This window comes from Eucalyptus grandis, chromosome 6 (genome assembly GCF_016545825.1).
Source record: "Eucalyptus grandis isolate ANBG69807.140 chromosome 6, ASM1654582v1, whole genome shotgun sequence".
NCBI classification, from domain to species: Eukaryota; Viridiplantae; Streptophyta; class Magnoliopsida; order Myrtales; family Myrtaceae; genus Eucalyptus; species Eucalyptus grandis.
The window spans coordinates 33,205,489-33,276,794 of NC_052617.1; the positions used below are offsets into that span (position 1 = coordinate 33,205,489).

The 71,306-nt window shown below is 37.6% G+C and overlaps 3 protein-coding genes across 9 annotated transcripts; 1 reads left to right on the top strand and 2 right to left on the bottom strand.

Annotated features, from left to right (window-relative positions):
* Positions 1-7,512: 7,512 nt before the first annotated feature.
* Positions 7,513-35,335, top strand: LOC104449248 (calcium-transporting ATPase 3, endoplasmic reticulum-type). Of its 3 annotated transcripts, XM_010063341.3 has the most exons (34): positions 7,515-7,713; positions 7,930-7,980; positions 8,079-8,112; positions 9,407-9,424; positions 10,660-10,796; positions 12,221-12,295; positions 13,072-13,117; positions 13,972-14,031; positions 14,131-14,211; positions 15,266-15,351; positions 16,179-16,280; positions 16,785-16,838; positions 17,298-17,399; positions 17,641-17,699; positions 19,235-19,379; positions 20,625-20,732; positions 21,285-21,437; positions 21,558-21,662; positions 22,600-22,796; positions 23,432-23,543; positions 25,225-25,323; positions 25,411-25,556; positions 25,674-25,731; positions 26,687-26,779; positions 27,193-27,243; positions 27,330-27,461; positions 29,433-29,534; positions 30,255-30,309; positions 31,207-31,292; positions 32,084-32,232; positions 33,845-33,950; positions 34,049-34,102; positions 34,448-34,496; positions 34,814-35,335. In XM_010063341.3, the coding sequence occupies exons 1-34, from the start codon at positions 7,681-7,683 to the stop codon at positions 34,879-34,881; spliced, it is 3,006 nt and encodes a 1,001-aa protein (XP_010061643.1). In that variant the 5' UTR covers positions 7,515-7,680; the 3' UTR covers positions 34,882-35,335. The 3 variants fall into 3 exon arrangements, with proteins under 3 accessions (XP_010061645.1, XP_010061643.1, XP_039171914.1); XM_010063343.3 differs by lacking the exons at positions 32,084-32,232; positions 33,845-33,950; positions 34,049-34,102; positions 34,448-34,496; positions 34,814-35,335 and having other exon boundaries at positions 7,513-7,713; positions 29,433-29,529; XM_039315980.1 differs by lacking the exons at positions 7,515-7,713; positions 7,930-7,980; positions 8,079-8,112; ... (1 more) ...; positions 10,660-10,796; positions 12,221-12,295 and having other exon boundaries at positions 13,070-13,117; positions 13,972-14,024.
* An 892-nt stretch (positions 35,336-36,227) lies between these two features.
* On the bottom strand, positions 36,228-41,545 carry LOC104449249 (serine carboxypeptidase-like 2). 4 transcript variants are annotated; one of them, XM_039315981.1, is made up of 14 exons: positions 41,341-41,545; positions 39,359-39,504; positions 39,191-39,267; positions 38,961-39,083; positions 38,731-38,833; positions 38,182-38,219; positions 37,982-38,083; positions 37,784-37,870; positions 37,498-37,647; positions 37,130-37,201; positions 36,930-37,048; positions 36,719-36,791; positions 36,591-36,636; positions 36,228-36,508 (listed from the first exon to the last, which is right to left on the bottom strand). In XM_039315981.1, the coding sequence occupies exons 1-13, from the start codon at positions 41,511-41,513 to the stop codon at positions 36,592-36,594; spliced, it is 1,308 nt and encodes a 435-aa protein (XP_039171915.1). In that variant the 5' UTR covers positions 41,514-41,545; the 3' UTR covers positions 36,228-36,508; position 36,591. The 4 variants fall into 4 exon arrangements, with proteins under 4 accessions (XP_039171915.1, XP_010061646.2, XP_039171916.1 ...); XM_010063344.3 differs by having other exon boundaries at positions 36,719-36,832; XM_039315982.1 differs by having other exon boundaries at positions 36,228-36,636.
* A 15,536-nt stretch (positions 41,546-57,081) lies between these two features.
* On the bottom strand, positions 57,082-64,364 carry LOC104449247 (70 kDa peptidyl-prolyl isomerase). 2 transcript variants are annotated; one of them, XM_039316144.1, is made up of 14 exons: positions 64,008-64,364; positions 63,805-63,891; positions 63,439-63,696; positions 63,213-63,293; positions 63,040-63,120; positions 61,749-61,943; positions 61,528-61,617; positions 61,239-61,414; positions 60,306-60,428; positions 60,073-60,219; positions 59,407-59,534; positions 58,922-59,042; positions 58,106-58,167; positions 57,082-58,037 (listed from the first exon to the last, which is right to left on the bottom strand). In XM_039316144.1, exons 1-14 carry the CDS (start codon positions 64,204-64,206, stop codon positions 57,989-57,991), a joined length of 1,797 nt encoding a protein of 598 aa, XP_039172078.1. In that variant the 5' UTR covers positions 64,207-64,364; the 3' UTR covers positions 57,082-57,988. The 2 variants fall into 2 exon arrangements, with proteins under 2 accessions (XP_039172078.1, XP_010061642.2); XM_010063340.3 differs by lacking the exons at positions 57,082-58,037; positions 58,106-58,167 and adding an exon at positions 58,305-58,566 and having other exon boundaries at positions 64,008-64,361.
* Between the last annotated feature and the right edge of the window lie 6,942 nt (positions 64,365-71,306).

Sequence of the window (71,306 nt, forward strand, 5' to 3'; positions counted from 1 at the left end):
GCCCCGATGAGGCCGCTTGGCCACCGGCGAGGCTGAGCGAGCCTCACCCAACTATAGGCGAGACTCGGCCGGATGAAGGTTGGCTTCGTCGAGGGCCGGCATGCTCCGATGATGTCGCCGACCCTCATCTAGCCAATCGCCGGTCGTTGCAAGGTCAGTGACCGACCACCTTGAAGAAGAAGAAGAAGACGAAGAAGAAGAAAAAGGGGAGGAAGAAAGGAAAATAAGAAAAAAAAAAAAAAAGGAAAATTAATAAAATTATTTTAAAAAACGATTTGAAGTATGAATTGAAATTTTGCTATTTATAGAATACATATTTAATTTTGTTTTATAATTTATAATTTAGTATTTATATTTATAGTTTATACTATAGTTTATTATTTACTATTTAATAAAAATTTGATTAGTTAATATGTTTATTACTTAGTATAAATATAATTAATTAATAGAATTTCTATAATTTGATAAAATTTTATAATTGGAATAGAAATTTTATGTAGTTACCAAATGCGTTCTTTTATTTAGAAATTGTTCTCGAGAACAAAATAAAAAAAAAAATCATTTCGATCGAATCTGTTCCCAAGAACAGAATGGTTACCAAATGCGTCCTTACTCTCAACGTCTTAACGACGCCGTGCTATTGCTCACCCCCATTGCTTCCATTCTTTCGACAAGCTACTGTGCCTGCTGTCCTTTGACCATTATTGCTATTGCTGCTCAACCAAGCTAATACCGTTGCTTCGCACCACCTTGATGAGCTGCTACCTTGCTTTCAATGCCACTGACTTCGTAGTTACTATTCTGACTACTCGAGCCCTGATGCACCGCCCCTTGCTGATCTGCTGCACCGAGGTCTCCTAGTGGTTGCAACCCACCGTCCGTGGCTGCCGTTCCTCCGTCGATCGTCACACTTGCAACCCACCACTTGCTAGAACCCATCTCGACGCCACGACCAACCTAACAACGCTTAACTCCGATGGCCGCGTGCCTCAGCCCTCCAACGCTGCGAGTAGTCCGATGATGCTGTTGTTGCCTCGAGCACCACCGTTGACCCACGGTCATTGATCCTCTTCAACAACGAGCTGCCTACTATGTCATCGCCACCTGTGACGAGCTTAGCCACTAGAGACGACGCGACTGCTCTCTATCTTGAGCCGCTGTAGTTGCATCGTGATCCTGAGCCAACGGTGCTCACGATCCATCCTCATGATAAGTTGCAACTACCCAATGAAGAGTTATTTTGATCTGCCCCTACATTTTTGGCGACGACGCGCTGTTGCTTCGCTAAGTTCCATACCCATGTCGACTTTGCTTCTCTATTTTCGTCGCATTTGGGTTCAATTTTTGTAGGAGTAACGACCCATTGTTGATCAAAAATTGGGAGGAGATATTCTTGAAGAGAGAGAACTGGTGGCTGTGAAAGCTAAAGGAAAAGTCCATAAACTTTTACTTTCTTTTTGCAAATTCCACTGAGGCCAATTCATTGAAAACCAATCCTCACTGTTCCTTGAAGCCCCCACATCCGTGGTGTACAAATAGTCCATGAGTCTGCCTTATAGTGACTATAGAGCTAATTGCGATCGTGCCAAATCCTCTTCAACGCCGGCCGCCGTTTGTGAATCCTTGGCGTCGGTCCCATTTTGGAAGCAAATCATCTAAACTAGGTGGTTTTCTTGAGTCAAATTTCATCTCAATATTCTATTGCCTAAATTGGATAATATAATTCTGATATTGATTCTATTGAGATACTAGACATTACTCGGGATATTATAAAAAAATCATTATAATTATTGATTTGATCCGTAAGATTTTAGATAACTTTTTTTAATTATCTTGATTTTTTTTTGCGCATTAGTGATGTTTAAAATCATTATAATTATTAATTTGATTCGTAAGACTTTGGATCATTTGTTTTTTTAATTTTCCTACATGTTGTGATGTTTAGAGTTAAAATAATTGTTAATTTAATCCGTGAAACAATGGATTATCGTTCAATTCTTTTAACCCTTTATTTGAATTCTTGATAAATATCTTGAGTGGGTTGGATATAGTGCTTACATTTGATAAATGCATGTTTTGAAAAACACCCCCAAAAAAATTAGATTGCATGTTAAGATAGAATTTACATAATTAAGATGAATTTCTGAATTAAAATTGGATTTAATCTAAATTATTTCCTAGCTTAAGTAGATCAACTCGTTGGGTTTTGTAGTCAATTTTCATTAATTATTTATTTCGAATTTTAATACAAAAATACCAAAAAAGATCATATGCATGTTATCTAAGCAAGTTTTCATTTTAAAACAAGGAAGACCCCAAAAAGAATTACTTGCTTTGTTGTGTTTAATTTCACAATTTTTTTTTAATGTTATCTTTAATGTTTATGCACTTATATAATCACTTTCTTGCAAGTTAGCGGTTTAGGCTAAAATCAATTCAAGCTTATTGCAAAATTTTTTTTTGAAATAAAAGAGAAAAAGTACCGAAATGACATTAGAGAAATATAGTGTAATTAAATCTTTGAACTCATTTAACCTCTGGTTCATAGGTTTACTTGGGTTTCTAATTGACCTACCAAAAATAGATTAATGGCGACTCTATAATAAAAATCATTTGCATATTAAGAACTTAAACTCTAAATTGCAAATTAGTATGGGCTTGGGAGAGTCCGAGTTAAGTTTAGGCTTAGTAATCCATTAGCCGAATCCTTAAGTGGTCCAACCCATTTCAAAGAAGTTGCGACGGTGATTTTTTGGGCCGAGCTATTTCATGGCTAGGTGTCGTATGTCTCTATATCCCGATTAATCATTCAGAGATAAGTATCAAGATCCCCACAGCGATAACTTTTTGTGCTCAAGTTTAATAAGTTTGAGTTTCCTTGGTTGGATCCACATTATTATCCAAGTGACTAACTTACTTGGTCAATGGTTATTGTTATCCTTAGATATGCAATTTAAAACTTTTGGTTTTGGGTAGGTTAGGAACATGTGGATTATATATGTTACACCCGAGAAAATATTGCATACCCTCAAAGGACCACGTCATCGGTGCTTTGAACCATTCAGGGCGTGACACCTGTCCTTGTCAGTCCACGTCGGCCCACTTCTCCACTTCCACTTCAAACGAAACCAATGCGTGGGAGGGCCTGGCCCTGGCCCACCTCTGTGATGCTCTCTCTCCTTTGCTCTCCTTTACAGATCGTCTCTCTCCTCTCTGTCTCTCTCCCCTCCACCTCCATTGGTTGCTTCTATCGCCCCCCACCCTAATGCCGACATTGACGCCGCCGACACTCCTCCACCTCCCTCCCTCTTGCGACGTCCACTTTGCTCTCTCTCCCTCCCCTATCCGCAAAGTCGTGCCTCTCTTCCAATGAAACACGACGCCGACGACCCTCTACCTCCACCTCCGTTGGTTGCCTCTGCCGGTTGCCTCCATCGCTCTCAACTTTGATGCCGACGCAGCCTCCGCCTCCTCCTTTGAACCCAACTCTGACGCCGACACCCCTCCGCCTCTCTCTCGTGACCTCTAGTATGCTCTCTCTCTCTCTTTTTGTCCTCGAAGTTGCGCCTCTCTTCCAGTAAACCCCGACACCGACGCTCCTCCGCCAGTTGCCTCGTTGGCGTCAAAGTTCGTCGCCCCCGACTCCTCTGCCTTTACCTCCGCCTCGCCTCCGCCTCCGCCTATGCTCCCGATGCCAACGCGTCAAACCACAATGACGAAAATGGAGGAGAGGGAAACGATGAGCTCGATGGCGCCGACAACGGCAATGAAACAAAAGACGGAGACAAAGAAGCAGAAGCGCACGTGCTTGGGGTTCTAGACATGGCTCGTCGCGTCGGTCGCGTTTCGACTTACCCTCGTCTACCTCCCTAGGAACCTCCGCCTATCCACCCGCCCCAAGGTCACCACCCCTCTCACCAGCATTCACCGCCGTAATGACGCCTCTCTTTGCTTTATCGATCTATTCCCGATCCCCAATCCCCGGCCCCCTCCTCCTTTGAAATCTTGGAGGTCCATTTTCTAATACGATTTCTGGTTTTTCTTGTTTGTGCCGCCTGCAATTGGCAAAGGCTACTAGTTGAAGTAGTTGGTGATGTCTCCCTACGCGGGTTCGGCTCCATTTAATCTTTGTAGGAAGGAAGTTGCTTGTTTGCTTACTAGTGTGTCGTTGTTTGATGCTTTGATCCCTTCCACAGGTTCCATGTATCACGGTTCTCCTTTCTTTGTTGCTTGTTCTCGGACCTCTCGTTGTCAAAAGATAACTACCAGAGTATAATCGCATCGATGCATTTTGAATTTCTTTTGGGGGAGTCTTAGGGCTATGGTTGATTGTTCCCGAACGAAATTTCTGTTTTTTGTTCCCGGAACAAAAAGGAACAACAAACGCGTTTGTGTGCGTTTCTACTTCTTTTTGTTCTTTTGTTCCTAACAAAAAAGAAACAAACTAAACACAATTTTGTTTAGTTTAACACAAATGAGAAACACTTTTTTTTTTCTTTTCTTTTTTCTCTTATTTTCTTGTTCTTCTTTCTTTTGGCCGGTCGCCGCCTCGGCCATGGCCGGCCGGCCGACGAGGGCCGGCCTCGCCCGCCCTCTGGCGAGGCTCGCCGTAGCCGGGCGAGGGTCGGCCTCGCGCCGCCCGGCGAGCTCGATCTCGCCCAGATCCGGCGAGGCGGGCCTCGCCGCCGCCGGGCGAGCTCGGCCTCGCCGGATCAAGGCGAGGCCGACCTCGCGCCCGGCCCGGGCGAGCTCGATCTCGCCCAAATCCGGCCTCGAGCTCGCCCGCCGGCGAGGCCGAGCTCGCCCAACGGCCGCGAGCCTCGGCCTCGCCTGGCGGTGGCCGCGAGCCTCGGCCTCGCACAGCGGTGGCCGGCGAGGCCGCGCCGCCCGCCGCTAGGCGAGCTCGGCCCTCGCCGGCCGGTCGCCCAAGGCTATGGCTTGTGTGAAAAAGAAAAAAAAAAAAGGAAAAATAAGAAAAAAATAGAAAAAATAAAAGAAATAAAAAATTATCCAAATTTACCAAACATGTTTCTGTTTATTTTTATTCCCCGAACAAGTTTACCAAACGCGTATTTTTTGTTCAAAAATTGTTCCGAATTTCTTTTGAACAATTTTTTAAACGAAACACAACCAAACGCGCCCTTAGTTTCTTGCGTGTTGTGAAGTTAATTATGTTCTATAGCTTTCTCGCTATGCAGAATTGAAGGGCAACTAGAATATCTTCTATGCAAGTATCTACTTCTCTTGTGTCTCGCTTGTGTAGGTAGTTTGCGATTTACTATTTTCATGCAATGTGATGCGTGTTGATCTTTATTGTACTTGTCTCTTGTTCAAAGCATGAGTAATTCAATTTGTTGTCAAATACCTGGAAGGATCTAACCTAAGTACAGATTACAATGCTTTTGGTCCCATCTTTGATTCTCTGAGTTGAACATGACTGCAGAAAACTTCTGAACTTGAAAATTTGCCATTGTTTCATTATTTTGCTTTCGATGGATTACATTGAGCACAATACATGATTGTTACAATGTCGCAAATTTTCATAAGTTGGTATAATCTGTTAGATCTTCTCTAGAGCAATCTAAGATTATCCCCTGCATTCTTTATGTAATTATCTTCTATGTTGATAAGTTGCTCAGTCCATGAGAACAACTTTTTTGGTTGTAGTCTACTTTTTGTGATTATAGATATTCTCAATGCAATGCTTATTCATGCAACTGGCCAGAGTCTGTAGAAGGTGTATGCCCAGCATTTGGAAGCTCTGGATCTTTTCAAGTTGTCAGAAGAATCAGGTAAACTTGTTTCTCTAGTGTTATATCCTTCTGCTTCTCTCCCTTTTGTAAGACTATTATTGCAATACATTAAGTTACACAAGCTAGTATCTCCTAGGCTTAGAACTATGGTGAGCTGGCTGCATTGAGGTTGCATTGGTCTAAAATTGGTCTTAATTGAGTATGTCATGCATATTTGGAGTCACTGAAGATTATTTCATAGTTCATTATTCTAAACAAGGCATGCTGGCTTGGTGAGGTCCGTTTAAGTGAAATAAGGGATTCTAAAGATATATATAGTCTAACCTCTTGATATATTTAATACTAGTTTGGTTTGGTATACTTACAATCTCTTCTTTGAGGCTTCTTTTTCTATTGTGGAACTTCTTTGGCCATTTCTTATCGATAGATTGATGATCAATTGGAATAATAATAAGGCATTTGTCCTACAAAACCTAGGCTACTGATGTCGTCTTGTCTTGCAAGTTTAAATTGCCAGTTCTTATCGATAGACTGATGATCCCACTGCCATTATTAAAATATAAAAAGAAAGGATAGACTCGAAATGTGACCTGACCCAACTCGAGTAGGATTTTTTTGCTTCATGTCATATGCTTTTGGGGTCAAGTCGAGTCAAGTAATATCAAAACTCGACTCGACCCGACTCACTACCATCCTCTGGCAAGGGCCCTTTGGGGAAGCTTAGCCTCAATACTAGCCTCACTAAGAGTCTAGCGAGACAAATTATGTCGGTGTTATTACAATCTCATAGTCATTTGTTGTGGTTTTGCGCGTCTCACCTGGGTTGTTGAACCCATGGCAAGCTTTACTAGAGGTGGTGCGATTTGGCGGCACCTTGCCAAGGTCTCACATCTTTTGCTCGTAGTGGTTTAGGGTTTATATGTCTTAATCGGATCTTTAGAGTTCAAAAGTTTGTTGTTATTTTTAAATTATTTTTTTCTCATTTAGAAAGTTACTCCGTGACTATCATTTCACATGTATCAAATATTATTTACTTTCAAGATAATTGCACATTGCAAAGTTTTTAAAATGAATAGCTATCAAAACTCGTCGCTCAAAAGCCTTTTATTTTTAATTATTTTTTACTTTTGTAAATGATAGGGCAGTCTACATGATTGCTAGATATAATTGTTTGCATAATTGAGTTTATAGAAAAGCAAGAGATGAGCAACGGCTGCGATTTAATGCGAAAATCGAACCGAACCAGCTTGGACTTGACTCAAGGTTGGTCTGAGAGAGAACTGATTCTTTTAGAAAAAAAGACCACCCAATGGAAATCGAACTGTGGTGTTCGACGAGAAGAAAGAACAACATAACTAGTTGACCGATGTATGCTTGTGTAATGAAATGGTGCAAATTTTAAAATTGATAGTAAGAATTTGATCTGAAAAAGTGGGGCTGATTCCATGGTAATCGAATTAGGAAACGGCTAGTGCCAAAATCGGCCGCTCTAGTTGGTGCTTCCAAATATCGAATGGGAGAGTTACATGATCGGTTCACAGTTCTAGGCTACAAGCGACCGACCCAGAAATCGATGACCTCTAGAAATAACGGACACGGTCGGATTGGGCCAACTGATGTACTGGGCCCAGAGAAAGTCACCTCCAGAAGTGACGGGGATGCGGACGGATTAGGCCAACTGACGTACTGGGCCCAGAGAAAGTCGGCCCAAACCCGACGTCGCTTGCGCATAACGTCTGCGCTCGGATCTTCTTCAACGCCCTCCCTGCGCTCGCAGCATGCAGATCGAACCACCGTGTCGTCCCTGATCTTCCTCGTTTTCAGATCCAACACTAGACGAGACAGAAAACTGGCACCGAGCTAGTTCGCTTCTCTCTCAACCTCGTGCGTCGCGTGGAGAGGATCTTCCTTCCGCGCTCGTTCTTCGATGGAGGACGCTTACGCGAGATCCGTCTCCGAGGTGAGTTTCGCGACTTCCTCGAATTCGAAACTGGATCGCCATCGGGGTACATTGTTCCGCGGGATGGGGCGGTTCCCGTTTGGTATCCTTTTAGTTTCGGCCGCCTGATTTGAGGGTTCGGTCGTCTGTGATCGGGAGCGATCGGAGAAGGTGGAACTGCTCCTCGCAGCGTTGCAATGGGTTCGAATTCTGAAGCTTGATTGTTGTGAATTTCAGGTGCTCGACTTCTTCGAAGTGGACCCGAGCAGAGGGCTCAGTGATTCCCAGGTTTGACTCGTGAGCTTGGGATTTGCCTTCCGGCCGTGGAAATAGAGTTTCGGTCTAAATGAATTGAGCTTGATTTTGTCTTTGCCTTGGCGTGGCAGGTTGCGAGACACGCGAGGCTCTTTGGTAGAAATGGTGTGCCCCTTCGTCCTCACTCGAACTTCAATTATGATCTTTGAATCGAATCGGTTACCCTTTTCATCAAGTGCTTGGGCTGATTCTTTAAGCTGTTGCTTTTGGCCGTAGGTCTTCATTTGGCCACTTTGTTGTGTGTTTTGTGCCTCGCAATCAGTTGGCTCTGAACATGTGGGCAGATAAGCAATGAAATTTGAGTCACTTGTCTTTGGCATAAAGTGAAATAATTTACTAATGCTTGAGTTTGAGGCATCTAGACATAAGTTACTTAGGTGCACGAATGATAAAATTTCTATTTATCTATTTATCTGTTTCTCAGAGAATTCCTCGGAATAGGTTTGGAATAGAAATTCTTTTGGTAACGCAATTTAATTTTTCTATTTTTGGAGCAGATTTTTATTCCAGAAATAGATTTGAAGGAAAAAATAAGAAAGTCTCAATTTCTGAAATAGAAATTGAGAAATCAATTTCTGTTCCAGAAATTTTGTCATGCACACCCTTAGTAGTTGATGAGAAGGCACAAAGAACCCTTTATTCTTTTTCTTTTTTTTTTTTTTTGTCTTTTTAGCCACGGAAACTTGCTTTTGACGAAGGCGAAAATGTACCCTTAATGATAAGTGATGTATAAGAGAGATGAAATACAGAATGTATAGAGTATTGTATCTAAAACAAATGCCTCCGCTTGTCACCATAGTCTGATCTACTGTGACGTAGACTAGATGGCTTTATTTTTCTGAGTGGGTTCAAGGCGTTTAGTCTAAAACAATAGTTACAGTTTTCACTGATATGGGTGATGGGTAGGAATTAATTCGGCTTGACAGCCACTCAAGGAGAAGCAATGGCTGCTTAGTATTAGATTATTTTGGCAGAGGTTGTTGTTTGATTACTCGTAATGCATTTTGAGCTTCTTGTAGCCCCTTATTTTTCCTTTCTGGTTATCAAATTGTGTTTTGATTCTCCTTCTCTAGTTCAGTCCACGTTTTATTGTCAATCTTCTTGGCAGCAATTGGTGAGATGGAACTCATTTATTCTCTTTTACTTTCCATAATTAGTTTTTCTTTGTAGCTAACTTATATTTTTGGCAGAATCTTGATTTTAGTATCACATGAATGACGTACTTCTATATGTGACTGCAGAGTATAATGATAAACAAAATGAGTCAATGCTTGAAATAATATCTTTTGTTAGTTGTTTGTGGTGTAATCTTCTGATATGTGTATTATTTAGTTAGTAGTGCTTAAATCTTCTGACTCTTTGTTTTATGTGCTTTTCATGATCTGCTGATGGTTTTCAGTGCTGCCCAAAGAGGAAAGTAAGCATGTCTCTCTCCATCTCTCTCCAACCCCCTTCTCGAAAAAACCTTTTAATCAAGCAAGCGCATAAGTTGATCGTTTTTTTCTTCCTTGATCTCTAGCTTGTTGTCATTCTACGCGACTTAAGATTATGAGGAGTTTAGGGATTGAAAATCAAACATTTGTAGAAAAAACATTGAAGAAGGTCTGAGAATTAGAGGCGAGCTCTTTTTCTGAGTCCCATCCATTGTTTTTTCCTTGTAAAGTCCTAAACTTAAAAAATGCTGGCACACTTAATGCTTAAAATTGATTATACCATCTAAGCCTCTTACGATCAATGAAGAACGAAGAGGCTTGTGACAGCATGGTATGCCGTACTGCGTTAATAAATCACAATGCAAGAATTTTAAGCAAGAACAACTTCAAAAAATAAGGTCTTAAAGGACAATAAAGGCTTACAAATCCTCCAATTTTTACTCTGTGTGATTAATACAGGTACACTTATCTGATTGCATAATTGACTAAATATTGCCACTGAATTGAATCTGTCAACCTGATGAAAACTAAATTAGAATTTCCCCAAAACAGTCAGATTTTGGTAGAAACTATATTAAGTTGGAAGTATGTCTAGCTTAAAAGCTGGAAGTGCACTACAGCTCAGTGGTGAGTACCAAGTACAAAATCAAAAATCAGGATTGACATATGCATTTATGTTGAAGCAAATAAAATCAGGATTGACATTTGCATTTATGTTGAAGCCATATCAAAATTACTTTATGAATGGAGTGATGTTTAATTCTCATAACTAGAAGGAACTTGCAATATATTATTCTTGAAATGGGCATTCAACTTGGTGATAAAAGAGATAAAAGGAACTGAATTTATAAAATGAAATATCAACCTAGAATTACTCGTCAGACTATGTGTACCTGCAAACACAATATCGAGGTGTTACATGAGTTTGCCTTTTCGATCACTGGTGATACTTTGGTTCTCTGTCTAAGGAACATCCTGATGATAAGATTGTATATGAATAAAACTGTCCTAAAGTTCTTTATGCCTAACTCGATAGCATTAGTTAACAACATGCCCTAATCTTGTTTTGGTTTCAGTTGTTGAAAAAAATCAGTTTATTGGACAAGTGTGTCATCGATATTTCTTTTGTCTTATCCTTTATGGAAATGTCAAGGAATCACTTTAGTGAATACTGTAAAAGCTTATGTTCTTTATCTCTTGATTCTGATGGTTAATCCAGGGACTTCCTTCTGGAAATTGGTTTTGAAGCAGTTCGATGATTTGCTTGTGAAGATCTTAATTGCAGCTGCCCTTGTGTCCTTTGTTTTGGCTCTGGTTAATGGTGAAACTGGCCTAGCAGCCTTTTTGGAGCCTTCGGTAAAACTATTGTGCTATTAGCGTTGGTTGAGCTGATATTTCTGCATCCATCTTAAGTACCCTATATTATTTTCTCCATATGCCTGTTTAATGCCTGATGTGATTGCATTCTATGAGACATTCTCACCTACTATAAAGGGTTCTCGAAAGATGTTCAAGAGAAGCCTTTTCCTGAGACTTTTAAATCTTTAATATCATGTGCGGCTTTCCTGTGACTTTTGATAACATGTGCGGGGAGGGAGGGAGGGAGGTTTTTTCAATATTTTTGTCATAGTGAAATCAGCAGTTGTTTCATTTCTGGGGCTTTCCTTCCTGCTCTCACCTTTCCAAAAAGGCTTGCCATGTTGCTCTTCTTTTTTTCACTTGGTGCATCTAGAAGGAGCCCAAAAAAAAAAAAAAAAAAAAAAAAAAAAAAATTTCCAAGAATCTGAACCTTCTGTGGATTCTGTTTTGGCTAAATAAGCATTCTTAATGCTCTATACTTTTTCAATGAATTAGTATCTTCTTGTTAGTCTCTCTTTTTTTTTTCTCTGTTTAAGCATATTCCATTCTGCTCGAATAGTTTTTCTATTTCTAAACTTTTATTACATAAAAAAAATTTATTAAAAGAATGGTCTACTTTAATAGAAATGTACAAGAGCATCTGATGGAGGAAAAAATTACATAATACCCCCAATCTTGGGAAAAAGTAGAAAAAGAAGTTCCCAGCCATGAAAAAGATGTTTAAAATAGGAAGAGGAGAAAAATTATTTAATACACCCAATCTTGGCAAAAAGTAGAAAAAGAAGTTCCCAACAATGAAAAAGATGTTACTTACCTCTTACCAAAAAAAAAAAAAAAAAACAATGAAAAAGATGTTCGATATAGGAGGAACCATATTTTGATTTTTGACTTCTGTCACATTTCTTTTGTTGTGTCCTCTCCAAGTAATTTTGAGAAAAAGTGGCTGCACTATGAGACTTTTAGAGGTAGATAGTTCATCGGAAGTATTCCAAGAACTGAAAAGTTGGAGGACACCCATTGCGTAACAAGATTTATAAACGTAATGAGCTGAAGATTTGATTTTACAAGTTAAGGGCAAACACCCTTGCGATCCTTTATCTATAATCTAGTTCAGCTGAAACCATGTATCACCCAAAAGATTGCATGTGCAAACTAGCCCTTTTCCTTTTCCTTGTTTGCAAAGATGCTAATTTCTGGCATGGTGGGTATGGAACATTTCTAAATCTTTTTGCCTGCTTTGATGGTATATGAAGGTTAACTAGCATATATGTAATATCATGAATGTACTTCATTTTTATTGCTAGTGCATTGCTTGCATGGCTTAGGAAGTGGTGTTGTTTCTTTCTTTTCTAGTTTACTCTTTGTTTTGCCTGAACTTTTCCGTTCAAATAAGAGTTATGTTGATTGAATCACATGCACAGGTGATTCTGATGATATTGGCTGCCAATGCAGCTGTAGGAGTAATTACTGAAACAAATGCAGAGAAAGCTCTTGAGGTAAGTACCAAACTCAAGCTTATGTTACCATGAGTGCTAGGAAGTAACAGTCATAGTGACCCTCAAATAGAGAAATGCCTTGGAGAACTCCCCCAATATTGTGATCTGCAGAGAAAGCTCTCCTTCTAGTTCAGACAAATTTCCTTAAATAAAAAAGTACCCTGGAGGACTTCCTTTGTTGTATAAGGACCAGATCCAGTATATGTCCTGATATTAGGTAGTCTAATTTCCTAGACTAACTGGACTGAATATGTGATTTGTTTTTTACTGGGTGCAAGACTATATAAGTGATTGACTCTCTTTCAACCCAGTTTAATTGATGGATAGGTTACCGATTTTCGAATTATGTGACATACTTGATGGTGATGTGCGGCTAAAGATTGCATAGTTTTCACTGCTGTATTAGACTTCATCCAAGAATGTGAATTTAATGCTCCACTATTTGCATGAAGTCAGTGAGTATAGCATCCTATTGATGGTAAAGGTACTTATCTTATGACAATGATTTGGAATTAGACCCAAAGAGCTCCATTTAGGTATATGAGGGAGAAGTAATTGGCATGGTTGCTGATTCCCATCAGGCTATTAAGGCCTATTGTTGTTGGGCTTGAGTCTCATCTCCCCCTTCCCCATATCTGACTAGTGGGTATATCCTCTGTTCCTTCACTTTCATTGCAGGAGATGCCACAGTGACTTTTACTCTTCTCGATTTTCTTTTGTTGAACAGCTTAATCATTATCTTTTCTGATCTTTGATCCTTCACCCTGTCAATGTAGGAGCTACGTGCTTATCAGGCTGATGTTGCGACTGTGTTGAGAAATGGTAGGCATATATTCCAGAAAAGAGGATAATCTCTTTGCTAATTATGCTTTATTGTAGTGAGGTCCACCATGTATATTCATATTCTCTTTTTTAAGTAAGTGAAAGGGTCGCTTACAACATGTTGGAAAGTAGATTTACTTTCAGAAATTTCACATTTTGAAGCGTGTGACATTTTGGTTTTACCTCATTAGAAAAATTTAATTAGCAACTTTAAGGGTGTTTTCACCTGTATACATGATAATTTCATGGAAAACAGCAAAATCTTAGAAGTGCACATCAGAAAAATTGCTGCCTCAGGAATGCCGAGGAGGATGAGGCCATACGCATCTAATAAGAAGGAAACGAATTAGAGAATTTTGCTGGGCATTTTGTCTCAGTCATCAGGGTACATGCATATTGCGCATTCATGAAATACCTTAAATCATTTTTACCAAGTTATTTCCATTGAATACAAACTCTCAAAAGTATTTTTCGCTAGCTTCTTTTGGGTACTACTATGTAATGTGAATGTATTTCTATTCTACAAGAGTGTTTCACCTGTTGGCAAGCTCTGTTTTGTACAGATTTATGAAGAACTCTTGTTTATTTATAGTTCTTGGTATTTCCTTTCAATAATATTTTTATAACTGGAAAACTTTTTGTATTAATGTCCATATTTGACTCATAGGACACACTCAAATGAAATTTGCTTAGAAAAGATCTTTTGGGTGGAAAAAAGTACTTTTTCTTTTTGCAACAATGTTTTGTCTTGTGCTTTTTTGGCTTTGCATGTAGCGTTAGCAAAACCTTTTTATTGGAAAGGCCTCATGTCAACTTTTATATATCTTATCCTCACGGAAACTCTCTGGTTTCAGGTTGTTTCTCTATTCTTCCAGCTACAGAACTTGTTCCAGGAGATATTGTAGAAGTTAGTGGTCAGTTAGTGAAATATTAAAGTTGTGAAGATGGTTGACTTGATTTAGAACATAATTATCTCTTGAAAGCTTGACTTCTATTTTCTGTTTGATGAGCAGTCGGATGCAAAGTTCCAGCTGATTTGAGAATGGTTGAGATGTTAAGTGATCAGTTACGTGTTGATCAAGCCATTCTTACAGGTATTTTTTGCATTATATGTCTTAACTTCTCAGCTTTGTTTATTAAGCAATTTGGGGAGTAGGGCTGTCTCAGTAGAAGCTAAGAGCTCAGCTCCTGGCATGGAGCCATTTGGGCCTGATTTGTTCTGTTTAGGGGGAGATAGAACATAGGGAAAGACAGGGAGAACATACATAAATTCTTTGACTAGGATGGCTATTAGATGACTGGCTGATCAAAGAAAGGAGTGCGCTCAAGAAAAGACATACTAGATAATGCAGACTTGATCAAAAGTAAACTTTGACCAATTATTTACACATCTCACTAATATTTGATTTGCTTAATTGAACATTGTTAAGATGATTGACATGCTAGGTGAAGCATATCAATCTTCTTATCCTTGTCATATCCAATTCCTTTTATAGCTTTTGTGAGGAGCCTTGTTCAGCAGTCATGCATATTAAATTTTTGGCATGTATACTTTTCAGTTTGGAATCCTTCAAGGGGTAGTATATGAAGACCAGACACAGTTTCAAGTTTGAATAGACCCGTTCTTGAAAGGAATGATCTGGTAGTTTCATCCTGTTGTCTACTTTCAATAATTGAAAGTTTATGTGACTGAAGGGTAGGCTTGACTGTGGAGTTCATGTTGTCCTGTGAATATAATCTGATGCAATCAGTCCTTATGGCTTTCATAGATCTTGTTGTGGTGAGGTAAATTTTGGGTGACCTTTCTAGAACACATTTGGATATTCACGGACTTAGTCAAATTAGTAGTTTAAGGATCTATGTCTGGAAGAGATGAAGGGGCAGGAAATTTCAGGAGAAAAGAGCAGCAGTAAATTGAGCTAGAAAGTGACGTCCAATGCTTTAGAGTACTCTTTATCAGTAGAATAATTTATTTGTCCGTCTGCTGTTTGGTTGCAATAATCGCATCATTATAGATGTAATGTTCAGTTAAAGATGTTGCTTTTGCTTCACTGAAACATTATAGCCTCATCTATCCTGAGGAGGATTAAGTATTTGAAGTTTGAACATATGCATGCTTTAGCAGCTGAAACTGTTTCCTGGTGATAGGTGAGAGCTGCTCCGTGGAAAAAGAGCTTGTGTGCACTGTGACAACTAATGCTGTTTATCAAGACAAGACGAATATACTTTTCTCGGTAAAGGATCATGTGCCCAACTGCTGCATGGACATAATTTGGGACCAAAAGCATGTTATAGTGGATATATACGGCCATCTTCTGGAAATTACAGTCATTTTCTGTTTATTTTCTTTTCATTTTTCTAGAAGCCTGCATTCTGTTCCAGGGATTCAATGATTTTTAATAGTCTCCAGAAGTTTTTGCTACACAAATCCAGATGTGCATGCGAATTAAGCTAAGTTATATGGTTCTGATATAATCCGGTGTTTTGGAATCCTAATACATTACGCAGATGTTGACTTACCCAAAGATAGAGCTGCTCTTCATCTCGTGGTACCTTGTGCAATGTCAATATGCCAAATGAGTATATCTGAAGCTGTGCACTCTACAAACTAACAATATGGATTTTAGATTATTTCTTCTTGCCAACCATTTTGAGGCATGGGTGCTTACTGTATTATTTGCTTGGGAAATGCACACAAGCATTAGTAGGGGTACTCCGGCCAAGCTTGATGCTGTAAGCACAGTGACATAGAGAAATATTTCTAAATAAAAATGAAATAACAGGGAGTAAAAGAGACTTATTGACATTGAATCAGCCAAAATTCATCCAGAAAGTGCAGAGCATCCGATTTTATGTCTCTGCAAAAGTATATCTCCTTTTAGCATTTATCTTGGATTTTGAGACAGTGAATGAACTTATCCAGAAAAAACCGGAAATTAGTAGACTTTGTATCCCAGCTATAATTGCTTCCCACTTGCTCATGTGCTCTTCAACCATGGTAGCTCCCATGTTTTCTGTAGCGTGAATAGTATGATGTAATTTTGGATATGTTCACTGCCAGGGTACTGTGGTAGTTTCGGGTAGGGCAAGAGCTGTTGTTGTTGGAGTTGGTGCTAACACAGCAATGGGCAGCATACGTGATTCAATGTTGCAAACAGGGGATGTGAGTATACCAAGTCATCACCTGCCATTGTCACTTCATCCTTGGAATAAGTGTTTGGTTGTTAATTGCATGTGAATGAACCTTTGCCCCATTTATAGCATTTCTACTATTCTTGGTATATCTGGTGGTTAAACTGTTTGTTTGTCTTGCTTAAGAATATTCAATGTGCTTTGTCATTGGTTGCTTTGACTGATATTTTTGCTCAAGTGTTTCACGTAATATTTCTGCTATATTATCTATTAGTTGTTTGATCTATGAGTGGGCCAAGTTTTGTTTTGAGGCATATGTGGTTGATGACTGTTTTTTTTTTTGGTCTGAAGTGGTTGATGACTCAACTGGGCAAAACCAAGGAAATTTTTTGTCAACTTACCATACCTTGAAATTACCTCAGCATCAATTTAGCTGATCTCATGGAACTGTAGCTTTTAAACAACTAATTTATCCTTTCTGCTAGTTGAGAAATTGCTGTAATCTCTACCTGAACTTGCTTCCAACTGGTTGCAGGAGGCGACACCACTGAAGAAAAAGTTGGATGAATTTGGTACTTTTCTGGCAAAGGTGAGTTTTGGCTTTTTATTATCACTTGTATATGGCCTGCAATTTAGTGAAGTTCCTTGGTGTTTATCTTCAACATAAGAATTTGCTACTCACTTGTGACACTTAATTGGATGTATAAGGGGAGAAACTTATTTTACAGCTGGGTTTTGGGGGGGACCTGTTCAATTAGCAACTCTTGGTAAAACCCACTGTGGCACTGCCTTTGTTGTTGAATTACTATTTTATCTCCTTTGACCTGGCCATTTGTTGACCTCAAGTAATGATTTGGAATTGGTGGTTTATGCTTCCCCAGGTGCTGAAAGTGTCATTTTTGTCCTTGTCATCTTTGATACGTTGATAATGGTTTTGAAGAACATACATTCCTTCTGAATTCTTGAGATGCTGCAGTTCAATTTTTTCTTGATCTGATTTGGAGACATTAGTTCTTGCTCATTTCTAAACTTTGTTAGATGTCTTTAGGTCATTGCAGGGATATGTGTGCTAGTATGGGTTGTCAACATTGGTCACTTTCGTGACCCAGCCCATGGTGGATTTCTACAGGGTGCAATTCATTACTTTAAGGTAATGTTTTTGCGGATAAGTTACATTTCTTGCTTTCTTAAGAATGTTTGGATTCTGAACATCCTTGTTTGGAGGATTAATCAGAAACGGACGGATTTATAAATCTAGTGGTAGCTTGAACCATGTAGGAAGCTTTTCTGGAATTCGTTTGAGTTGTTCCAAAGTTGCATTGCATTTTTATGTTTAGTTCTATTGTAGTCTTACAAATAATAATTGAAGTTGTTTTCTTGTGCCTGTTCAGATAGCAGTTGCTCTTGCAGTTGCAGCAATTCCAGAAGGCCTTCCTGCTGTTGTGACTACGTAAGTGCTTTTCAGGGGTACAATAATTAGCAGCAATCACAGGGAGTTATAGAGTAATACCAGAAATAATTTTTTGTTCCTGCAATGGTGTCAACTTGAGCCAAATCATCTTCAGTATGAGCTTCTCAATATGGTAACTGAACATAAAAGTTTTCAAGGGCGAAGCCAGAACATGTGGTGCAGAACTAATTTAGATTTCCTTTCAGGGGTTGCAAAACATCGGATGCAAGTCCTTTAATGGTTTTTCTTTGTAAGGGCAAACCAAAGCTTAAGTTATGTGGATGCTTTCACCCTTCTCATGTTCAAATGGGACTTGATCAGCACATGGAACTGACGAGAGTGGAGCCACATGCACAAATAACCTGGGTTGGAACTAGGGTCTAATAACATGTTAGAAAATCCAATCCACTAAAGCTATTAGGTGAAGGGAGATTACATGTATAAAAAGGCCCACTGAAACCCCATAGACAGGTGCTGTGTGATACTTTAACAGTTCTGGTACCTTGCCTTGACCAGGACAAGCGAATAATAACGTGGAAGAAGAAGATACTTGCTCAATAATTTCAATTATTCTCTAGATTATGGCATTGTTGTATGGTAATGTATGTGACTTACTTAAATAAAGGACATCGCTTGAAAGTGATATTGCATAATTTTGCTGGTATGCCATCAGCATGAGATTCCCAAAAATTTTTGTCCTTGCTGATTGAAGCCAAGGTGTGTAGCATGTGCTTCTTCTTTGCATTATTATTTTTTCCTTTGCTCCTAAAAGGATAGACTGATTCTGAGATGTTATGCATGATAATGACTAGTTAAAAAACTGTGAGGTGGAGATCGTGCAATGCTGCAAATATGCCTTTATGCAAACTTATTATCATCTCGTATAAAAAATGTGGTGTGGTGCATACTAATAATCACTCTTTAATGTTTTCCATCATTATGCAACTTGGCTTTCCAATTATCATGTTCGGTTTTACTTACGGACATATGGAATCCAAAAGGAGTAATCTAAAATAGGTTGTACTGCTCTTGTATGAAATCCACAATAAGATCCTACGTGAAATTGACAATTTACTTCATTTACCATGCCTTTTAACCAGGCAAACTTTATAACATGGATTTGCGGCAGAAACATATGAAGCATGCATTAAAGATTATTAACGCTGCAGAAAGAACCTTAAAGTTGTAAGATTCTTATTTTGATAAAAAGGGAGGCATCCTTATTTTGTCAATTATAAGAATTCTCGCACATTTGAAAGGAAAGAAATATAGAAAAGGAACTTCAACAAAAGATCTAGGTTGATTCGGTTTGCATCATTTAGGAATTTCTCTACATGTTTATTGCTTAAGTGACATATAGTACACATAATCTACTTTATATGTTGCATCCTTGGAAGTGTAATAGATAGGGCAAATGCATACAGTTGATGTAACTTTCACATGTGATTTTGTGCAGCTATCGAGTTTCTTTTCTCCAGCATGTGAGACATTTAACCTGAAGTTAATCAAATGATGGTACTTAATCTTACTTTTAGGTGTTTGGCGCTTGGAACGAAGAGGATGGCTCGACTTAATGCCATTGTAAGAACTTTGCCTTCTGTGGAGACCTTAGGTTGCACAACTGTTATCTGCAGTGACAAAACTGGGACTTTGACCACCAACATGATGTCTGTCTCAAAGGTGATCAACACTGAACCTTTTCTCACCAGCTATTTGTTCTCCAATGTTGGCTGTTTTCTCTGCTTTTCTTGTAATCTTTCCTCTTCTTATTTTATTTTATATTATTTTATTGCGGTTTCCCTTATTCTTTGTTTGGATGCAACATGGATGAAGAAAATCGGTAGAAAATGCCTCTAATTTGAAATTTTCCCTCCTCTCCTTCAACACAAAAAATAATAATGTTTTTCAAAACTTTCCTTCTTCCCATTTTCCCCAATTTCTCATATATATTTGTATTCCGGTACCTTTAAGTATCTGCGTTGGGATATGAAGGGCTTGTGCCCAATACATGGTGTGTTTGACTTATAATGTCTTTTTATGGTGAGAGATTTTGGAGGCATTTTGACTGGTATTGTCTTTCTCTGATTAGATATTTTGGAGGCATTTGTTCATTTATTGATGATATGGTGTTGGATGATAGTATTACTAGATGGTTAATTACCAGTTAATAATTCTGATAAAGAAGAATAAATCTGAGCTTTACTTTCTTTTATTATCAAATGTGGTCTTCACATGGTGGAGAATCTATGAAAATTCAGGGTTTCCTTGAAATTATAGATATGAACCCTATCAGTTGATTAAAATATCATTTCTTAACAATCTGCCATAGACTTAATGATTGCGTGGCTATTTGTGCTCCATTGCAAGAAGGAATTGTATTTAGTAGTAGAGTTCTTTATCTCCTTCTTCTGAGGACATCATGCCATATGGTAAATTTGGTTCATTGTGTGTTTGGTTGTGGTCCTGGTTCTCTTTCTTCCTGCACAATTGCAGTAAACTTACTAGTTAAGGGTAGATTAAATGATCCATTTTGTGTCATTGTGCCAAAAATTTTATCCTGTCCCATCCTTTTCCTTTAATCATCCTTTGCTTCTTTTGTCTGATATTTGCTTTTCCATTATGATTGGTGCTCTCTGCCCAAAAACAAAAGCGATGATCAGTAATTATTTAAAGGCTAATACGCAGTATGCCCCTGATTTAAGTGTCTTGTTCCTATTGTTCTTGGTTATTTCAAGTGATTTTCCTTTATGATGCTAAAGAGAAGTTTTGTACATTTTCATCTCTAATATGATTACCCCGACCTAGAATACATTTTCACCTTTGCCAATCCCGAGCTCTATCATGCTTGTATGATCTCCACTGAGAATAATACTCAAGATGTATCTGTCATCTAAATGACACATTTTCCTTGTCGTTTTGGAACAGATATGTGTTGTTCATTCAGTCCACCATGGTGCAACACTTGCTGAGTACAGTGTCAGTGGGACAACTTATGCTCCAGAAGGTTTTATTTTTGATAAAAGTGGGATGAAGGTATTGACTTGCCTCATTTTCAATTATCAGAATGTTTAAACTGGAGGAAATATATTTTCCTCAGTTGTACCTTTGTGCATAGGACTATTTCTAGATCCTAGCTTTTGTGGCAAGATGTTGACATGTATTGTCGTTACTTTGGTTCCTTCACTTTTTTTTCTGAGTGGTTTGTTCACTTCTTATTGTGATTGTTCACACTTCTGAAATAATTCTATAGAGCTAGGTTTTGTCTTCTGAAAAGGGACCATCTAATTAGAGGAGCGGATTCAAGGTTATTAAATTGAAGTTGGTTTGGTGAAACATTCATTATTCTGCTAATATTACTTAAATTGTTAAGCAATGTTCTCATTACAGAAAACTCTGGGACTTTAACACCTATACGTCATAATCAGAGAAGATACCAAATAAACATGCTCGTGCCGACTTTGCTTTTGCTAGTTAGATATAATTAGGTGGACCCAGATAATCTGTTTTTAGACAATTACTCCGCTGGAGTCGGTGCCTCAGCATATCCTTAAAAACTAAGACTAAACATTCTTATTTGTGTTGCAGCTTGAATTTCCTGCTCAGCATCCTTGTCTTCTGCAAATAGCGATGTGTTCTGCACTTTGCAATGAATCTGTTCTACAATATAATCCAGACAAAGGAGACTATGAAAAAATAGGCGAGTCAACTGAAGTTGCTCTCCGAGTTTTGGCAGAGAAGGTTGGTTTGCCTGCCCTGTTAATAGCTGCACTCCCACTTCTTTAGCTTATTTTTTGCTTCTGAATGACATTGCCATTTTAAGGCAACTGTTTGGAATAAAATCTATTGTTTTCTTCTCAGGTTGGCCTTCCTGGCTTTGATTCTATGCCTTCTGCTCTAAACGTACTGAGCAAGCATGAACGTGCTTCTTATTGTAATCACTACTGGGAAAACCAATTTAAGAAGGTTTGTGATAGTGAAACTTTTGTTGCATGGTTTTCGCTCTTCATTTAGCTCATACAATTGATGTTAAAATAAATTTTCCGTGGTGAAGTAAATAAGAGAGCTAGGTGGTCGACCTCCTCCCTGCCCCCTCCCTCCAAACCCCACACCCCCTCAAAAAAGAAGAAGAAAAAAAAAAAAAAAAATGAGAGAAAAAAATTCTACAGTTTGTTTTGCAGTTCTTGTTTCACTTGTACATAAATTACTGTGACAAGTGAATCATGCTTATGCAGTTACAGATGTGAAGATTAGACCTGTATGAATTTGACATTATTCCGTTGGCTTCAATGTCTTGAAATATTTATCTAGAAATAAGCAGCAGTTTCTCTTGGAAAACTTGTGTGTTTGATGTGTACTAGGGAAAATAAGCTAATGAGCCTTGTGATAATTTTAGTTGTATTGGAGAACAATATATAAACCAATTTTCAACCTCAGAATGGTCAAGGTGCCTACAAATTATGGCTCTTTGCAATTAGGAAAATCAGATTGAATAAGTCATTGCTTGTCATGGGAAGTCCAGATTATGTAAGATAGAGATGAAAATATTCAACAGTCTAGAACGTGTGGAAAAAACTTGAAAATCAGTTAGATTGACGTCTCTGCAAACTGACATTGTCTATATCTTTTGTTTGATTGACCACATCAAAAAGTTTCCTTTCTTTAATGACTTCTTAATTTTTCCCTGTAGGTAGAGCTTTTAGATCGAGGTTTATTGGCTGTCATGGCTGATTAGTAACAGATTATCTTTAATTTATGCCTGTTTGAAGTTTGTCTTACCATTTTTTAGAAGTCTGGAAGTGTATCTGTGTATTAATCTTAGACAACTCTAATCTTGTACAAGAGTTAAGCAATATTTAGTTTCCCATGCAAGAAACCCAAAGTTGAGAAGGTCCTCTTGCAGGTTTCTGTCTTAGAATTTTCTCGGGACCGCAAAATGATGAGTGTTCTTTATAGCCGGAAAAATATGGAAGTAATGTTTTCAAAAGGTGCTCCTGAGAGCATTATTTCAAGATGCACTAGCATACTGTGCAATGATGATGGTTCCACTGTTCCACTGACAACTGATATTCAAGCTGAGCTAGAGGCGAGGCTCCACAGGTTAGTTGTTTGCTAATGTTCATTTACCCTCTGTTTCTTTCATCAAATTCCATTCTTTTTTGGCTGTCATGTTGTCCTGTCCAATGGGATGAATAGCTCTGACTGTAGAAGAGAGATTTTGTTCCTCTTTGGCTTGAAGTCAGTTGTTTTGGGGTACCAATGGCTATCTGCTATTACTGGCAGTCATGACAATGATCTGGTCGCCACAAAACTTTACATGTACTGCGGATTTTCCTCATTTCTTGCATTTGTTGCAGCAATTAGTCAATGGTATATATGTTTTCTGGGTTAATGTGAGCAAATATTTTAAATAATGCATTGAGAACTTCCTTTTGCAAGTGATGTAAGTTCTTCTAGAGCCACCTCATGCCTTCAACTGCTGCTTAACTTACAGATCAGTCACTTTCACTTATTCGAAATTTTGGCTGATGACCATGGATCAGCCAGCCAATTACACCAATTTTCTCTACATGGCTTGCAAATAAAGTATTGGGCTCTTATGGTTGAATGGATGCTGATCTTTATTGGTGGCTGTTTCCAGTTTGAGTGGAGTACAACAGTCAAAATAAGCTTTGGCTTTTGCATCAGAAATTTTTTATTTGAGCCTTCATATAAGTAACTCATTGGTGGATCAGTTTCGCAGGAAAAGAAACTTTAAGATGCTTGGCACTGGCCTTAAAAAGGATGCCCTTGGGCCAACAGACAATCTCTCTTGATGATGAGAAAGACCTGACATTTATTGGAATGGTAAAGTTGCTATGAAAGGTGCTTGTGTTTTCTAATATTTTAAACATATTTCCATGTGCAATGCACCGTTCTTGTGTGTTGAGTTATTTATATCATTCTTGAATTCTGTTATGCTACTGATCATAATTCAGATTTCTGTTTACAAAGCTGATATTAATGCACCTGTTGCTGGATTAGTTTATAAGGCAAAATTTTGTAGCTTTGTTATACTTTTGGGCTTGAGGAGGATGCTTTATTAAGGGAGAAATATAGACGTATCTTATGTTTCACCCAACAAGAAGTAAAAGCCAAGAGCAGCTTGTCATGTATTATGTTGCATCTTGTTTACTTTCGGTTTTAAAACAACTGTTGATTTTATTTCTCGGGTTTATTTTTCTTTTTAAGTTATGTATATTTGTTAAATGCTATTACATTGTAAATGGGATGCAACTTGGTGCTCTTTATTAAACTTACTATCTTATTTGAATAAGTATATTGTAAAAGAATCTCGTAGATTGCCCCAACTTCTCTCAATGAGCCTCAAAATGTTGTTGAGTTGTGAATCAAGGACTTTGCAAATAAGTTAGGACTCTTGTTTCACAATTGACATGGAAATTAAAAGCATGAAAGGTATCTAAAATACCTCTGTTTTAACTTAACTTTTACACTAGGGTACCAGCTTTTCCTTCTCAAAGTAGATGAGAGGTTCTTTTATTATGTAGGCAGAGATTAAGTTTTTAAGTTTGATGCATTTGAAGCAAGTAATAAGAGAAAGTTGCAGGTTGTCTCACTGTAATATCCAGGTTCTGGGACATGGAAAGTAGTCCTTTGTTGGAATTCATATCTCTACTTTCATGTTGAAGGAAAGGAAAAAGATAAAATGAATGATAAAAGCTTTTGGACTTAGCAGAATCCTCAGAAACTGTGTGCATCATGCTCTCATCTGAAGTGCTATGTATTCATGGTTTAACTATCACTATAATGTTTCTCGCTGAAATAGAAATTGGCTGACTTCTTGTGGGAGATAATTTGCTATCCTTGATGAACAATGAAAGAAATGTCAACTTCTTGGAAATCTAAACTGGTTCTACTGCATACTGTCATGAAGAAAATTTATTTATTGTGTCAGGCTTTTGTGTATTATTCTGGCTTTCGCACCAATTATTTGTTGGCCTTCAACTTTTACGAATTTGCCACATGCTCTTTTCCTGTGTAATTTTTATTTGCAATTTGTTAACCATTGCTCTTGAGGCACTTGTTGAGTGACTAATTCAAGAAACATATTTTTCCAATGCATTTGCTGTTCTAGGAAACATATATTGCTCAATGTGCATGTTAAGTAACTAATGAAGTAAGTAATTGATTTTTTGAAAGTGGAACTTCCTTATAAAGTATTCTTAACAATTGCCTCAAGAGATCTCATTGACAAGATCCTTTCTATATCTTTAAAGACGGAATTGGCCGATTGCCCCCAGAGATCATTGACAAGATCCTTTCTATATCACTAAAGACAGAATTGGCATGAGAACTTCTGAAGAAATGATGTCTTGTATTTCTTTTATTCAGAGTTGTTAGTTTCATGCGGTTTGGTCCTTGTAACTCTTGAATGGCTTGGGTTCTTGCCTCCAAGCTCAACCTTCTAATTATTTGGTAGTATTTTTTGGTGGGTTTTCCTGATCCATATTTTCGTGTATTTTTGAAGGTTGGAATGCTTGATCCACCCAGAGAAGAAGTCAAGAATGCCATGCTTTCATGCATGTCTGCTGGAATACGTGTTATTGTTGTGACTGGGGACAACAAGGTGACTGGAATTAGTTGTACACATTATTAGTCATGGTGGATGGAAGTCATGTTTCTCACATGTACTGATAAGATTTTTCTATACCAGTCCACAGCTGAGTCCCTGTGCCGAAAGATAGGCGCATTTGATCACTTGGTGGACTTTGCGGGACATTCCTATACTGCATCTGAATTTGAAGAACTTTCACCTTTACAACAAACAATAGCTTTGCAACGAATGGCTCTCTTCACCAGGTATATTTTCTTTATTACTTAAAAGATAATGCACTAGATATTATTGCCCATCTCTGATTTTAAAGATAGTGTTACAAGCTTCAATGATAGATGCTAATGTTTTGTACTGTACTTCAGGGTGGAGCCTTCTCATAAAAGGATGCTGGTTGAGGCCTTGCAGCACCAGAATGAAGTGGTAGGCTAAAGTGCTAACTATTGGTGTCTTTGTGAATACACGAGCAGAGACAGTATATTGATGATCGTAATTTTCTTTCTTTGTGTACCACAAGCTTATTTGCAGAAAACAAAGATTCTTCATGAAAGAACTTCAAGAGAAATTATTGCACTTTTTCTCATGCTGCTAATCAATAAAATGAGCCCCCCCAGTAATATCTGCTCTTCTATTAAGTATGATTCCGATATTGGTCCTTACTGACATGCAGAATTTCAAAATATTACAAATTCTATAAATATTCAGTACAAATGACTCAACTATCCTAGCTGCTAAACTACTCATTTATATATGTATTTCTGATCTGTTGAGTATCAAAGGGCTCGATTCAGTTTGTGATTATTTTTGCTTGCCTATATTCATTATTTTATTTTGATATTCTAGATCTCCTGTAGCACACTCTTCTGTATAGTCCTGTATGTGTGAATTTTACTCCTCTTCTGCCATTGTATCCATCACCTGTTTTTTTTTTTTTTCCTTTTTATATGATCAAGAGATGCATAAAAAAGAAAACAGGCTTACTATAACAGTTGAATTTCCCATAATTTTCTTGTTAGTCTTTTTGATTGGAAATTCACCTTGTAAACCATTTCCAGGCAGGGAGCATTGACTTTGCAATTTCTTGTTACTTGATGAGCTTTTGTTTATAAGTATGGTTTTTGCTGGATATAAGTAGCATGTCCAACTCATTTGTAGAGAACTTTATTGGACCCTTCTGAAGCAATATAGGGTGAGTAGTAGTGACTAACTGATGAGTGCAACTCACAGTGATTCTTCTAGTTGTTATTGGAACTGAAATAATGTCATTGACAAATTCCTTCTCACCCTGTGTTAACTTGGGTGTGGATGTCTGTTGATCAATTTGCCTCCTACCTACCTATCTTTTATAGCTGATCTGTCCGACCTATGTATGCTTTAGGTTGCAATGACGGGTGATGGGGTTAATGATGCACCTGCTCTGAAGAAAGCAGACATTGGTATTGCAATGGGATCAGGAACTGCAGTTGCCAAGGTAATTTTGAGTAATAACTTTTCCGCCAGTAGTTAACATTAAAGAAACAAAGCCTTTTGCAAGAAGTCAACCTTGGCTTACCATGTGGATGCAGGAGAAGTTTGGGCTTCAAAGTCTATTGAATAATGTTTTCAACCATAACCTTAGATTACACATGGATATTTTCTCATTCATCTGCATGTACAAACAGCCAACTATTATTGTTTCATTCTCTGCATATTTACTGGATAGAGTTCATGACTTGTCAGCATCACATGAGGGTAGTTATGTGATGCATAATCTATTGCTATATCAACTTTATGTTTTTGAGTGATTTGGAGCAACTCATGTTAGTAGGAAAACTCTGCAGTTTTATTTTCCAAATGATTTATGGGATTTCTATTTAACTTTTTTATGGTCTCTTGAGCTTGCAGAGTGCCTCAGACATGGTCTTGGCCGATGACAATTTTGCTTCCATTGTTGCGGTAAGTTTATTGGAAAGAAGCTTCCTCGTTATAGACAAAAGGTTATTTTGTGTGTTTCCACTTCCAAAACATTTAGTTTCTTGCAGGCTGTTGCAGAGGGAAGGGCAATATATAATAACACGAAGCAGTTTATCAGATACATGATATCATCAAATATTGGTGAAGTCGTGTGTATTTTTGTGGCAGCTGTGCTTGGAATTCCTGATACCCTTGCTCCTGTGAGTATTTTCTCATTGCTATAATTTATTATTCAGAGTCTACTCGTTGACTGTTTATTTAGTTAGAGGAAGGAATAGTTCTCTGTATTGTCTGCTCGCATCAGTTCATTCCCACAAGATAATAACTGTGTATCACAACCTTGCTTGAATACCTAGACTGTAGTAGAAGTAGTATTTGTCATTTAATATCTGCATGTCCTCAGGTTTTGGCTTTTTCGTTTTCCTTTTACTTTATTCTTTGATGATGAGGAACTCCACCTTGATGGATGTACCCTGGAACAGTGAAATACCTCATCGACCTTGTTAGAATGTCAAATTAAAAGCTTGAACTGTTAGGTGGATGGAGATTACATTAATATGAAGCTCAGTTAAATGCTATAGACATGCCATGAAGGATACTTTAAGACCCATTCTCAAGTGCAGATGGACTGAAAACAACATGTGGAATTGATGAATGGTGAGCTTCTCAAGCAAAATAAACTAGGCAGAACCAGGCTCTGATAAATTGTTAGAATGTTTAACCCAAAAACTTAAGCTGTTAGGTGGTGGAGACTGTAAATAAAAAGCTCATTTAGACCCCATAACAAACCATGCTGGATACTTTATCAGACTCAACTAAACGTTGGCTTTTTATTTGTCCACCACAAGGATTTTTACTTTCTTGAAGCATTGATGGATAAGGTTCTTTTGATCAATAAGGAAAGGAAGCGTCTGTTGAAATTGATATTAAGGTGATGCTTTTCCATGGAAAAAAAGATTTACTTGCAATTTGGGCCATGTAAGAGGATTAAAACACTTAAAGCCTTATGCTGTGCTCAGGAAATTTTCCTCTCTTGTAAATGCTATAATGCACTGTCTCCACCTAGTGCAGAATACCGAGAGAAAAACCATGCTTTTGTTTTCTTTCCTAAAATATGTAGAATTATTGTACTAGTGATCACGAAGGCATGCGACAACCAAATATCCCATACACTGGCAGTAGCAAGCTGGAATGAAAGTGTCTTCTCCCTCTTCGTGCAAGCATCGTGCATGAATTTGACATGTATCCTCTCGTTCAAAGGTGTTAATTCAGAGGATTCTCTCGTTGGTGTTTAGTATTCAGAAAAGGGCCTCAAGGAGCAAACTTCTTCCAAATGCTTCTTGTGAAAACTTTTATTGCTAGAATTATTAGGTGATGGCAGTGTCTGTCAAAGTACAGCAATGGCTGAAGCCACTGCTGTGATTGCATAAACATGTTCCTGTCTTTCATGGCCAGATCTGCCTGGAACTTGTGCAAGATGGGTAGAAATCACATGCAATCAATTCTCTTGTATCTCTCAAACCGTAGAAACGCTTGATGAGAACATTTCTTCTCAAGATACTTTAAGTGAACCAATTGGTGTTTGCTTGTTCTCTGCCTGGCAAAATCATTCTATGAAGTAGAATTTCAAAGGCTTGAATTGCATGTCATGCCAATAAGGTGTTAAATTACCTGTGCCAGTGTTGAATCTCACCCAAAAGGAGATGTTGGCCCTTCTAATTCATTTCTGAGTTTGTACGTCTCTTAGTGCTGATAAGCTATATGTGGACAACTTATTGATTCCCCTCTATAGATTTCCTTTTTGCGCCGTGCTGTTTGCCTATATTTCCTTGAAGCTAGTTAGAAAGAAATTATGAAGAAACTTGTGTGTAGAATTAAATGTCAATATTTGAATGTGTAGAAAGGTTTTAGGTGTCCTGTGTTAAGTAAGAGTCAAACAGCACATGAACCCAGTTTCGAAAAAGCAAAAAGTGCTTAATAAAGGCATGGCCTAACAGATTATCATGACTAATTATAGATTTGTTTTAAAGAAATAACTGGGGGCATCTTTAAGCACTCTGAACACTCCATTTCATTGTGACATGAGGAATGTAGAATTTATTAGATTTCTTTATGATCTACTTGATTGCGACAATCGAGTTTTTCATGACAGTTTTGCTTAATTTTTCCAGGTCCAACTCCTATGGGTCAATTTGGTTACTGATGGATTGCCAGCCACTGCAATTGGCTTCAATAAACAAGACTCTGACGTGATGAGAGCGAAACCTCGTAAGGTTTGCGTCCTTTGCATTTTCACTTCGAACGTTAATCTCAATTTCTTTTTATAACTGTGTTTCTGTTTCTCTACTTGTTAGCGCGTTTGAACAAATAAAGTTCTCATTTTTTGTCACTCTAAGATTATGCTTGAAGTCCTATTTGACTGAATCTTGTGTATATTATGGCTAATGGTAATTGCCATGTGGAAAAATGGTTTTGGTAGTAGATGGAAGTAATAACTCATCATATATTAATGATGAGTATTTTTTTCTGAAACTAACTTCATTTTCTTCTATGTACCATTTGGTTGTACAATCAAGGCACATGCCTTTACTCTCATTAAAACAGTGTCTTTTTGGTATTTTGTAGCCTGTGGTGAAGGAATTTCCGATACTGGAAAGGAAAGGAGAGAATGAATTATGTTCATGATTCTAAGTAGATGCTACTAAAATTGTGATGTCAAATTCTCTAGGGAAAAATATACTTTTGCTGAACTAACTTCTGTTGCACTTTGCCCAGAAAATTGAAGTAGGTCACTTTGCTGCTGGTAGCTTATAGCATGTTTGGTTTTGTCCTGATTTGAACTTTAAAATGTGCAACCTGTTTTTGGCATGAAAATTACATGCATTACAAGTTCTTTGTAAAACCATTTTTATATTGCATTTGATGTTTAACTTGGCAAGAAGCTCCTTGTTTATCCTCCTCCAAATTTTATTCATCTACCCTATGATTTTCAGGTTGGTGAAGCCGTGGTCACTGGATGGTTATTCTTCCGTTATTTGGTTATTGGAGGTTGTGCTTCCTAGATCACATTTCGCCTGTAACTATTTTGTCTATGTGCTTCCTAGATCACATTGTGCATTAGTGAAGAAGCTGTGTGATTTATGAGAATCCTATCAGGTGCCCAACTACAAAACACGTGCTTTGTCAAAACATCATAAGGTGAAAGCGCATCTTTAGTTTCTCCTAAACCATCAGGCTGATGTTGCATTCAGCGACAATGCCATCATCCGATGATAAGAAAGATGGATTTCTTTGTATTTTTCTGAAACAGGAAAAGATGGATTACCACGAGATTAGGAAACATGAGAAATTATCTTTTTCTTTTCAAGGATCAGTGACTTATGTTATTCTTATGCTTTTGGATGTGTCCTCACACACATTCTCGATGTTTCAGGAGCCCACAAATACAAGATTTTCTAAAAGCATTGACATGCAAGATTCATAGAAAAACAAAGAAACCACAAGTATTGGGCCAAACGTTTCATAAGATTGCATGGCATGGCATGTATCATAATAAATCTTATACAAAGTCTTCATTGGTTTATATGTCATATGGTTTCTGCAATCTAGTTTGGTGTCGATGTATGCTCTCATTGTTTATTTGGTAATTAAAAGACATTGGCATGGTGGTGGAACTCAATGTCACTTGATGTATCACATTATTGAAATTTCTTTTGGGCAATAAGAGAAATCAAGCACTACTGGCTTAGTCACACATGATATGGCAGAGGACTGTTTGATATGTACTATCTCCTTGAGTTTTCAACCCAAATTTATGCTTTATTATAACTTCATGCTTAAATGTGTTTCGAACTTTTCCTGATTTACACCTTCCTTATTAATGGTTGAATGTTATTATACATGTCATGATGATAACAGAAGCATATTTGTATCCGTGTGCTGCAGCCTATGTAGGCCTTGCCACTGTAGCAGGATTCATTTGGTGGTTTGTTTATGCGGATAGTGGTCCCAAGTTACCATACAGTGAATTAGTGAGTGTTCCTATTCTAGTGTCTTTGCATATTAAATGTTATAATTGTGATTATAGCAAAACCAACATTATGACATTTGCGTTATTTTCTTTTTGCTTTACAATATACATAGGTGACTTGCATAGGTAATCCAGAATTCTGAGTCAAATAGATGCAATAGAGTGGATATCATTGTTTCATTTATACCCCACCGTTTCCTCTCTCTTGATGATCCTAGAATATTTATAAACATGTTGAGATATGTTTAGACATGTTTATAGATGTCTCAACACATTTTTACCTGTTTATTATATATATAAGAGTGGATATCTTAAATGCATCGTGTTATTAACCCCATTTAATAAGCTTATTGTGTTCACATTTCAAATTTGTGACATGATTAATAAATGTACCATGAAAAGATTAGACCTAAATTTGACACAATTACGACATTGACACACCGATTGCCAGCCCTAGATATAACCTCCTTAGTTTCCTCTCAAGAAATTTATTTGAACTACGCCTTCCATGGTTATCTGAGGAACAACCTTCCAGTTTTTCTTACTTGGATTGCATAAAGTTCCTATCTGCTGTGAAGATATCTTTGATGGGACTGATTACGAGGCAAAGCTGGAGTCTTTTATTTTATGTCTTTCTTTTCTTTTATTGAAAAGAAAAAAGAAAGAGAGCTTGTCTCTTTTCGAGTCACGTTTTTAGCTGAAACATACTGCTTTGGCTTTTTATGTTTTGGAGATAACTTTTACATACTTAAATTGTCTTTTTTAGAAGCGTTAAATGTGCATTTATTTCAGATGAATTTTGACACTTGCTCAAAAAGGGAGACGATGTATCCATGCAGCGTATTTGATGACCGGCATCCTTCAACTGTATCGATGACTGTCCTTGTTGTCGTTGAGATGTTCAACGCCCTGAATAATCTTAGTGAAAATCAATCTCTGCTGTAAGTATCCAGTTCATCTTAGATCTTATAAGTTCTTCCTTGATATCTGGTATCAGACTAGTCTATTTCTCATCTTTTGCTAGTGCCTGAAATGTTGTACCTTTAAATTGATACATGCTTGGGAAGGTTATGTCAATCTAAGGTATATTCAAGGAAGCTTTTAACTATAATGCTTGATTTAGTTCTTTCGGTTGATCTCATCTGCTAATCACCCTCAAGCGTTTACTCTCACTGCATGATACCCGTAACAGAATGGTCCTGGACAATAATTATTAATAGAAGATCTTGAAGCAGATGAACTTAATGTCGCAAAAAAAAAGTGTATTTACAAGACTATGTGGCATTATCAACATGGATGATGAGTAGGGGCATATCTTGGTTACAGGAAATTTTAAGTTCATGATAAGAAGCTTGACAAATCTCTTTGGAATGTGCTCGGATGTACAGCACATGATGATTTCACCAATTGGCAGGAAATATCCTTTCCGCTCACAACTCGTCTAGTATTTAAATTGGTTATATAGCACTAGCTAAAGTAGGAAATTGTTAAAATTATGACATAGAACATCAAAGGAACTTTTGATTTCTTTGATGGTGTCAGCTAACTTAGCCGATGGAATTTGCCTTCATCAAGAAATTTGTGTCTTGGAGGATTACAATGGAAAGGAATGCTGTCCCCCTATTTGTCCATCCATGCATTGACCCTAATATATAAAAAGTTCTCTGGATATAGCGTCTCTTTGATATTTTATTGCTACATCCATTGGCTGTTTTAGGCCTATATGATGACCTGATCAAGTGCTGAAAACTAAAAATTAAGCATTGAATAAGATCAGGTTTGTTTGATAATGAATTAAATTTAATTATTTGATTATGTAAAAAAATCACTTAATCTAGTAAGAAGAGAGAGTTACTTAATTTGTCCAATAGATGAGTAATAGATGGTAATTAGAATCTTGAAATTTTTTAGATACAACGTACCATTGATGGTCTTTTTTCTATGTTTGGTAAGAGATTAATAACATTCAGCTCTATAACCCACCCACACATGGCTGTGCTGGTTGAGGCCTGGCCTCCTGACCGCCAGGTCAAGGGTTCGACTCCCAGAGTCTGCCACAACTCCCAGAGCAGTTCCGTGACTTAAGCGGGGGCCCCAGCTGGTGGGTTGCTCGGCTAGTCTCCCCCGAGGTATAGTCGGTGCTGTGCTCCCGTAAGGTGAGCTAGGCCGGATCCTCGGCATAAAAAAAAAAAAAGAAAAAACATTCAGCTATAAATTTTAATTACTATCAAACAACTTTTTTATTTTATTATTCAACAGTAAAATGATAAGCACTTGAGTTTTATGCTTAAATTTTCAACACTTACTTTTCAGTTTGACCAAGCAGGCCCTTAGTTTTCTTGCTCCTAGACGACAAAAATGTAGTTGTCTTTACAAAATTAAATGCATGTCACTTGTAAGCAGGTTGGGCTTAATATACTGTGTAAACAGTATTTGGTGGACAGAATGCTGTCATTAGTTTGTTTGCTGATATTAGCCCTGCAGCTTCTTTTACTTTTTCCTTGGAAAAAAAAATATAGTTCCTGCTAATTTTTTCTTCATGTTTAATTATAGTATTATTCCGCCATGGAGTAACTTGTGGCTTGTTGCCTCCATCATCCTGACGATGCTTCTCCACATTTTAATACTATACGTGCATCCACTATCCGTCCTTTTCTCTGTAAGTGGCTATTCATATTGGCCCATCCGAGATACTGCTGATAATTGAAGAGAATTTATATATATTTTCTTGATAAAATTGAATGAAATGCATTGCAGGTAACCCCACTGTCTTGGGCTGAATGGACTGTTGTTTTGTATCTTTCCTTCCCTGTAAGTAGTGCTTAACATGTCATCTGCTAAATGCGAATCTCTCTTTAGATCCCAATGAAAAACTGCAAACTAATAAAAGTTATGTAGTTGATATTTTGCTTCCTTTCTGCTTTAGATGCTTTCATTTGTTCTTTTTCTCATTTCAAGATTGACCTTCTAGTGGTCAGTTTTGATCTGAGAACAGATGAGGCCTTTATACATTTTCCCATGGAATTTGCAGGAGAGATGCTTCCTGTTCTCCTACACATTATTGACCTAATTCTTAGTTACTGATCTTGAATTCATTTTCATGAGTAAAATTTTGATCATTATTCCCTAAATATCATCATGTAATATCAACTGCAGGTTATAATTATCGATGAAGTCTTGAAGTTTTTCTCAAGAAATTCTTGCGGTAATCTTACCTACACCATACTGTTTTTTCCATATAGATCAGATAAACCCATCATTAAACTGGGATAGTACATAGACAAATACCATAAGTTTAATGGTGTTATGCAGCCTGTGAATCAGCTATTTTTATCCGCCTGAAGTCAATTGAATTTCATCTCTTGGGAGCCTTGCCATAATTAGTGTAGTATTTAGTATTTAATTGTAACTGACCTTTAACTGCTTTTGCCATCTCTTTTAATTACTAGAGTTTAGTCTTTCCCCTGCCTGCCAGGTGTTTGCTTTGATAATATGCTTTACATGGCTTTCCTGTATGAACAGGCATGAGATTCAAATTGAGACTAAGGCGAGCTGAATTGCTTCCTAAACGGGAAATACGTGATAAGTGAAGATACAAATCTGTGACATCCAATCCAAGTTATTTATACACACTACTTCCTATGGAAGCAATTTTGGGTAACATATCATACACCATTTGTGGAAGTAGCCGCATTCTGTTCATTGTGGAGTCTCCGTTCCAGCTTTTGTCTGCTTCAGAAAGTTACTGTGAAAGGAGGGACTCTGCAAGTTTTGAGACTTCCTGTCTAGCTGTAATTTGAAGAGGTGCAATGTTGTACTATATGGAGAGGAAACAGGCTGACAGAAAGATGTAATCTAAATCTCACACCACAGTAACATTATAAACTCCCTTGAACGCTGACAAACAGATTCGAGCTGTGTCTTATGCTGTTTGCCCAATACTGCCAGTCAGTTTCTAGCTTTTTTAAGGCTGCCTGTTGCTGGAATTATAGAGGCTAATTTTGAGAACAGTCAAAGCTTGAGCAACTGGGTCAACTGAGTTAACATGGGCTACTGCAGTTTCTATATACTCAAATTGATTGTGAATGATAACTGATGTTGGCTAAGGGTATCACTTAAAGGCTGATGATTAGGTGATTTCAAGAAATTGACAAAATATTGTGAAATTTAAAATGTCAAATTCGAGTATGACAGTGATGTAGATCCTCTTAACTGTTCACCTTAGTACCTCCAAGTTTTTATGAACTCCCAATTCTTCAAGACTTGTTCACGTATATTCTTCCAACTATTTCGAATCTTTTCACTTCGCACATAAGTTCCTTTTATGCGGGTATCATATGAGTCAATAACAACACTTGCATATATCAAGCTTGTGAGGATTTATGGATTGTTTTGTCAACTCCAATATGTATTAAGATGTTTTCTCAATAATAACTAGGGGAACTGAGTGCTTGAATCTGGCATATCTATTTTAGAGAATTCAAGAATGCAATTACTGGCTGGAGAACTGAAGCGTTGGATACGGGTGAATCTGTTGTGACATTACTGGTTAATCTGTGAACGCTATATGTTGTAACGTGAGTTTTCTTCCCGTCATTTATAAATTTATGACATAAATTGGTCCGTGGTTCTGTTAGACTCGTTCTCTGTTCAGTCAGAGGAACTTTTGCATAATATTTTCCTGGGAAGTTAAGCTTTTGATCATGTATTTGCTGTACTGCCCTGTTTCGTTGACTGGATGGACACGATACTGGAGTGAGAGGACAAGTGGAGCATTACACAAACTATCTGCTAGAAGGTAAACAAATGCATGAATTGGTTATACGGCTCGTGGATATAGGATGAGAAGAGAGTTTTGTTCAACTTGCAGTGAAATTATCTCTTTGCGCCGTGAACATGAAGTTGCTGGAGGTGGCCCGTACGAAATCTAGTTGTCTGCTATCAATAAATGACGATAATATAATTTGGTGCCCAGTCTAGAAGCCAGTAAGCATGGATGAATACTTTTCGCAGATGCTTTTAAATGACTAAGTTAATGCTGTTTTCTCCTAGTTGCGTAGGCAATGAGCTCTGTAAAGGGAAAGGAGGGCCAATGATGACTGTGAAAGCTGTTCGCGTTCGGGCTCGAGTCCTCTAGAGTGGCTCCCGCGATATCCACCTTTCAAACATAGCAAAACATTCTTCAGGCTTATACTCAGGAGCTGTGTGCCCTCCACCCTGCAGATTAACCCAAGTATAGCAAGCATTCAGTTCTATCACGACTCAGCTTAGAAACTAAAGAGTGCGTCAGCGTTCTTGCCTTAACAGTTGCGAATGTCATTCCATTCGAGTAAGTCCTCGTGTAACTGCATAATCCCAATTCATTCAGGAACACCATTTAGGTAGCTTTAATAATGACTAGCTACTCCGGATTCAATTCTAGCTTACCCAGCAACTTGACCTCGGACCATCCATGATCGCCAGTTGTCGATGATGGAATAGTTCAGCGATCTTATCCATGCTTGAGTACCCATAAATGGTACAATCATGTCATGATCTCCACTGTCAAGGCACATAAGAATATTCCGGATCTATCCATAACCTCTAATACAAAGAGAAGCTAAAATAGATTGATGTTGAATCATCAAGTTGGACTGACCTGTAAATTAGAGAACGACAGCCTCTTGCACTGAGCTTTGCGTGGTATTGCAGAGTGCTCGAAATGTCATTTGTATAGTTCAACTCATTGTTGCACCTTTGCCAGTCCCCAATGCTCCCCTGCCATTAAGTTCATGCTTCATTGATCTTGCGTCGACTATTTGTGGGTAAGTTCATGGTTCTTCATTTCAGTTCTTTTACCTTTCTTATGTGAAGAGCCTCCCGGACATTGTCGTCATTGGTCCAACTATAAGAAAGCCTGTATCCATAAGTCTGCACTTACATGAACAGAGAGATGAATCTGCCAAAAGTTGGGAGGTAATGGCATGCAAAAACTAAAAGAAAACGAGATTGCAGCTTTGAGTTGATTTCTTGGCCTTCTGGTGATGCGCAAGTAGGTGGATGATAGAACGAACAGAAGGGATAAAAGAATAAATTGCAGATTCCAGTTGATTTCTGCAAGAGCTTCAGATGGCACATTTATAAGCTTTTTGCTTTTAAGTTAGAACATCCTTTGAGCAATCCACAATCTATAAAAGAACAAGGAGAATGTATGTAGGACAAGCTACCCGACAGCCTAAATCGAGATCGATGGGTTCACGAACAAGGAAGAAATTCTCAAGAAGAGATCTCCTGTCTCCGAACATCTCCCCAGGCTTCATCGATGCATATCCACACAGAGGTTCCAGGATTTGGGCGGTTTGAAGTCCTGAAGTGCACTGTGAAGGTGAAAGGCAGTACATGGATGAAGTAGCATCTTGGTAAACACCAAAGAGGTTTAAATATAAGATGTAGAGGATGCGTGGGCTATCTACATCAACTAAACTCAAATCACTTTTCATCAGCATGGGGTACCTGATGGAAAGCCATAAGATCGTTCATACAATCCGCATCACTGGACTCGGAAAATTGATAATGCCCTTTACAAGTCCTCTTCAGTGACTGCGGTGGACAAATTTTGTTCGTCTCAATGTTCAGTAAGATCCTCCACCCCTACGGGGCCATAAGCAGAATCTAATTGGATCATTTTATGTAGGGAAAACACTAAGTCACCTCGTAGAGCTCGTCCGAGATGAGCCCCATTCCATGAGCAAACAGTACTGGCGCATTTTGGTCAAAAGCTGGGTCGGTCAACGGATTACCGAGTACGTAACCCTGCATCCATTTAGAAGAAACTAACATTTAGTCAAGCAGAAAGTTGGGCTAACTTCTCTTTCTTGGTTCAGTGTGCCAATCATTATACAATTACAAACCTGGATGTTTATAGCTGGACTTTTGCCTTCATCGTTTCCTGCGAGGCCATGGAAAATGACAATGAAAGCCAGTAGCATTTTGCTTGTCACTCTACTGTTTGAGTGCTTGAATATTCGAATTCACATCAACCTAGCTAACACTGATTTCAGCAGTAGGATTCTTCTTTTCTGACCAAATTTGAGCTTTTGATTTAGAATCTTGGCCATTCCATGTCAGCTGCTATTTGTCGGAAATCATTAGGTATCAATACCTTTGACTTGATCGGTAAAATGTTCTCACCACTAAAAGCGCATGGTTATACAAACATCCTTCGAAATTTTTGAATAATGGACGGAGGAAGTTGGGAGCTATCGGGATCTGGTGCAGATCATTGAGTTATGCCTTTGAATCAATCTCAAATTTTAACAAGTCCTTCAGTTTCTAGGCCTTCCATCTCTAAAATGACTACTACACAAAACCGCTTAAACAAGTGTAAATGGAAACTGAACAATTGCGATGAATAATACAATGGTCCTTCAATAAGATGTGCTAAAACAATTGTCAATTACCATCCATAATCTCTTGAACAAGGATTGGGAGGGTTAATCCCGAATACGAGTCTCCGCCAATGTAAACGGGATTTGAGATGAACTCAGGATGACTAATCAACCACTGCAATTTCCCCAAAATTATATGAGCAAGTTAGTCATCTCATTAAATCATCTGAAGTCGAGCAATGCATCAAACTCATGGTACACGGTCTGTAGCTCCTATTTAGATCAGAATTCTCTGAGCATACCCTCCTCAAGAACTGATGGAGATGTTGCACTTGTCTGAAATCTCCAGTCTCATAAGCAAGCGGGTTTTCTGCATACGAGAATCCAGTCCCAACAGGCGAATCGACAAATATAATGCTGGATGCCTGAGAATCCCAACTATTAGTTTCGATCACAATTGTCTCAACAAAATACAATGTAGTATCATCATCTGATATAAATAAAGTCTGGTTAACTCATGATGTGCCATTACTTTTGTCCATGAATATGGATTGAGAACGAACTCCGGCAAGCTCCTGTCATACGCCTTTATATTGAAATTTAGCGGACCTGCAAGAGTGAGTGATCACCATGTGGTAGACAAGGAGAAAATCGGTGCAGCTATACAAGTGAACACGATATGCAGCTCCCTCATTCTCACCGATTTCATAGATGAGACCGGACAAAGCGGAGCAACCTGGACCGCCGGTTAGCCAAAGAAAGAGAGCATCTTCCTTAGAATTTCTCTCCGATTCCGCAAAGTAGTAGAAGAGTTGAATTTCCTCTGATTCACCCACAGCCACATACCTGATTCAATGGGGAAAGCACCTCATATTGATCAAGTCTGCACCCGTTAAGCTTTCTGGCATAGCGATAGGCTTAATGAAGTCAACGTTGGGAGCTTGATCGAGGCATGTCGATCGAATGAGAAATATGAACAGCATAATTTCGATAACATTGCACAAATAGAAGAAATGTTATCTACACTAATAATACGTGGTTGACATATTAAGTGATGTGGCAGATTGTTATAAGTGTGGAATGAGGCTCATTTGTTTACATGTTTGTTGCAGCCTACCACATCACTTGGTATATTCATTTTGTAGACTAATTTTAGTATGCTTAGTGTTGCTCGATTAATGATGAATTTGACCCATTTTAAGCATCATAAACCCCATTTTTCTTGAAAATGTAAAACTATTGGGTGGTATAAAAATTCAGAGATAATCCATGGGGTGGGTGTACCAATTAAAGAATCAACGTGGACGTGTGGGTTAAACTCATGACAGAAGTTTGACAGTTCAAACTTGGGTGATCAATTTCAAGGTGGATTAATTTCGAGACTAAAACCTCAAACCTACTGTATAAGTGGATCAAGAACTGGATTTATTTTATAAAAATCACATAATTGATATTATATGATACTTTTTTAGCCTATAATTAGTAAAGTCTTGTTAATTGAGTGGCCTTGTGTGCCTACTTCAAACTAGAGGTTGTGGATTTCATTCTTCTTAATTGCATCTCACAATATTTCTTAAAAAGGACCAATTAAACGGCAATTTTGACCAGTTGGGTAACGTCAGTTTAGTTCAATTCTCAGGTTAGACCGACTCAATTACTCAATCCTAATTCTGACACCTCATAAAAAGAACTCCATATGCTCAGCGATCTCACTTGAATATGGCTTATGTGTGACTCGATCCACGAAATTAATGTGATGGTTTATATGCATAGTTGCACCTACCTAAGGAGAATCAATCATAAAAAATGATCAAGAAAAAAACTTTAAGACACATATGAGTGCTTTGATGTGAGACCCAATTTATTCACGGGAAGCGACACAGTAAATAACAAATCACAAGTAGAGACGACGTTCAAAATAGGGTGAGCGACCGAGTCGGGAAGAACTTGCCCGGTTCTTTGTACCTGTCTCGAATCGGTCTTATACACCTTATTGAAAAACATTTAGAAAGATGCAAAGGAAAAGTGAATCCAAGCCTCCAACTTGGAGCAGGTATCGAAGACCCCTCAACTAATAAGACTTTACCAATAATAAGCCAAAACAAATAATGTATAATATCAATTATGTGATACTGGCTGGTTCGGTTCTGAGTTGTTTCCAGGTATAATTCATTTGGTTCCTTGTTCCAGTCTTTCAAAACCGGGACCTATAGGCTATAATAGGGTATGTTCCAAATATTAGTTTCCAAGTCGACCCACCTTGAAACCAATCACTCCGAACTTTAGATGTCATCACTTGAATACTCATTTTGGGGCGTAGTCTACATGGGGCTTGTAGTGGAGGAGAATGGAGAATGATTCATAAGTACGTTTGGCACCACCGATACTTCCTTTAGGTACTTGGCTCATGTGGATTGGGATGGGTAGTTGGGTCATTACTAATGGTAAATAGCATACGATCCCCTAGAGCATGGAGGTTCCATGTGTTGGTCTGGTGGGGACGGTAATGAAAGGTCTATGAAGCAACGCAGGAATTCTATATCGACAACGGCGACAGTAGCACTCGCCCACTCGAGTACACCATTGGCGTTTAGTTCATGAGGATCGGATCAGATCGTTCCGAGCGACGAGAGAGGCATGATCAACAAAAGCCTCGTGGATCGGCACTAGACTCCCACTCACCCAGTTTCAAGATGAAACGGAAGAGGCCCTTCGAATCCAGGAAGGAACGCCAGTCTTGAGCCGCAACACGAGAGCTGGACACACTCCTGCAGGAGAAGAAAAGCCACAACAAAAGGGCGAAGCCTAGGACTCACGAGAGCGCCCGGCATTGCGACACCATTGGAGACGGCCATTCTCTTTCGCTCCACGACTGCTGTCTCCTCTCCTCTCGTGCACCACCGAGAGACGTCTCTGACTATATAATGGAGTCAGCGTGGACAAAAGACGAGAACAAGATAAGAACCGATTCGCCCTTGAGGCCGAAATGTGTGGCCCGTGGAAGTGACAGCAACTGGTCATCGAATCAAGAACACAAAGACCCCTTTGGCTCGGCAGCTTCTTATGCATTTTGGAGTTACGTCCTTGAAACTTTCTCTTGATACATATGTGGACCGAGCGGATGAATAGCCATTATAGATGCCAAGACAAAAGGCAGATAGGAGGGAAGCACGAGGAGGAAAATGCACGCATGGGAATTCCGAACATGCCCCGGCCTTTGCACTCGCTTGGCTCCATCGAGTGATAAAGAAACGTCCTTAGAATATATTTGATAGACTCACATGGAACCACATTGAAAAAATATCAGAAAAGTTGTAAACCTATTACACGGATTCAATATAATTATAAATCTTTTTTTAGTTGTGTCAATTTAATCCTAAACATTTAGACTTGGTACGAATTCAATCATTCTAGATAATTTTGGCCGAATATTGCTAACTTGGACGCCGACCGAATATTGTATCACTGGCATTGGGGTAGACAAATTTTATAATATTTTAATAATTTTTCGGTATTTTTATTATTTTTCTTTCTTTTTTTCTCTTCTTCCTTTCTTCTAGACAAATGCTTACAAAGTGCCCCTCGCGCACTTTGCCTCTCTCCTAGACAAATGCTTTCTCTCTTGGTACGACCAATTCGAGATTAAACGGAAGAGGCCCTTCGAATCCAGGAAGTAACTCCACCCTTGAGCCACGACACCAGAGCTGGACAAAACCCTGCAGGAGAAGAAAAGCCACCACAAAAGGGTGGTGCCTAAGACTCCCGAGAGCGCACGCCTTGACCGCCGCCTCCTCTCCTCTCGTGCACTACCGAGAGACGTCTCTGATGATATTATGGAGTCAGCGTGAACAAAAGACGAGAATAAGATGAGAACTGATTCGCCCATGAGGCCGAAACAAGTGGTTCGTAGAAGTGACAGCAACTGGTCATCGAATCAAAAACACAAAGACCCGTTTGGCTCGGCTGCTTCTTATGCATTTTGGAGTCATGTCCTTGAAACTTTCTCTTGATACATGTAGATGGCAAGACAAAAGTCAGATACAGGAGGGAAGCATGAGGAGGAAAATGCACGCACAAGAATTCTGAACGTGGCACGTCCTTTGCACTCGCTTGGCTCTATCGAGCGACAAAGAACCATGAAAACAGCACGTCCTTAGAATATATGTGGATTGTCAGACCTTGTCAGACTCGTATGGAACCACGTCAATTTAAGGGCACTTAAAAATAATTAATCTCAATATAGGTAAAGGAAGCTACTGTAACTGCGATAGATACATGAGGGAGACGTGAGACTCAACGAAGAACTAGATTTCAAGGAATAAAATTTTGTTTTTTTTTTAGTTTTCTGTACATAATTGTGTTACAAATACAATGTATATAAAGGACTCTAAAAAATAAGTTACAAAAGGTAACAGAATAACAAATATTCCCTAAATATTTACTGATTTCAAGAGACAAGATACAAAAGGTAATAGAATAACAAATATTCCCTAAATATTTGTTGAATATTTTCTCCTTTTAACATCCCCACAAGCTAATTGTGAGGGTGAACCATTAGCTTGGACCACAATTGTAGGAACCAGCGGGTAGGCAAGCCTTTAGTGAAGATATTGGTAGTTTGTTCTTTGGTAGAAATGTAGCGGACTACCAATTATTTCCGAGTAATGTGTTTCCGAATGAAATGGTAATCAATTTCCACATGTTTGGTTCCAGCATAAAATACGGGATATGCAGATAAGTAGATGGCATATAAGTTATCGCACCAAAGAGTGGGTGGCTCAGGTGGTTACACATGAAGATCTCAAAGAAGATATTCAAGCCACGTTAACTCCACTATGGTATCCACGAGACATTTGTATTCTGCTTTGGTGCTGGAACGAGCCACAGTTCATTGTTTGCGAGATGACCAAGATATGAGATTTCATTCATGATAGACGCATAACCCACCAACGGAGCGATGGTCCGTCCGATCACCCTCCCAACTAGCGTCAGAAAAGCATGGAGCTGAGTGGCTGCCGCTCGAGTAAAAAGAAGACCATGTGAGACTGTACTAGCTAAGTAACGCAGAAGGAGTTTCTTGGCCTACCATTCGGCATAGTGGGGGCGTGAAGATGTTGACAAGCCGAATTCGCGTATATTGAAGTTCTCCCACAATGCTTCAAAATTGAATTGGGTCCGCAAGTGGCTCATGAGAAGCAACTATGTCTAGTTCCATGGAATTGGTACGAGTAGCAGTAGGTTTGCCAGATTGCATATTAGCATTTTTTAGTATTTTCCTCAAAAATTTGACCCTGGTGAAGATGTGAACCATTGTTGGTATGAAGCAGTTTAATCCCCAAAAAAAAATAATGAATGTCTCCTAAATCCTTGATAGCAAATTCTGATTGAAGGGGTTGCGTGAGATCTTGTAATGGAGCATTTGGGGAACCATATAAAATTATGTCGTCAACATACACCAACGTACACCAATAAGTAAATGGTGAAATCAGCTGGGTGTTTGACAAACAAGGTGGTGTCGGTCTTGGATATGACAAATCCCAAGTCGCACAAGTAGGAGCTTAAGCGGGTGTACCAAGCACGAGACGCTTGTTTAAGGCCATATAACAAGTGTCGAAGATGCTTGTTTAAGGCCATATAATGAGTGTTGAAGGTGACAAACATAGTCAAGCTTACTCGCACCAACGAAACCTTGCAGTTGAGTCATATAAACTTCCTCCTCAAGTAATCTGTGTAGGAGTGCATTAGAGACATCCAATTGTCGAATGGACTAATGTTGAGAATATGCCAAAGACAAGACCGTGCGCATGTGTAACGAGCTTGGCCACTGGACTAAATATCTCGGTGTAATCGATATCCTCTTGTTGATGAAAACCCTTGGCGACCAATCTTGTTTTATATAGTTTCATAGTTCCGTGGAAGCGAAATTTAATTTTATACACACATTTGCATCCAATGGTCCGAGCATGAGCGGAAACATAACAAGATCCCATGTGCGATTCTCCATTAGTGATTTGTATTCGAACTGCATTGCAAGCTGCCATTTCTTATCCTTTGCAGCCTTGGAAAAACAAGTGGGTTCTTAAAAGAAAACTAGAGTAAACCACAAGGGCCGAAGTGTGATTTCTATTAAAAGTTCGACGATCTATGGTCCCATCTCACAAACAGGTCGTCATAAGATGTGAAGATGATGCTAGTACCATGGTAGGAGTTTCTTGTGGTACCTCAACAAGTTCAGTTGCATTTTTTATGGTATTAACAAGTAGAACATCTGGATTTGGTGGAGAAACCCGTGGAGACTCGAGTGGTCCAGTAGGTGTTGAGGATGATAGGGACAAATCAGCAGGGCAAAAAAGTTCCACACATGTTGGTGTTGAGGCATTGAGGCATTTTGACAAGAGTTTAGCGTGGCAACAAGATAGGTGGCCTCATCAAAAAATGGCATCCGCAACAACATAAAAACGCTTATCCTTGGGGGCAATAGCAGCGATATCCTTTACGAGGATAGCCCATAAAGATGCAAACCTTGGATCTTAGTGTGAGCTTACGGGGCCAGTAAGGGCAAAGAAATGGATACACTACACAACAAAAAATATGTAAATGCGCAATATCAAGTTTAGTGTGAAATCAAGCCTCCCAAGGTGAAATATTATCAATGACCAATGTTGGCGTGCGGTTAATCAAGTAAACCGTAGTTTCTAAAGCAAACTCCAAAAACACTAGTGGAACAGAACCTTGATGAAGAAGAGTCAATCCAATTTTGACTATATGTCGATGTTTCTGTTCCAAAATCTAGTTTTGATAGGGCGCATAAGAACAATAAACCCGTTGGCGAATGCCATGCTCTCTAATGTATTGGACAAATTCGGTGGATGTGACATATTTGAGTGCTCCGTCGCATTGTATAAACTTAATTTTGCGGTTAAGTTGATTTTCGACAAGTTCATGAAAGGCTTTACAAATGAAACAAAATTAACCGCGAGATGAGAATGAATGGAACCAAGTAAAATGCGAGAAATCATCAATAAAACAAATATAGCATTTATTGCCGTTGAATGAAATAACAGGAGAGGACCCCAAATATCAAAATGAATCAATTCCAAAAGGATGTTTTGACCTAGACGAAGTAGGATAATGACTATGCGGTGATTTTTATTCATAGCACACGTCATATTGACTGAAGATAAAGAACAACTAAAATTAATGTTGGATGAATTGAGAAGACGCACAAGCCGATTAGTGGAGGCATGTCCCAAGCGATTATGCCACAGAGTGGGAGAAGCAACTGAAGCAGAAAGTGTGGAAGAGTGGCCAGACGGAAAAGTGACGTAGTAAAGCCCATTGTCAAGCACGCGGCGGAGGATTTCCTCACCATTTTCGATAGACATGGCAATAAATGAGTTTGAATCGAATTGGAAAACACAACAGTTATCAAGAGCAAACCGAGACATGGAAAGTAAGTTTTTAGTGATTCTAAGTAGGGCTAAAATTTGACAAAATATAAAGGATGGAGAAGAGGACACGAGTGTACATGTGTGCATGATCGCTGAGGAGACGCTGTCACCCACAACAAGCTGATTTTGACCTAAATATGGAGTAACACTTGTAAGTCCTGCAGAATTGACTATAACGTGATGCTTAGCACTTGAACCAACAAACCACGCTAAAGATGTGAGAGCACAAGGTGAACTTGATGGTGGCAAATACTGTGGCAGTAAGTCCGGACTAGTCAAGTGGGCTTGTGCGGATTGGACTGATCCAACAAAGCAGTAACATGTATTGGCCTTATGGCCTTGCTCCCCACAAAGCTAACAAAATGGGCCTTCTCCACTGTGGCATCTCCCGCAATTTCCAGTTTCTTAATGTGAGCCATGCCCATAGGATGTTCTGGAAAAATTCCCAGATTAATTAAAATCTACATGGAAGTTGTTGGACTCGTGACGGATCTATTGAGAAGGAAACGATCCTTGGCCGGTCTGAAAAGCCACCGGTGGGGGCTGATTAGTTGTTACCGACACTACCTCTAGCCTTCTCTCGTGATTAAGAATAAAGGCATGAAGTTGCCCCTTTGTCAAAGACTCCATTTGAGTTAAAACAGAAATTGCGGTGTCGAGACCCTAAAATTCAGCAAACCATGAAACAATTGAGTATGCTATTTATTAATAGATAAAGGCTCACCAATAGTAGCTAACTAGTCCGTGAGGCTAGTGGCCTATGTAAGAATTTCATGACGGATCACGGAACTTTTAAGAGTGATTGAAGCTGAAATCGTAAAGCGAACGCCCGAGCAATTGCTTGAGCGGCATACGAGTCTGCAAGATACTTCTAAGCACTTGCCGCAAATGTGTCTCGTCAATTGGGCAACTATCGGAGTGGTTGATGAGTTGTGGATCCAAACCAAGGCAATAGACTCTCGAAATTTAGTTTTCAAACGTTTGGTTGGTCATCTACGTAATGCAATCTCCCCAACAGTCTCCTCCAGTTGAGATTTGGTGCCGTCCATAATGGAAATCAAGTGGGCAGCTCGTAAATATGGCGAGATCTGTGCTTTCCAAATCAGAAAGTTCGTCCAGATTAGCTTCCCCCAATACTTGGCGGTGACATGAGAGTGGGGTGACTCAAGATGGTTGATGACGACGTTAATGGCCGCATCGATGCAAATGAAGAAGATAATGTTTCTTCAGACATGGATCGGTGAGGCTTTCGCCAAAAATACTCTGATACCACCTTAAAAATAATTAATTTCAATATATGTAAAGGAAGCTTTTGCAATTGCAGTAGATACATGATAGAGCTGTGAGACTCATTGAAGAATTAGGTTTTAGGGAATAAAATTGTATTCCCTTTTTTTTTTCTGTACATAATTGTGTTGCAAATACAATGTATGTAAAGGACTTTAAGAGTTAAGATACAAAAATTAACAAAATAACAAATATTCCCTAAATATTTGCTGACTCTAAAGTTGTGTTTAGCAGTTAGAATAACATTCAAGATGCGATAAAATTTATTTTATTCTGTGTTTGGGCGTACTCAAGATAAGATAAAGTCGGATATTAAAAAGAGAAATATACCAGATAAAATTATCCATGAAGGGGTAAGATAAAGATAGATATAATTTATGATATTCATAATTGAATTTTTTTTTTCTCAAATAACATTTTTATTAAAATAAAAATTAAAATTATATTTCAATATAAATAATATTTGAATTATAATATAAGAAATTTAAAATAAAAAAATATAAATTTAGTTTAATAATTAATCTTATTTTTATTTATATATTCGAATTTAATTCTATCTTGTATTATAAATTCAATATATAAATATATATTTATCACTTATTTTAGGTGTTTAGGTATTGTACGTATATTAGTACAATTTTCTATTTAATAAAATTTTATTAGAGAACGATGGAAGGGGAAGAAAGAAATAAAAAATAATTAATTAAAAAAGAGAGAAAATACAATTAAAAATAAAATAAAAAATCAAGTAGACAAGAGTATCGTAAGATAATTTTACCATCTCTGTTTGTAAAATTTGTGATTCATATAAGCATTTTTACCAAACAATATATATAATATAATGTGAATATATTCAACTTTATTATTACAATCACCAATCATGATAGAATATAGCAAATTTTCATGGATTTCATATACTATCCTATTTGGTTCTATCATAATTAAAAATCCGGATGACCAAACATAACCTAAGAAATAAGATATAAATGATAACAAAACAACAAAAATTCCCTAAATATTTGCTGAATATTTTCTTCCCTTAACATGGGCCATGTGCATTCTCGACTTCTTAATACGTGTATGTTGCTTGTGCAATAATTTCCCTTCAAGAATAAGTCCAAAGTATCTTTTAATGTCCAAGGTACAAAGAAAAAGGTTTGGGATAACAGTTTATTATGAATCATAAAAAAGTTAAACATCAAATAATTATAAATTAATGTGGGGTCCACTCCTTCAATAATTTATAACTCATAACAAGCTGTTAATTTTATAATAGCCGAAAGATGGTTATGTTAGTAAAGCCCATGTACAAAATGAATATAATTATTGGACTATATAAAAATATTCGATGTTGTCATTGTATTAATTCAAGTTTAAGGATACTATTAAATATTTTCATATAATTTAGGAAATAGATTGAACATGCACCAAAAGTTTAGGAACCACATTAAATAATTAAAATTTTAGGGATGTCATTGTATATTAGATTAATTCATGGATTACATTGAATAAATTAAAGGTTTAAGGAAGACATTACATGTTAAACCAAAGTTGAGGAACCATCGCTCTCATGCATATTATATCGACCTCTCATGTTAATTTATCTAAAAATTTAATTAGTGAAATTTCTGTTTGACACGCAATTATTTTTATCTACAACTTTGGTTTGGCAAATATATGTTTGGGAAAATTTCAATTAAGGGCCTAAAGTGGAATCGTTTTCTCAAAAAATGACCCAAATGGACATTGTCTCAAACAAGAACCGGAAGTGACCAACTTAGTTTCAGATAGGGGCCTCAATTTAAAAGCCAACCAAATCTTATTTGCATCTAGGGGTATTTTTGTCTAAATACTTTTTTTCCTTCTTTTTTTTCCTCAACATAAAGTGACACTTTTATACACTATATATACATATGTTTTGTCAGAATCTAATTGAAGACGAAACATATTTTCCGAAAGTTGTTCTTCAATTTTTGATGAAAGGAAACAAATTCTGTGGTGACTCCAAACAAAAAAAATATCCAAGCGGACAAGAAATAACTGCAAACCTTTATTTTCAACTTTGAACCAAATCATACATACAAACAATGTCGAAATTCAATCAACAACAATGCTTGAAAATACAATCATTTCCACAGCAATGCATGTGTACGAACTATGTCGGAATTTAATTGATGACAAAACTCAATAACGTACAAAGATGTAATGTCGGAATTTAATCAACGGCATGACACTCATGATAGAGATGCACGTCGAATTGAATTGATAACGAAACATCGGGATAAAGATACATGTTGGAATTTAATCTACAAATGCGAATTGAAAAACTATAATTAAGGAAAAATAAAGTGCAGGAAACAAAAATAATAAAAGATTACATTTTGATTGTTGAGTATTCCTCTTCTAATTGATAAAACTTGGTATTTATAGACTTTCTATCATAAAGTTGAATTATAGTTTGATGCTTCCAAAAAAATGGTCCCATATTTCCACATTGTCAACTCCAAATAGCCTTATCTCCAAGGAGTTGTTTATTTCTCACGTTGTCAATTCTCTTCAAAATGGCAGCCTTATCTCCAAGTTTGTTTTTTCCCACATTGTCAATTCCCTTAAAAATAGTAACCTCATTCTCCATTTTCACCAAACTATTCTCCAATATCTCCTTAATGGATTTACACGTGCTTGAACGTTAGATGCAATCTTCTGAATCAATCATCTACTCCTTAGTTAATCTATTATTGACAACTTTGGTAAAATGATCTGTCATCATTTGCCACTAGTTGACATGTGCTAACACTTTCATCCAAGTCATCAACTGCATATATATCGACCGATCTTCAATCCATTAAATTGACTTCCTCCATGGATGATCAAATATGCCTGAATAGTATACTCTTCACTCTTTCCCCTTTTTTTTTCGTTAATTTTGACGGTTGCATGTGAGGTTGTCGAGTCCACTTTTGTTACTTTCGAATGATCATCACATATCGATAATAACTAAATATCGAACACTCAGTGATGTCAACGTATGCCCCATTTTAAAATAATAGAATGATTTGTTAATGATTTGATTCTTTTAAATTCGGAAACCCAAGAGTTATCACATGCCCCCTTGTTATTGCCATAATTGATATTACCAAAGTCAACTTTAACGAGATTAAGCGACAAGATTATTAGGACTTGCCTGCACTTGAATTAAAGGACTCGATGTTCCAAGCTTGTTCGTCACCTCATGGGGGTTATCGATGGTAATTGGCTTGACCACGTCAAAGAGATATTTTATCATGCAGTTTATCTATTCATTATTGTGCTTCTTCGATAATGGTCGCATGGCAGCCAACATTATAGGGATTGGCTTTGATTGTCTTCTTTGCTCATTGGTGAGTTGTCATCTTTGCCTTGTTCTTGCTCCACTATCTATAGTGCAATCGATGACTTTCCCGCCTTATTATTACCAGGTTGTGATGAAGAGTTGTCATTGCCAGCACTATCATGATCAATTTGTTTTTTTATTCTCACCATCATATCTCCTCAAATCAACCACAACGGTCCCACGAGGCGTGCCATTTCTTTCGCTGGAATCTAATCAACGACGAAACATCTTTTCTAAAGGTTGTTCTTTGGCTTTTGATGAGAAGAGACGGGTTTTGTGGTGACTTCGGACAAGAAATATTCATGCGGACAAGAAATAACTGCAACCTTTATTTTGAACTTCAAACCAAATTGTACATATAACCGGTGCCGGAATTCAATCAACTACAAGGCTTGAAAATACAACCATTTCCATAGCAATGCACATGTATGAACAATGTTGGAATTTAATCGATAACAAAGCTTGATAACATAGCAAGATGTAATGTCGAAATTTAATTGACGGCACGACACCCATAATAGAGACCATAATAGAGATGCATGTCAAAATTGAATCAATGATGAAACATTAGGACAAAGATACATGTCGGAATTTAATTGATGACACGAATCAGAAAATTATAACTAAGAAAAATAAAGTGCAAGAAAGTAAAGATAATAAAAGATTATATTTTGATTATTGAGGGGTCTTCTTCCAATTGATAGAACTTGGTATTTATAGACTTTCTATAATAATTATCTAGGAGTAGTTTCTTCGTGGTTGAATTGTAATTTGACGCTTCCGAAAATTATGGTCCCATATTCTCACATTGTCAACTCTCTTCAAAATAGTAGCCTTATCTCCAAGAAATTGTTTATTTCCCACGTTGTCAATTTCCTTCAAAATAGCACCATTATCTCCAAGGAGTTGTTCTTTTCCCACATTGTCAATTCCCTTCAAAATAGCAACCTCATTCTCCATTTTCACCTGACTATTCTCCGCGATCTCCTTAATGCATTTACATGTGCCTGAACCTTAGATGCAATATTTTGAATTGATCATCTGCTGCTTAGTTAACACATTATCGACAACTTTGGTGAAATAATCTGCCATCATTCGCCACTAGTTGACATGCGCTAACACTTTCATCCAAGTCATCAACTACATGTAATATCAACCAATCTTCAATCCATTAAATCGGCTTCCTCCATGAATGATCAAATATGCCTGGATAGTATACTCTCCACTCTTTTCCCCTTTTTTTCGTTAATTTTGATGGTTGCATATGAGGTTGTTAAGTCCACTTTTATTACTTCCGAACGATCATAGAATTTTGATAATAACTAAATATCGGACACTTTTGGCTGTCAACATATGCCCCCTTCTAAAAGAATAGAATGATTCGTTAATGATCCAATTCTTTTAAATTAGGAAACCCAAGATTCATCACATGCCCCCTTGTTATCGCCATAATTTATAACACCAAAGTCAACTTGAATGAGGTTAAGCGAAATGCCTTTACTGACAGGCACAACCTCTAAAAAAAAAATGCAAGATTATTAGGACTTACCCGCACTTGAATTGAATGACTCGATGTTCCAAGCCCATTCATCTCTTCATGGGAAGTATCGATGGTAATTGGCTTGATCACATCGATGACATATTTTATCATGCAGTTAATCGATTTATTCTTGTGCTCCTTCGATAATTGTCGCATGGAAGCCAACATTATAGGGCTTGGCTCTAATTGTCTTCTTTGCTCATTGGTGAGGTGTCATCTTCGCATTGTTCTTGTTTTGCTATCGATAGTGCAATCGATGACTTTCCCACCTTATTATTACCAGGTTGTGATGAAGAGTTGTCACTGCCAGCACTATCACGATCAACTTGATATCTTATTCTCACCATCATATCTCCTCAAATCAACCATAATGGTCTTACTAGGCATGCCATTTGTTTCGCCGAAATCTAATCGACAATGAAACATCTTTTCCAAAAGTTGTTCTTCAGCTTTTGATGAGAAGAGATGGGTTCTGTGGTGACTTTAGACAAGAAATATCCAGGTGAACAAGAAATAACTACAAACCTTTATTTCGAACTTCAAACCAAATTATACATATAAACAGTGTCGGAATTCAATAGGGGTGTGCATGGTTCGGGTGGGCGGTTCCCAACCTAGAATCAGGAACCGCCCGCTAAGAACTGGTTTCAAAAAATTGGAACCAAGATCCACCCGAGAACCGAACTGCCAGTCCAGTCCGGTTCCTTGGTGGATCTATGGAACCGATCTCACTAATAATAATATCGTTTTTCAAATCTTGTCGTGAGTACTCTTCATATCGAGTAATATTTTTCTTTAAATCGAACCGGCTTAATTAAGGATATTTTATTGGAAAACACTACCAAAGAAGAGAAATATGTTTTCTTCCTGTTTTTGAATTATTTCAGTGGAAATCTAAAATATTCTTTAAGTTCAAAGTTCTGGATAATTGTCATATGTAGATCGTCTTTTCCTTTATCTCGTAACATTGCTCAATCTCTTACAACATTTGCTTTATTGAATTCTTTTACCAAAAAAAAAATAATTCCACCGGTACTCCACATATTCTTGAATACAATGTCCTATGTGAGTCCCAAAAGTATCATTTGTTGAGTTGCTAAAAGGCAGCTTAAAAATATGAAAATTGTGAGAGGAGATGGAGCCTTAAATTTTAGGTTTGCTAATTAGTAATTTTGAAATTTATTTTAATATTAAAAATTAATATATTATTATAATATAATTGGTCCGGTCCGGGTGGGCGGATCCGTCCATGGAATGGGGAACCGGACCGATACCCACTGGTTCCCATAAATTGGAACAGGGAACTGGACCGATTCCCTCAAGAACCACCAGTTCCGGGCAATTCCGGTCCAATTCCAGGTGGGTCCCGGTTCTTTTGTACACCCCTAGAATTCAATCAACAACAAGGCTTAAAAATACAACTAATTTCATAGCAATGCACGTGTACGGACAATGTCTGAATTTAATTGACGACAAAGCTCGATAACGCAACAAGATGTAATCTCGAAATTTAATCGACGGCATGACACCCATGATCGAAATGCACACCAGAATTGAATCGATGATGAAACATTGGGATAAAAATGCGTGTTGGAATCTAATTGACAACACAAATTGGAAAACTATAACTAAGAAAAAATAAAATGCAGGAAAGTAAAGATCATAAAACAATACATTTTGATTGTCAATGGGTCCTTTCCAATTGATAAAACTTGGTATTTATAGACTTTCTATCATAACCGTTTGGGAGCAGTTTCTTAGTGGTTGAATTGTAGTTTGACTCTTCGAAAACAATGGTCCCATATGCCCACATTGTCAACTCCCTTCAAAACAATAGCCTTATCTCCAAGGAGTTCTTATTTCGCACGTTGTCAATTTCCTTCAAAATAATAGCATTATCTCTAAGGAGTTGTTCTTTTCCCACGTTGTCAAATTCCCTTCAAAATAGCAACCTCATTCTCCACGATCTCCTTAATGGATTTACACATGCCTGAACCTTAGATGCAATTTTACGAATCGATCATCTGCTCCTTAATTAACACATTATCAACCACTTTGGTAAAATAATCTACCATCATTCTCCACTAGTTGACATGTGCTAACACTTTCATCCAAGTCATCAACTAAATATAATATCGACCACTTTTCAATACATTAAATCAGCTTCCTCCATGGATGATCAAATATGCCCGGATAGTATATTCTTCATTCTTTTTCCTTTTTCTTCGTTAATTTTGACGGTTGTATATTAAGTTGTCGAGTCTACTTTTGTTACTTCTAAATGATCATCGCATATCGATAATAACTAAATATCGGGCATTTTTAGATATCAACAACATCTAAATTAAAAGTAAATTACAAAATTATTATCGAAGTAGATTGACGTTACTAAGCGTTTGGTAAAGCATTTTTTTTCTTAATTAATATAGAGGGTGGTAATAATGGAGCTTTTTCGTGACATGGTTCAAATAATAAAAACTCCATTACATTCATCAAATTTCTGAGTAGCGGATTAGATTCTTCGTTTTGTCTCTACAATTTTATTTTATGTTTTGACAAATACCACTAGTAAAAAGATTCATGATCTATGAGAATTAGTACAATGGGTCCAACACTTCCAGTGATAAAACAAAAGAAGAAAGACTATTCGCTCTACCCGCGTGGGTATCGCAAGCGGATGACGCCGACGACCACCACGCCTTGTCCTATTGAGTGGCGTCAAATACATGAATCCTATCACATTATTGTGCACTCAATCGGTTCTTGGTTGGAAATGGATTTATTATAATGGAGCCAAATTGAAAATTGGGTCATAAATAGATTTATCACAAATCTATTTATAACCCATTCATAACTTAACCAGACCCATTCCTTTTCAGTTTCCTTTTCTTTCTTTCTTTTCCTTCTTTTTTCATTTTCTTTCTTTTTCTTCATTGGCCTATCGCCGACTACGGCGATAAACGGCAGCCAGCCACAGGTGAGCTCGCCAAGCTTGCCCGACATCAGCGAGCTCAAACCCTAGCCAATCTAGCAACCTGGGCGAGGCTCGAGCCTCGTCTAAAGTCGCTAGAGCCTCATTGACGTCTAGCAATTTCAGGGGAGGCTTGAGCCTTGCCTGAGGTTGCCAGCGCCTCACCAACTTCCGGTGACCTCGGGCAAGGCCTGAGCTCGCTGGCGTCGAGTGAGGTGGAGCCTTGTTAACTTATGACTTTCCTTACCAAACAGCGGAAAATACCTTCTAATATGTTTTCACGTTTCAATCAAACATTGAAAAATATGACCATTTTTCTAAAAAATATTTTTCTTAGATTATTAATGTATATTGATAATTTAGGTTGGGTATGCTCATTAAATTTACATTGCATAAAATTAGGTTAAAACGGGTTAAATGAGTCAATATGGGTTGAACCATTTTCGACCCGATCTATCTATTTGATGGCCCTAGTCCTTGGGTTCTCCTCAAATTTTAAATGTTTTACATCTTTTATTATCGTCTCCTTTCACGTTCTGTTAGGCATCTCCTTTCCCTTTTTAACCAATGAATACGAGTACATCTCAGTTCGCATCTCTTCATTGGAGCATTTGAAGGCTTTTTGTTCATCATGGCTCAACCATTTCAGATGGCCTTCTCCCATCTTTTCCTCAATTGGGGCAGGGCAGCACCTACCATTTTTTCTTGATAGCTTCATTTCTTCCCTTATCGTCTCCTTCCACATCCCCCTAGGCACTTTCCTACCGGTTTTGACCAATAAATCCAATTCTTATTCACATCGCCTCACTAGAGCATTTGATGACTTTGTTAAAAAAATCCCAAACCATCTTCTCTTGTCTTATCCTTAATCGGGGCGACACCTAGCAGTTTTCTTAATAGCTTCATTTTTAATTTTGTCTATTTTCGCGTGCCCGCACATCCAATGTAGTATTTTCATCTCAACTGCACTCATTTTGTGCACATGTTATTTAAGGGGAAAAGTACCAAAAAAATCATAAATCTATTTTATTAGTATTAATTCAATCCTACACTATTCAATTGGACCAATTTAGCTCTAAACATTTTAGCATTAGTATCAATTCAATCCATCTAACCAATTTAGGTCAGAAATCACTAAGGTGAACACCGGCCGTCCTATGTGGCTCAACCAGAACTAATGTGGACATTTTTAAATAAGTTTTCTGTTTTAATTATTTTTTATTTCTTCCCCATATATGATTGTGGGACTAACTATTTATTGCATTCTTGTTTCTTGGTAGAGATGTTCCGGCATGTTGGGCCTGACTCCTTTTACAACCAGACTAAGAACTATCGGACCCTCCAATAATCGTTTCACGCCTTTATACGTACAGAACAGTAAACTCATTCTCATCAAACTATAAGCTACGCTTCGTAGTATTTACAAAGAGCCCGTCGCGCACTTTGTCTCTCACCTAGACAAATGCTCTCTCTCTTGGTACGACCATTTCTCGTGTCTACCAATGGGCTCGACACTTTTGCTAACTCATTGGAACCCCAATGATTTGACTATAACGTAGTAACATAGAGACGAACTCCAGAACACCCTGTAAAATACTTCAGTTTCTCGGTTTCAGGCAATTATTCGCTAACTCAGCTTTGCTCGTCCCGGAACTTCCTATAGGCCTCCAAACTTGGAACTATAAGCTTGGATTTACTAGCGCTCTGTCCGTCTATTGGTAAATCTCATGGAAATTCCACGCAATCAAGCGTCGAACCTTCAACTAATCTAGCCAGCCAGACAGATCTTCTGTAAGTCAAGTTTTGAACACTTCGATTCATCAATCTCCAGATGGAATTAGTCTGTGATTTTTGGGCTGCAATATACTCCGATATCTACAGTACATGGGTATGAGCTTCGTCTTCTGATTTTGACAATCCAGCAATCTATAGATGGAAAGTCTGGATCGACATGGTCCGTCACTCCGTTGCTTCTGCAATCCTACAGCTTGCCTGTACGTTTTACACTACTCTACACTTTCTTCCTCTGAGTGTAGATCCCCCGGTCGTCGCTGAATTCTCCACCAAAACAGCCTTTGAATCTTTTTCCATTTCGATACTAATATAATGCGACCACACTCTTTATCAAATTCATGAAAATACTCAGACAAGTTCTATTAACTTCAAAATCATTTTAGGGATGTTTTCCAACTAGGAATTATTTGGTTGGAAACATCCCGGACGAGTCATGTCTCGAAAGCTGCTGAATCCTTCTGTTTATATTCATCATTGAGTATATCAACCAATCTCGACATCATGACAATCCACAATTTTTCCACGTCCAAACTTTGAAGCCAGTTTCCTTAACGTCCCGGCAAGAAAGTATTGATTGAACAGGTGATACATTTATGATAAGCAAGATTATATTTCAATCTACTATACTTCATTGCTAATGTCTCGTTCATCCCCCCTTGTTCCCCACCCCTCGTTGCTAATTACGAAGTGTCGCCAAAGTACTCAATCATGCTTTCACCATTAAACCAGTGAATATACATAGTATACTTTTTTGAAAGTATTTGATCCTCTCGACTCAAGTAATCTTCATGAAAGCACATCGACAGCCCATCCACGTGCATCAGCCAAAGGTCAACTCAGAGTGGTGGCAGTAGCTATCAAGGTCACACTAATTGAGAGACTCTGGCTTCAACATGAGATCTACCAAGTGTTTATCAGACGCTTAACCACCAACAGAACCCGATCAACTGGTCCCCTGGAGTTCTGTAGGTTTGCATTCAAATCTCCAGTTTTAACTTTCTGTGTTATTTTAATCGAGGAAAAAGAAATACATGGCTTTCCCATCGAGGAACATCACTCCTATTGTCCAATGCTTCCCAGGCATCTTCTCCACCTGCTCAGCAGAAAAGACACAGAGACAGTACTCTGTAACATTCAGAATGCACTTATTTCGCATGATCCCTCCTCCGCTTAAACTAGCAATCGTTTGTGCATAGGAGCAGCCGAACAAGATTTGCAGTATCATTGTCATACTTGGTCAAAGTTTGTACGTTCTGCTTTCCCTCTTTCCCTGTATTGATTATGATTTCTTTGTTCTTGTCACAGCAAAAGATTAATGATTTTGACATATGTATATACTCATATACATTTTTCACGAAAAGGTATTTAATGTCGAATCAACCACTGTTCTAGTCTCAACAGGCACAGAACTATCAGCAGTCTTTTCCATATCCATTGCAGCCATATTCTCTTCCTCATCTTTGCTCTTCTCTGGTTTCTCGACCTTAAGTTTCTGCCAGAACATTGAATAAAAGTCCCAACACCAATCAGATGTAGTCAGATATTTGCTAAAACCTAAACAAACTGATGTCATAATACCGTTAATTCCTCAGATGACTAAAGAAAAGTGAATGGATGGCAAGGTACTGGACCTCGACCACCATTTGAAAAGGCAGAACAGATGCTGTTTTGTGGCCAAAAAAAAAAAAAAAAAAAAATCTTCACTTCAGAAAACCACGATCACACAATGAAAGTACCACTGAATAATTGTTATTTCGCAAGGTTAATCACATACTCTCCAGCAGATGACATGAAGTCTTTAAAACAATATTAAAATTGAAGCCTATCTCAAAGATTAGACAACTAACCTTATTACTCTTGGAGGTGTCCTTCGTCATCCATGCAAACATGTTGCTGTAAACCTTGGCATCTCTCCTATTGCTCTCGGCTTGAAGTTGTTTCAAGCTTCTCTCTAGCATTTTCACCTCCCTTACAGAAGTGCATTCCAGTATAAGTGTCAAAAGCTCACAATGGAAGCCAAAATTTAATGCTGGAATGTTATCCACATGCTTAATGCTCATTTCTCCACTCATGGCCCAACTACAAACTTGTCTTTGGTTCTACTAGTTACCTTTCTGCTGTGTGTGTAAGAGAGAGAAAGAGTCTTTTCTTAAAATTAAAATACCAGTCAAAAGGCCAAATAACCTTTTTTGACTGTGATTGTGCCAGGACATTCATTTCATTGTTGGGCATGTGTTTCTCATTGTCATTTACCATCACAATCCAGCAAAGCAAGAATTACTTTTTGTTTTGCTAAACAGCAAACAATCGAATAATTAGAATAACTGTTCACCTGTTAACAGGATCAATATCTAGAGCTTTCCTGATGTCTAGTTCAGCTGAGACCAGATCCGCAGTCTCCATATAAGCTTGCGCCCTCCTGTACAATGCTTTCACATTATAGAACTCATAATCCAGTACCTAAATTCCAAAAAGAAAGGGAATAAACCAGATACTCATCAGTAATCATCACCCTGCCATGTAATTTTAAAGGCAAAGCAAGTTATTCATGGTTGCATTAGCAGAACAAAACTGCTACGATATAAAAATGACACAGCTCACTTCATCTGGTTCATTGCCTAATAATTTACCATTCAGATGTGCTTTCACATGCACAAAACCAGAAGCAACCAACACACATAACCTTCCATGAAATGTTGTAAAACATACTAAGGACTTGACTTCAAAATTTTCATTCTCAAGCTTACTTCCCCATGAAATTTAAGAAGAAAATTACACTTCAGCTGGTTCACTGCCTACTTATTCACCATTCAGATGCTGCCTTCACATGCACAAAACCAGAAGCGAACAACACACATAACCTTCCATGAAATGCTGAAAAACATAAATAAGGCCTTGACTTCAAAATTTTCACTCTCAAACTTACTTTTTGTGAAATAGAAAAAAATTACATGTTTACTACATCCAGCAAATGATCATGGGATCTTCTGCACTTCACCTTTGAACAAAGCCTAATTGCTTCCTGGAAATTATTTAGCTTCAGACTACAAGCAGCAGCATTTAGCCAGCACGCAACTCTCAATGCTTTGACTAGCTTTTGCTCATCATCCCCAAAGGAACCATCCTCACCGACATAGTCAGCAGCCTATGGTCACAGGAAAATAATCAGACTTTGAGTGACTGAAATAAAATTTAGCATATTTCAATTAGGCAGTACATCCCAGTAGCTACCTTATCATATTTTTTTCCTGCTCGTCGAAGCTTCCCGGCTTTGAACAGCAAATTGCCTTCTTCTTTCTTCCTCCCAGCTTCCTCAATTCTCTCACTATTATTCATCTCCCATGGGGCTCTCTCCTTCAGAAAATTCATGGCAAAAGGGCACAAGAGAGAACAATTTGTACTTGCGTTAATTAAAAGTGTCGAGCAAATGACTGTCCAATAACTAGATGACAAAAATCTTGTACTGATACCTCCAAAAACTGTATATGCGAAAATATTACTGAAACTACTGCAAGGAAAACTGTGAAAAGAATAGCAACAAGAACTCTAGGGTTCATTCAGAAAAAATTTATCAACCGAAGGCACAACAAAATACGTCATGAATCAACATGAAAGAAATTCTAACAATCTTCAGTTAAGTTGTGTTTTGGAAAGTTTATCCTAATAAATTTCATTAAGTTTGATATAAGCAGAATATCTTGTTCTTTACATTAATCCTTGTAATCCCGGTCATTAGTTGCTATAGAAGATGGAAAACTTTGGGGAAGTTTTGTCATTCATACCAAGAAAAGCACAAATTACAGTTTGTGTGTGGAGAGGAATCTTTTATAAGTAGGGAACAGAGTGGTTACTAAATAGAGGCCACTGGGGATTTGATTCTTACACTGCTTAACAAAACCCTAATTCACAAATAACTCTCTACTCTTCACAGTTCTATCGTGAAAAAAGGTGGTGAAGTAGGGTCACAGGCCAAAGCAAAAAATCAACTTTTCAAGCTGGGCAAAATTACATAGGGAGGGGTAGTGTGCAGGTTAACATCAGGTGGGAAGAGAAAAAAGACCTGGTCTCGTGATTCAGTACACAAATGAGAATGTCCACAAGAAGATATCATTCTTTAATCCTACCAAAAAAAAAAAAAAAAAAATTCACGGATTCTTCCATTACCTTAATGAAGTCCAGCATTTCAACTTCATAGATTAGATCGGAACATGGAGGAACAATGGCGAGATCTTGTTCAACTTCTACACTTCCAAACCCATATTCATGATTTATCGTCACCATAGCCAGCTCCCCTTTCTTCATGGTTGCCGATGCACGATCTAAACCAGCAATCACTTGCTCTGAACACAGCATTAGGCAAAAAACAATAAGACAATGTATCTGACTTCTCAAGTCATATAAAGTAATTCCAATTAATAATAAAATATCGAAGCTGTAAGATTATCTGACTTACCTTCATCTGTGACAAAGTTCAGAGGTTGCTCGCCATCTAGTCCTTTCTTTTCAAATACAGTCCCATCCTCTAGCCTAGCTGCATAGCTAACTGCATAACTTTCAAATTAGCAATGCGACAAATGAAAAGGCATTTTCCACCACTCAAGTTATCCAACTTAGTTCAGAGAGTCAAATCCCATAGCCTTCACAAAAAGTCAAACCAAGAATAGGAATGCTTACTAGTAACAGCTGCACCCTCATTTGCTGTAAATGCTCCTTCCCCCTCTTTCAGGATCTTCTTGAGTACCTTTCCATCGCCAGTGACATCAATAACAGGCTTGAAAGATACCAATTCCAAGTCAACATCGAGGATAGAATTTGGAGGAACATTATGTAGCTGGTCACTGTTACCAAATTTTTTGTCCCCAAAAGCATCTGCAATAGAGAAACTGATTAAAGTACAAAACTACACTGCAGATGATTTGTTAACTTTCAAAGTTTTGGTGGGAAATGTATTGGAAATTTTCTTATCAGATCATATAGCCATTATGAGAAGCAAAATAGGAGGTCCATAATTTGATGATGCAGTAAGGATCACAATGTACTTCCAAAATACTGCTTGATTGAGACAACATCAGTGGCATTGAAAGCACAGCCATTTTTTAATGGAGCAGTCAGCCTGCATCTTCAACTCAATCGACAGCAAGATAAATCATCACATCACACAGGAGATAATAAGAATAAACCTTTGCCCCACCCCCATCTTCCAACAAGTACAAATAAAGCAGTTCATCTGAGTGTGATTCCACCTTTGATATTAAGTCCTAGATCTACGCTTGTCAAAACACTTAAACCTGTCTAAGTGTACATTACATATGGTCTTCCATGACAACAGAATCTATCAAATATTACTTGCCTTTTCTCCTTTCCCTAGATGTAACTTAGTCTCTTCAATCTTTCCGGTAAAGATAATGTTAAGCACCTTATGACATACAAAAGTTGCAACCACACATTAAAAGTGAACTTATAATGATGCTCATCCTGATAGCAGAGGTTGAGAGTGAAGTCTTAGGGAATCCATGGGGCTGTATGTATATAAGTGACAATTGTTATGACCACATCCTACCAGCAAATTTGTCAATAACATTTACAACGATATTATAATGAGAAGCAATTTTTTTATGAGTCAGAAAACCAAACCCAATATATAATATGCATTTCATGAAGCTTGGTGTGACATCAGCAGAAAAGTTACCATCATATCAGAAAATTTTCCACTAACTGCTGGTGATGATATATCTCATACAATCCATTTGAACTAATTAAAGGAATTCTTCTAATACTGATGAAATACATAGTGAGTGTAAATTGACATTGAAAAGTCTAACTTAAATTTACACGTGTTTTATCTAAAAGAAGTTTCAAAGGAAGTTTATTAACTGCACAAAGATAAACATCACAAGAGACATTCAGTAAAATGAAACCTTGAAACCCAACACAGTAAGTGTGTTGATATCATCTGGATACATACACTGAGGTTGAATGAGCAATTTAACCCTTTCTCCCTTTTTCATGGTCATCACTGCTTTTGAAAATGCTGGACAAAGATGACCTGAAAGAAGCAGATTACTCCTTTGTACTATGTAAGGTTTAGCAAAGACAACCGTAATCTGCAGCTGTAAGACTTTCTAATCAGAAACTAACCATCTTTTACATAAAATTCGAATCCTTCTTCGGGTGCTTCAGCAATAATGGTACCATCTGGCAAAGCCACTCGATATTTCACTGCAATTCATGACAAAAGAGGCACATTTTATCTTCCGCATTCAAATGTAGTTGTTCACCTTTCACCAGACAAGTCTGTCTGGCAAGGGGGCTTACTGGCTGGCGGACTAAATCTCATTTAACCCAAACAAGGAGAATAACTTACCCAAGACTTCATCTAGATCGCTAGGTTGCTCATTCCTCTCTCCTTTTACCAAAATCTTTTTCACAATCCCCCCATCTTTACAGATATCCACCACTCTGATCCACGAAATGAGCTCGACTTCGAACCTCACAGCCGCATTTGGAGGAACGCCCTGGCGGCCCACAGCTCCATAGCCCAGCTCAGGAGGCACGGTGAACAAGGCACATTCCCCTTCCTTCATTGTTATAATCCCATGGTCCAAACCAGAAACCAATTGACCTTCGAAACAGACGAAAACAAATTCATACCGGAACTCGGAACAAATTCTTCGCCGCCAAATGAATAACTAGCGCAAGGCAAGCCAAAACATCACGCGAAAAACCTCACCCTGACCAAGCTTCAGCGTCAGAGGTTCATCCCTATCTCTGCTGGAATCGAACCGAGTCCCATCAGTCAGAGTCGCCACGAAATGAACTGCACTCGCATTCCAGAACCAAATCCAACGGATGAAATTCAGCGAACTGGTCAAACGACGACGACGACTTCACACAAACACGCGCGAAAGAATGCGAGAGGCGGGAGAGGAGTACCGGCGGCTTCGTCGCCGAGCTCGGGCGTCTCCCAGCCGCGGCCGCGCCGGAGGAGCTTCTTCGCGAGGCCGGTGCGGCCGAGCGGCCTCTCCTCGCCGACCTTCATCGGAGGCGCCGAATCGATCACCTCGCCGGGCTCCTCCTCGAGACCGTCTCCGTCTTCGATGTCCGAGACGTCGGTCTCCTTCCGCGACGCCATTCCTCTCGGCGCGAGCAACGCGAGGAGGCGTCGCCGGTGGTTTCCTCCTTCCGACTTCGGCGGAGAAGACGGCGGTGGAGGACTCTTGTGCTCGAGAGAGGGTGGTCGTTGACGGTGGTCAAACCGCTTCTGATCGAAGCAGAGAAGAAGGCACCTCGGGAACTTCTAGATGCATCGAGTTCATTTTCTGTACACTGAAAAATCTTCTGTTTTATTTTTTTTTCCCGAATTCACTTGAAAATCTTTGGCTAGTGTTAAAAAAAAAAAAAAACATAATTTTTGTTGTTTCGGTGACAATGATGCTTGTAAATTAGACACGGCAGAATCGTGCTATTATAAACTTTTTCCAAATGGTGAACAAGACTTATTTAAGCTCGGTTTGTTTCGCAAAAAAATGACTTTTAAAAATATTTTCTAAAAAATGAATTAAAAAATATTTTTTGCTGTTTGATAAAGAAAATATTTTCCTCTATGCACCCATTTCAATAATTTTATTATTATATATTTTTTTTAAAATCACTTTTATTCTTTTTATTTTTATTTTTTCCTTTATTTTTTCCTTTTCTTTCTCTTCTAAGTCAATCGTCGGCCACAAGTGACCGGGAGCCTTGCCACAAGCCGATGAGGCCAAGCTCGCCCGACGCCACCAAACTCGGACTTGCTAGATCCGGCCAAGCCTCGCCCAAGTGGCTCGATTTGATAAGGTCGGTCGAGCGAGTTGGGCGGGGCTCAAGCCTTGCCTAGGTGGTTGGATCTAGCGAAGCTCGAGCTTGCCATCATCGAGCGAGGCTTCAGCTTGCTTGTGATTAGTTGTTGTCCCCTGTAGTGGCCAACCGTTAGCTATTATAGTGGTTGGCCACTGGCCAATGAAGAAAAAAAGAAAATGTATAAAAAATTATTAAAAAGTGCTTTTTAAAATAAAATAAAAGGAAAAGGTACTTAATGAAGGAAAGTATAAGGTGAAAGAAAGTATGGAAAATGTTTTCCTCCTTAGTGAAAAACATTTTCCCTATTTTAGAGGACATTTTTCATTTCATGAAAAATGTTTTCTTCAATCAATTCATTTTCCGTGAAATGAACATCGAAAAATTCGAAAAATATTTTTTGGAAGTTATTTACTGCAAAACGAACGAAACCTTCTTAATTAGGAAGTTCAAGCACAGTGTGGCGATGAAAGATCTACATGGTGGTTAAGCTTATGAGGTGCTGTGGAAGAGTAGCAATGATCAAGTTCCATTGAGGTGATTGTGATTTGTATGAAAAGTTGAATCAAATTGGAGATTGTTGAGAATATGTCTAAACTTTGAGCTTGTAAAGAAAAATTGATCCCAACAAAAATTCTATATCAAAATATGATTTTTTATCTACTTTGCAATTTAAACTGTTAAATCTTAAAATAAGATGGGCATTTCTTCTTCTTATCATCCTTCATTGTTATGAAGTTCTGTTTTAATTCACGCCAACTTTATTTGAGATGCTAATGTAACTTTAATTATCACTTAGGGTGCATCTGTTTTACGGAAATTAAATAATCCCGTAAATGTTTCCAAAAAAATCTCTTATAACATTTATAAAAATGAATGAACGAAATCTTTTTTTATTGTCGTCAAAATTATTATGTCATAAATTATTGTTGATAATGAAACATTTTTTATTGACTTATTATTTCAAACTGTACAAATGATTATTTAAAAAAAAACAAGTTTTAAATTATTAATTTTTCGCGAAATAAATGCATCCTCAATTAAAGTGAGGAGTCGTGGGACCATCTAGGTTTCCTTTTTCACCTAAACGATTGTATAGTTCAATATAGATACTTTAAGGAAGAAGAACACTATGAGTGTTTTAACTTGTATGCAGCGCTCACTTTAGTGCCACAACTTTTCGCTGGCTTACTTAAGTATAACTTTAAAAAAAAAATGATTACTTAAGTGCTAACGCCGATATGAGTTATCAGAAATCTGACATAGAAATATTTTATTAATTTCTCAATTCTACGTGACTTGTTGGCATGTCCAGTTTGCATACAATCTCTAAACAACGTCTTCTAGCAAGTTAAAAAGTTATCACTCCAATGCTAGTCATTGTAAAAAAAATAATCACTTTCAATATCAACCATTGTTAAAATGTAATCACTCCAATGCCAATCTTAATAAAAAAGATAATCACTTCAGTGCTTAAAAAACCCATAAACAACATCCTATAACAAGTTAATAAGTGATTACTACTAGTCATTATAAAAAAAAAGTGATTACTTTTGTGTCAATCATTGTTAAAAAGTGATCACTACAATATCAAAAAATGCCACATCAAATAAAAATTTTAATTATGAAAGCCACATAATTTTAACAGCCTGAATTTTTCATCGAAGGTAATTAAGTAGTCTTTTTTTTTTTCGATTTTGGTACTTAAATAAGCCGGCGAATAGTTATGATATTAAAGTAAGTGTCCTACAAGTGTCCTACACAAGTAAAACACTTTTGGCGTCCTTCCTAAACTTCAATTTAAGTACAAATGGATAAGGCACCACATATCACGATCTTTCATTGGCCTAAAAGTCAACGAGGCATGGCATATGACGATCCAATGTCCATCCATGTTCCGTGAATTCAGAATTTCAACTCGCCTGTCCAGTGCCGTACAGAGGCTCACTTTTGAGGCCTGATTTAAAACCCACAATAATTAATCTACTTTGCTTTGGCCAATTGTCAACCACAAGCTTTGCGTAAATAAATATTTAAAGTGAATTTCATTTTAAATAAAAACATAAAGCATCATATTAATATCAAAGAATGGCTTGACCTCTCAAAGGTGTTTTCGTAATTTACTTTTAAAATTTTCTTTCATTTTTCTTTATTTTTTCCTTTTTCTATTTTTTTCTTTTCAAAAAAGACAAACCGAAAAAAGGAAAAGAAAAGCTAAAATTTAGAAAAAAAAATGCATGCGGATGGCTAGCAACCCTCCCCTGCTTGTGGCCATGGCTAAGGAGATCCTTTGGGCTACTTAGATTTGGGAGACGATCGCTATTGATGGCTGCCACCCCATTGGCATTAAATGGCAACCATAGGCATGAGGTAGTCAATTTTTTTATCAATTGTTTTTTCAAAGTTATAATTTTTCTTCTTTTTTTTTTTGGAGTTTTTTTAAGGAAAGAAAAAATTAGACAAAATGAAAAAAAAAAAAAAGGAAAGAAAATAAAATGGCTAAATGACAGAAATGCCCTCTGAGCTGGTAAGGTTAGATTCTTTTTTAAGACTCATATGACACTTTAGGTTTTTATTTGGAACAAGATTCATTCAAGTCTTTATTTGAGAAAATAAAAGTATTTTAATCCCTTATTGGAAAGGTTCACTTTAAGTCATTGTTAAAGAAAACTCTTCTTTAGAAACTTCCTTCAACTTCAAGTTATTATTCGGAATTTTTCCTCTATTCATACTCAAATTCAAGACATATTTTCAACAATTAGAATCTCTCTCTCTCTCTCTCTCTCTCTCTCTCTCTCTCTAGGATGAATTTAGGAGGAACATGCTCATAAAGGCCCCTTGGTGAAGAAAATTGAAGGAAAATTCTCACTAATTTATATCTCCTCTTTTCAACCCAAAAAAATTTAAATTTCTCAAAAGTTTTCACGTGAATATCACCCCTATTTTCCTCAATCTCCCAAACATGGCATTTAAATTAAACTTACTTATTTACTTGATTGATTCTTCTTGTAATTGTATCATGTCCAAGTTTATCAGGATGTGCTCTTTTGATAAATTGGAAAATTAGTTAAAGTATTCATTTTTAAATGTTGATTAACTTAAATGCTAAAAAAAAATAAAAATTTGTAGACAAGAAATGAAAATTGACAATTGCATATTATTAATTTCATACCAAACATAGAACAAGGATATTTGTCAATAACTTCTAGTATCGTCATCAATTATTTTTCTGTTGAATGAATTCAATAACCGCTCCCTTACTTACCACATTACATCAATTGTTGACTTACTGGAGTTTGCTTAGTCAATACTAATTAAAGTTATCAAATAAGTTTTACTTCATCAATTAATGAAATTTGTAATTTTTAGCACATAATTTGGGTTATATAAAAGATACTCAAAATTGGAATTTTGAATGTGTTATGTCATTATCTTTTAGGGAAAAAGCTACCAAAAATCCTAAACTTTGCCCAAAGTGATAAATTTACCCCAAACTTTAATAACCATGACACATTTACCCAAAACTCTATGACCAATGGCATTTTCGTCTTTTTTTTTCCTTTTCCTTTTTCTTTTTTTCTTTTTTCCTTTGTTCTTCTTCTCTCTTCCCTCCGCCGGCCATGGCGAAGGGAAGCCAAACTCAAGCGAGGGCGGCCCTCGTTGGTCGAGTGAGGGCAGCCCTCACTTGGGTGTTGCGCTCGCCAACCCAAGCAAGGATAGCCCTAGCCTGACGCAAGGTTGCCCTTGCCAGATCTGGCACCCGTTGCCCAATGCCAGCAAGGGTCACCCTCATCTGAGTCCGGCTTCCCTCCGCCATGGCCGGCGGAGGGAAGAGAGAAGAAGAAAAATAAAGAATAAAGAATAAAATTTTAAAAAGTAAAAGATGAAAATGCCTTATAGTTTAGGGTAAATATGTCACATGGATACAAGTTTAGGGTTTTTTGTATCACAAATTTTTTTTTGAGTAAATGTGTCATGGTAGTAAAGTTTTGGGTTTTTCATGCCACAAAAAAAAAAAAGGATAAATTTGTTACTTTTGGCAAAGTTTTGGGTTTTGATGGCTTTTTCCCTATCTTTTAATGCTTGTCTTGTCATACCCTGTCTTTCTATAATTGAGTTTGGACTTGATTGCATATTTAATTTTACACTTGTATGTAAAAAATCTAATTTTCACTTCCACCTATCACGTTGTGTTAAGAAACCCTAATTATGTATTAAAAAGGCATTGGATAACCATTTTTCCTAAAGAATAAAGCTAAAAAGTAGATATGCAAGATTTGTATATCAATAAATAATTGCTATTTCTCAAGATTTGTATATCAAAAGTGAAGGTCATATGCAATATCTGCAACTTTATCACACTATTTTTAATTCGCTGAAGGGCTTGGGCAAAAACTTCTATGCCTGGTACAGTATGCTCGTTAATTAATGTCTGGAATATTAAAATTTCTACTACAATAAGCTATTTCTTATAACAAATAAAAATAAAGGAGAAAACCACGCTACCCCTGAACCAGGTCTGGACTAAAATGAATTACCGTCGTTTGTGGCTATATATGTTTCCCGCCCCTAGATTTCATCAGTCAAATGCCCCCGCGATATGCTAATATCCCTCGATTGGAAATGCGTTTTTGTTATAATTAGTCACAAATATGTCTTTGATATTAATTTCACCTTAGGGAAAATTGTCTAAAATTTTAAACATATTACACATTTACCAATTTAAATCTTTTCATGTATTGTCAATTAAATCTATATGTTCAATTTTAATTGGAAATCACCAAAGCCCGACGACCGGCTAGAAGATTAAGGGAAGAAAAAAAAAAAAATTATTATAAAAAAAAAATTGTCAACATTAACGCTTGATGTGCCATGTAGGATGACAGCATCCATGTCAGCGATTTCTAGTCAAAATTGGATTGATTGACTTAATTGGCAAAACATGAGAAGATTTAGAATTCAATTGGTACAATTAAAAAGTTTAAGATTAAATTGGCAAAAGTGCAATAGATTTAGGACTTCTTGGACAATTTTCCCTTTCATCTTGTACAATGAAATTCAAGATTGGCTGATTTTTTAGCATTAATAGAAAGAAAAACTTTATATCATGTTAGGGTTTAATTTGCATTGAAAATAGAATGTCACAGAAAATCGATTCGTAAGTTTGTAACATACACAATGAAGAATAAGCAAGCAAATACTTGCTAAATTATTTACAGATACTCACATTCACAGAAATATGCATAGAAATTTCATTGTTAAAAATGATTTGAAGCAGATCTCTAAACAATTTCATTGTGAGGGCCATTTGGGTTTTCTTGATAAAAGTAGTCTTCCTCGATTAATCCCTGTTATTATTTTGAGCTCTATGATTACCTTTTTTTTCTGAAAGTCTTTTTCTTTTTGAAAAAGTTTATGTGGACGCCAAAATCTAAGGGTAGGAAGTAGTAAGAGCAAAGTTATCTTAGGATGAAACTGATTCAAGTTATTGCGAGTAATTTGACCTTGGCTATGTGACTGCTCTTGATTAACTCTTAACTCGTTCAATTTCATGTAGAGTTTGAGCTCACGATACTTATCACGATTACATAAATAAAAGAGAAAAGGAAGACAAAGATGGAGCGATCTTTAGACAGCAAATACAATAATAAGAAGAATAATAATATCAATAATATTAACAAGAGGAAAATATCAAAAAAGTTCTAAACCAATTATACTTGTGGCAATTCAGTTCCAAACATTTCAATATGTCAATATGGTCATAAATTTTTTCACGTTTTGTTAATTGAGTCTATCTGATCATTTTAGACCGGACGTTACTAATGTGGACACTAGCCATCCTATGTGTTATTATTGAAATGTGAAAGTAATTTCTTTTTCTTACATCTTTGATTAGGTAGCCATTTAATAGCACTAGGGCCGAAGGCATAGCACATTGAGGAACTCTTGTAATTTTCTACATACTACAATATAATTTATACAATTGAAAAAACTATGAAATAAGACTAACTAAAAAGATATGCGTACTATACTAAAAAAATAAAAGAAATTAATTATAGTCAAATTAAGATATAGATGGAAAGCCAAATGACTGAAAAAAATCACTGAGTATTGTGGTTTTACCATTGAGAAATCGCATACTAGGCATGTGCTAACAAAAAAATAAAAATAAAAAATAAACAGAGGGATGGTGGTTGTTGTAAATCCAAAATTCAGGGGTAGTTTTATATAACGGCTAAAAGTTCAGAGGTAAACGTGTACCACCTTGAAATTGGGTTAAGTGTCCAAACAGTCCTAAACTTACAGGATTTATGACTTTTGGATAATTTTTCTTTATGAAATTTTATGAGGTTTTGGTGCCATTTCCCCCAAGACAAAATTACTTGATCTTAAGCC

Excerpts from the sequence above, each read along its gene's own strand:
- LOC104449248 (XM_010063341.3), top strand. The coding sequence starts at position 7,681 with ATGGAGGACGCTTACGCGAGATCCGTCTCCGAG. Across the intron at positions 20,733-21,284 it reads TTGATAAAAGTGGGATGAAG|CTTGAATTTCCTGCTCAGCA; the intron begins GTATTGACTTGC and ends TTTGTGTTGCAG. Across the intron at positions 32,233-33,844 it reads AGTGAAAATCAATCTCTGCT|TATTATTCCGCCATGGAGTA; the intron begins GTAAGTATCCAG and ends GTTTAATTATAG.
- LOC104449249 (XM_010063344.3), bottom strand. The coding sequence starts at position 41,513 with ATGGCCGTCTCCAATGGTGTCGCAATGCCGGGCGCTCTCGTGAGTCCT. Across the intron at positions 37,202-37,497 it reads ATCTCGATTTAGGCTGTCGG|ACTTATGGATACAGGCTTTC; the intron begins GTAGCTTGTCCT and ends ATGTAAGTGCAG. Across the intron at positions 36,833-36,929 it reads TGTCGTTCTCTAATTTACAG|TGGAGATCATGACATGATTG; the intron begins GTCAGTCCAACT and ends GTGCCTTGACAG.
- LOC104449247 (XM_010063340.3), bottom strand. The coding sequence starts at position 64,206 with ATGGCGTCGCGGAAGGAGACCGACGTCTCGGACATCGAAGACGGAGAC. Across the intron at positions 63,892-64,007 it reads GCTCGGCGACGAAGCCGCCG|TTCATTTCGTGGCGACTCTG; the intron begins GTACTCCTCTCC and ends ATGCGAGTGCAG. Across the intron at positions 59,043-59,406 it reads GATATTGATCCTGTTAACAG|GGAGGTGAAAATGCTAGAGA; the intron begins GTGAACAGTTAT and ends CACTTCTGTAAG.